This window comes from Triticum aestivum, chromosome 1D (assembly GCF_018294505.1).
Source record: "Triticum aestivum cultivar Chinese Spring chromosome 1D, IWGSC CS RefSeq v2.1, whole genome shotgun sequence".
NCBI classification, from domain to species: domain Eukaryota; kingdom Viridiplantae; phylum Streptophyta; class Magnoliopsida; order Poales; family Poaceae; genus Triticum; species Triticum aestivum.
In genome coordinates this window covers 173,028,930-173,100,763 of record NC_057796.1, presented here as the reverse complement: position 1 = coordinate 173,100,763, position 71,834 = coordinate 173,028,930, and the positions used below count along the sequence as shown (strand labels likewise).

The 71,834-nt window shown below is 48.7% G+C and overlaps 1 protein-coding gene and 2 long non-coding RNA genes across 5 annotated transcripts; 2 read left to right on the top strand and 1 right to left on the bottom strand.

Annotated features, from left to right (window-relative positions):
• Positions 1-23,475: 23,475 nt before the first annotated feature.
• On the bottom strand, positions 23,476-26,832 carry LOC123180870 (uncharacterized). The gene is made up of 3 exons (XR_006491341.1): positions 26,359-26,832; positions 25,658-25,763; positions 23,476-23,863 (listed from the first exon to the last, which is right to left on the bottom strand). It is a non-coding gene; the product is annotated as an uncharacterized lncRNA (long non-coding RNA).
• A 322-nt stretch (positions 26,833-27,154) lies between these two features.
• Positions 27,155-32,945, top strand: LOC123180869 (uncharacterized). Of its 3 annotated transcripts, XM_044593039.1 has the most exons (10): positions 27,155-27,581; positions 27,668-27,974; positions 28,146-28,645; positions 28,744-28,892; positions 29,096-29,119; positions 29,226-29,332; positions 29,720-29,913; positions 31,066-31,123; positions 31,607-31,736; positions 31,859-32,945. In XM_044593039.1, the coding sequence occupies exons 6-10, from the start codon at positions 29,273-29,275 to the stop codon at positions 31,936-31,938; spliced, it is 522 nt and encodes a 173-aa protein (XP_044448974.1). In that variant the 5' UTR covers positions 27,155-27,581; positions 27,668-27,974; positions 28,146-28,645; positions 28,744-28,892; positions 29,096-29,119; positions 29,226-29,272; the 3' UTR covers positions 31,939-32,945. The 3 variants fall into 3 exon arrangements, 2 of the variants coding, with proteins under 2 accessions (XP_044448974.1, XP_044448975.1); XR_006491340.1 differs by having other exon boundaries at positions 28,574-28,645; positions 29,720-31,123; XM_044593040.1 differs by lacking the exon at positions 28,744-28,892.
• A 10,947-nt stretch (positions 32,946-43,892) lies between these two features.
• On the top strand, positions 43,893-46,696 carry LOC123180868 (uncharacterized). Its single transcript, XR_006491338.1, has 3 exons — positions 43,893-44,312; positions 45,031-45,663; positions 45,739-46,696. It is a non-coding gene; the product is annotated as an uncharacterized lncRNA (long non-coding RNA).
• Positions 46,697-71,834: the final 25,138 nt, after the last annotated feature.

The following is a 71,834-nucleotide window of genomic DNA, read 5'->3' as shown; positions in this document are numbered from 1 at the left end:
CGTTGACCGTGAGAGCTTATGATGGGCTAAGTTGGGACACCCCTGCAGGGTAATATCTTTTGAAAGCCGTGCCCGCGGTTATGAGGCAGATGGGAATTTGTTAATATCCGGTTGTAGAGAACTTGTCACTTGACCCCAATTAAAATACATCAACTACGTGTGTAGCCGTGATGGTCTCTTCTCGGCGGAGTCCGGGAAGTGAACATGGTCTGTGTTATGTATGACGTAAGTAGGAGCTCAGGATCACTTCTTGGTCATTGCTAGATGACGTCCGTTCCGTTGCTTCTCTTCTCGCTCTCATTTGCGCAAGTTAGCCACCATATATGCTTTTGCCACTGCAGCTCCACCTCATTACACCATCCTTTCCTACTAGCTTAAATAGTCTTGATCTCGCGGGTGTGAGATTGTTGAGTCCCCGTGACTCACAGATTCTACCAAAACAGATGCAGGTGCCGACGATGCCAGTGCAGATGATGGGGTCGATCTCAAGTGGGAGTTCGACGAGGAAAGTGGTCGTTACTATGTGTCTTTTCCTGATGATCAGTAGTGGAGCCCAGTTGGGACGATCGGGGATCTAGCATTTGGGGTTATCTTATTTTCATTTGGATTTTGACTGTAGTCGGTCTATATGTTTGTATTTCGGATGATGTATGATTCATATTTATGTATTGTGTGAAGTGGCGATTGTAAGCCAACTCTTTATCCCATTCTTGTTCATTACATGGGATTGTGTGAAGATGACCCTTCTTGCGACAAAACCACTATGCGGTTATGCCTCTAAGTCGTGCCTCGACACGCGGGAGATATAGCCGCATCGTGGGCGTTACAGCGTTGAGCATGAATATGATTTGATCATGTTTATTGCAATACGGTTATTCATTTAAGTTAGAGAACAATTGTTGTTCTGTTTACATGAATAAAAAACCTTCTATGGTCATACACACCAACGAAATTGGTTTGTTGGATCTCGATCGTAGTGATGCACATATTCATAATATTGAAGCCAAAAGATGCAAAGTTAATAATGATAGTGCAACTTATTTGTGGCACTGCCGTTTAGGTCATATTGGTGTAAAGCGCGTGAAGAAACTCCATACTGATGGGATTTTGGAATCAATTGATTATGAATCACTTGATGCTTGCGAACCATGCCTCATGGGCAAGATGACTAAAATGCCGTTCTCCGGAACTATGGAGAGAGCAACAGATTTGTTGGAAATCATACATACTGATGTATGCGATCCGATGAGTGTTGAGGCTCGTAGTGGGTATCATTAATTTCTGACCTTCACAGATGATTTGAGCAGATATGGGTATATCTACTTAATGAAACAGAAGTCTGAAACATTTGAAAAGTTCATATAATTTCAGAGTGAAGCGAAAATCATCGTAACAAGAAAATAAAGTTTCTACGATTTGATCGTGGAGAAGAGTATTTTAGTTACGAGTTTGGCCTTCAGTTAAAACAATGTGAAATAGTTTCACTACTCACGCCACCTGGAACACCACAGCATAATGGTGTGTCCGAACGTCATAAACGTACTTTATTGGATATAGTGCAATCTATGATGTCTCTTACCAATTTACCACTATCGTTTTGGGGTTATGCATTAGAGACAGCTACATTCACGTTAAATAGGGCACCATCAAAATCCGATGAGACGACACCTTATGAACTGTGGTTTGGCAAGAAACCAAAGTTGTCATTTCTTAAAAGTTTGGGGTTGCGATGCTTATGTGAAAAAGTTTCATCCTGATAAGTTCAAACCCAAATCGGAGAAATGTGTCTTCATAGGATACCCAAAGGAGATAGTTGGGTACACCTTCTATCACAGATCCGAAGGCAAGACATTCGTTGCTTAGTATGGATCCTTTCTAGAGAAGGAGTTTCTCTCGAAAGAAGTGAGTGGGAGGAAAGTAGAACTTGATGAGGTAACTGTACCTGCTCCCTTATTGGAAAGTAGTTCATCACAGAAATCTGTTCCTGTGACTCCTACACCAATTAGTGAGGAAGTTAATGATGATGATCATGTAACTTCAGATCAAGTTACTACCAAACCTCATAGGTAAACCAGAGTAAGATCCGCACCAGAGTGGTACGGTAATCCTGTTCTGGAGGTTATGTTACTAGACCATGACGAACCTACGAACTATGAAGAAGTGATGGTGAGCCCAGATTCCGCAAAATGGCTTGAGGCCATGAAATCTGAGATGGGATCCATGTATGAGAACAAAGTGTGGACTTTGGTTGACTTGCCCAATGATCGGCAAGCCATTGAAAATAAATGGATCTTTAAGAAGAATACTGACGCTGATGGTAATGTTACTGTCTATAAAGCTCGACTTGTTGCGAAAGGTTTTCGATAAGTTCAAGGGATTGACTACGATGAGACTTTCTCACCCGTAGCGATGCTTAAGTCTGTCTGAATCATGTTAGCAATTGCCGCATTTTATGATTATGAAATTTGGCAAATGGATGTCAAAACTGCATTCCTGAATGGATTTCTGGAAGAAGAGTTGTATATGATGCAACCAAAAGGTTTTATCGATCCAAAGGGAGCTAACAAAGTGTGCAAGCTCCAGCGATCCATTTATGGACTGGTGCAAGCCTCTCGGAGTTGGAATAAACGCTTTGATAGTGTGATCAAAGCATTTGGTTTTATGCAGACTTTTGGAGAAGCCCGTATTTACAAGAAAGTGAGTGGGAGCTCTGTAGCATTTCTGATATTATATGTGGATGACATATTACTGATTGGAAATGATATAGAATTTCTGGATAGCATAAAGGGATATTTGAAAGGAGTTTTCAAAAGAAAGACCTCGGTGAAGCTGCTTACATATTGAGCATCAAGATCTATAGAGATAGATCAAGACGCTTGATAAGTTTTTTCAATGAGTACATACCTTGACAAGATTTTGAAGTAGTTCAAAATAGAACAGTCAAAGAAAGAGTTCTTGCCTGTGTTACAAGGTGTGAAATTGAGTAACACTCAAAGCCCGACCACGGCAGAAGATAGAAAGAGAATGAAAGTCATTCCCTATGCCTTGGCCATAGGTTCTATAAAGTATGCCATGCTGTGTACCAGATCTATTGTATACCCTACACTGATTTTGGCAAGGGAGTACGATAGTGATCTAGGAGTAGATCACTGGACAGCGGTCAAAATTATCCTTAGTGGAATAAGGATATGTTTCTCGATTATGGAAGTGACAAAAGGTTCGTCGTAAAGGGTTACGTCGATGCAAGTTTTGACACTAAATCTAGATGACTCTAAGTCTAGGTCTAGATACATATTGAAAGTGGGAGCAATTAGCTAGAGTAGCTCCGTGCAGAGCATTGTAGACATAAAAATTTGCAAAATACTTACGGATCTGAATGTTGCAGACCCGTTGACTAAGCCTCTTCCACGAGCAAAACATGATCAGCACCAAGGCTCCATGGGTGTAAGAATCATTACTGCGTAATCTAGATTATTGACTCTAGTGCAAGTGGGAGACTGAAGGAAATATGCCCTAGAGGCAATAATAAAGTATTATTTATTTCCTTGTATCATGATAAATGTTTATTATTCATGCTAGAATTGTATTAACCGGAAACATAATACATGTGTGAATATATAGACAAACAGAGTGTCACTAGTATGCCTCTACTTGACTAGCTCGTTAATCAAAGATGGTTATGTTTCCTAGCCATAGACATAAGTTGTCATTTGATTAACGAAATCACCTCATTAGGAGAATGACGTGATTGACTTGACCCATTCCGTTAGCTTAGCACTCGATCGTTTAGTATGTTGCTATTGCTTTCTTCATGACTTATACATGTTCCTATGACTATGAGATTATGCAACTCCCGTTTACCGGAGGAACACTTTGTGTGCTACCAAACGTCACAACGTAAATGGGTGATTATAAAGGTGCTCTACAGGTGTCTCCAAAGGTACTTTTTGGGTTGGCGTATTTCGAGATAGGATTTGTCACTCCAATTGTCGGAGAGGTATCTCTAGGCCCACTCGGTAATGCACATCACTATAAGCCTTGCAAGCATTGTAACTAATGAGTTAGTTGCGGGATGATGTGTTACGGAACGAGTAAAGAGACTTGCCGGTAACAAGATTGAACTAGGTATCGAGATACCGACGATCAAATCTCGGGCAAGTAACATACCGGTGACAAAGGGAACAACGTATGTTGTTATGCGGTCCGACCGATAAAGATCTTCGTAGAATATGTGGGAGCCAATATGGGCATCCAGGTCCCGCTATTGGTTATTGACAGGAGACGTGTCTCGGTCATGTCTACATAGTTCTCGAACCCGTAGGGTCCGCACGTTTAACGTTACGATGACAGTTTTATTGAGTTTTGATGTACCGAAGGAGTTCGGAGTCCCGGATGAGATCGGGGATATGACGAGGAGTCTCGAAATGGTCGAGATGTAAAAATCGATATATTGGACGACTATATTCGGACTTCGGAAAGGTTCCGAGTGATTCGGGTATTTTTCGGAGTACCGGAGAGTTACGGGAATTCGTATTGGGCCTTAATGGGCCATACGGGAAAGGAGAGAAAGGCCTCAAAAGGTGGCCGCACCCCTCCCCATGGTCTGGTCCGAATTGGACTAGGGAAGGGGGGCGCACCCTTCCTTCTTTCTCCTTCCCCCTTCCCTTCTCCTACTCCCACAAGGAAAGGAGGAGTCCTACTCCCGGTGGGAGTAGGACTCCCCCCTTTGGCGCGCCTATACCCTTGGCCGGCTGCCTCCCCCTTGCTCCTTTATATACGGGGGCAGGGGGCACCCCAGAGACACAACAATTGATCCTTGAGATCTCTTAGCCGTGTGCGGTGCCCCCCTCCACCATATTACACCTCGATAATACCGTTGCGGAGCTTAGGCGAAGCCCTGCGTCGGTGGAACATCATCATCGTCACCACGCCGTCGTGCTGACGAAACTCTCCCTCAACACTCGGCTGGATCAGAGTTCGAGGGACGTCATCGAGCTGAACGTGTGTAGAACTCGGAGGTGTCGTACGTTCGGTACTTGATCGGTCGGATCGTGAAGACGTACGACTACATCAACCGCGTTGTGATAACGCTTCCGCTGTCGGTCTACGAGGGTACGTGGACAACACTCTCCCCTCTCGTTGCTATGCATCACCATGATCTTGCGTGTGCGTAGGAAAAAATTTGAAATTACTACGTTCCCCAACACTTGTCATCTCTGTCCTTGCCGTGTTCTTCCTGGACAACGAGTCCGATCTAATTTCTTCGATCGATTTGATCGATCCGCTGCTCCTCCCGCACGCTCACCTCGATATAAATACTCATCACCCTATCCTCGTCCGATTTTTCACCAAAATTGAGATCTCCCGTGACCTAGAGAGCCGTCGCCATCTCGCCGGAGTCCGCCACCGTCCAGAAGCTTTCCGCCGGTGCGTTTCATCGCCTCTGTAGGATTCCAGCCCCTCCTCATGCTCTATTAACTTCGAGATGGTCTTCTCCTTCTCCCTGACTCCTAGTTCGTGCAGGGACGCATCTAAACGACCGTACTGACTTCGACCCGACCTGTCTCGGGCCGTCGTCTTCCTCAAGTCCGGCCGCCCCACCCTCTGTTTCCGGTGAGCACATCTCCCGCCCGTTCGATTCAACTTGGACCGCCCAGATTAACTGCCGTGTTTTTTTTAACCGGTATAGACTAATTTAGTGGCCGTCCATTGTATAAGCCTAGCAGCGGACAGCTTCCAGCCATTCACGTCCCGCCACATGGCACATCCACAGTGCCGCGGCAGTTTATTCCCAGAACGCTATTATGGCATAATTTTTCTTTGCTGATCCCATATCGAATGTTCATTTAGGTTTATCTTCAGATCCCTAACTCCAAATTCACCAATTCTTTTTCCTGTGTACTCGTAGAGACCAGGAGAATACCGCAGAACCAAAATTTAACATTCTTGAACTATTCAAATTTGAATTTGTTTACATTTGAATTCAAACTTCCGGAGGCCATATCTTTCAAACCGTTGATCCAAATTAGTTGATTCTTTTTGCATTGTGATCCTACTAGCATGTAGATAATATTTATCTACTGATATGTTCTGTTAATTAAGTTTTTATTTGAATTCATTGATGTTTACTTTATTGTGGTGTTATGTGAGTACGGTTTATTTATCGGTGCCTCCGTTAATCGTATAGATTGTCCGGAGTGCGAAGCGGATCAAAATTAAGCGTTAGAGTTCTTCAACACCGTTCAAGGCAAGTTTGCACTTTTGATTTTTCTCATCCTATATTTCTGCTATGCATGTGTGGTTTTTATGCTATGATATATGATTGGCCTTATATGTGCATGTTGTCATGTTTTGGTATTGATTGTATTATGTGTTGGTGTGATCAACTTGCTATGTTAGACGTGGGCATGTGTCGAGTGATCCATGAAAGTGGTGAGTGTCATAGCCGTAGGCTCGGGATTATTAACCAGGTGAATGCGTCACTGGCAGAGCGCTCTATTGTCCCTAGAGAATGCACCATTGACAGAGCGCACTTGAGGCGAGGTATAGTTTTCGGTACATAAATCAGGTGAATGCGTCCTTGGCAGAGCGCTCTATTGTTCCTAGAGAATGCGCCACTGACAGAGCGCACTTGAGAGACTTCTGAAGTTCTTGTCATGTTTATTTAGAATCTTTGGGTTATCTTGGGCGAGTAAATTAGAGACGGTTGTGAGTTCATGTAGTGGAGGTAGGTGAAGACATTCTTCTCCAAACTAACTTGTGTGTTTTGTTTGTCATACAACTTTGTGGATGTAGGTTTGCTATATCATATTGTGTGATTTGCCAATACATTCAATGTATTGACCCCTTGTGTCTGCAACTTATCATGTTGCAGGATTTTCAGATGATCAGTGAGATACAGTAGGGTCGCGAGTCTTCACTCAGCATTTTCTCTAGTGGGCATTGATGGGACTCATCGTTTGCTTATGCTACATTTCCGCTGTTATTATTGAATAAAGTTAGCTATGTGCTACTCAGTTTGTAATACTTTATGAATTCTGGATCATACATTATAGTAAATGATGCACTTGTTATCTGATATTCATATGTAATGTGTGTGCTAGCGAATCGATCCAGGGACTAGCACAGTGAGCACAGAGACATCGAATCTTATCAGGTTCGGGTCGTTACAGATGGTATCAGAGCAGTGTGTTGACTGTAGGTCGTGACCCTAGAAAATGGATTCGAAAAGCCATAGGAGTAAAAAAACTTACTTTACAACTTGTTGCCTACTTGTTAGTTCATACTCTTGTACTCATATCTTTACTTTTCAAATATAGATGACCCCTGGAATTATATTAGTGTTATTTAAGGAGTTTAGTTGGCAGACCACCATTTCTAAGTTGTGTTTGATAAATGATTTGCGGTAGTCCGATGAGATCATATCTCTTGTGGATATGACCTTACCTGTAGGTTTTGCTTGTGTTTTGTCATATGTTCGGTTGGTCATTGCTTTCCGCGTTGTCATAATTCGTGGATTGTTTGTATTATGCAATTGGGTGCTTTGATTGATCATATGTGTTCTTTTGATGTGATTACTTTAGGATAGTTTTGGTGACTTGTGTGAATTTAGTGTTTGTTTTTGTTGTTGTTGGAGTTTTAGTTGCTACCATGAGCATATGGGTAGTGTTTTTCCCCTTAGACCTATTTCTGTCTATATCCTAATACATGCTGCATCCCAGTGATGAGTTCAAATTTTACCACATGCGCCAAGATCTGACGAGAAGCAAGCACAATCCTGCATATGTTTTACCGGCATATGTTTTATAGTAGTTGACGCAAACTCAAGAGTTGAATGGAATGCTAGATTGTTTTGTGGGCATGCAACACCAATGGAATTATCCAAACTCAGTTCGTGAACAAGAGAAGTGTTTGCAATGTTTGTGAGGATGCCCAAGTGTTAGAATGCGAGATTTTCTAAACCATATGCAAAGTAAAGATTCGGGTGCGGAATGGATTGATCACCATGCCGACTTACTCTTATTATTCGCTTTTGTTATGTGGGATGGTAGATCTAGAATGACTTACCTATAGTAGAGAGACATCGTTGTTACGCCTGAACCTTAGAATGGTCTGACATTCCACCCTTGTACAAGGCAACCGTTGCCAATAGTAGGTTGTACGGTGATAATAAACCAATACTCTTTCCTGTAGGAACCATTCTTGATGACCACCATGAGAGCATCAATATTTGTTTAGCATTGGCGCAAGACCTATGAGCCATGAAGTTTTATTTTATGGAAGACTGCTCTTTTGATATGGGACTCAGAATTTCAAGGGACAATTGCATTTTTACCCCTAGTTGGTTCCTACCCACGGGTTTTGCCCTTACTTTTTGAGCTTGCTCAGTTTTGCCCTAACTTTTTCCGTCGAGGTCCCTCGAATGCCCTTTGACCGTTTGACCAAAACTTTGAAAATTCATAACTAATTCATATGAACTCAGAAAAATGCAAATAAGATATCAAAATGTTCAGATAAACATTACCTTTATGTGCATATCACTTGCATTCAGGACAAAAGCACCCTTTAAACTACCTGAGGTAATTAATGTTATTAACATTATTAAAAATAAAAAGGTATAAACAATTTTTTTTCATGAATAAAAATTACATGCAAATGTAGGTGATGTTTTCTGAACATCCTGATATCTTATTTGCATTTTTCTGAGTTCGTATCAACTTGTTATGAAGTTTCCAAATAATTGTCAAAGTCGTTAGAACATTCTTAACAAGATGATATGAACTCAGAAAAATGCAAATAAGATATCTGGATGTTCAGAAAACATCACCTACATTTGCATGTAATTTTTATTCATGAAAAAATTATTGTTTATACCTTTTTATTTTTAATAATGTTAATAACAATAATTACCTCAGGTACTTTAAAGGCTGCTTTTTTCCTGAATGCAAATGATATGCACATAAAGGTAATGTTTATCTGAACATTTTGATATCTTATTTTCATTTTTCTAAGTTCATATGAATTAGTTATGAATTTTCAAAGTTTTGGTCAAACGGTCAAAGGGCATTCGAGGGACCACGACGGGAAAAGTAAGGGCAAAACTGAGCAAGCTCGAAAAGTAAGGGCAAAACCCGTGGGTAGGAACCAACAAGGGGTAAAAATGCAATTGTCCCGAATTTCAAAGGAGTGTAAGACATATGTCTAAAGGATTTCCTGGAAGGAGTAAGATTTTTGAAGACCAGTGACTCTTATTCTAAGGGTGGTAGTACTCCACACTCTCGGATGAACAATGGATATTCAAGGAGATCCTAAACCCAGCCTTTTCTTTCTAGCCTCTTCGAATCTCGAGGACGAGACCGGTTTAACTTATGAAGATGAACCGGGACTTTAAAAGAATACCCATAACGTTACTTTGAGCAAACATACATTAGCCCCCAAGTGCCAAGAGTAAGGCTTGTATTGTGCTTGGGACTTGTAGAAATTTCTGATAACGAGCAAATAGGCATTAGCCCCCAAGAATCAGGTGCATAACTTGTTATGTGCTTGGTACTTCAAATATGTACTGCCAACTCATGATATGTCTGTCTCTTATAGGCTGAGCTGAGCAAAAAGGAAACTCAAACTGTTGATCTGCAAGAAAACATCAAGTCCTAGCAAGCAGAAACCTCCAAAGCCAAAGATGAGCTGACCAGTGCCTTAGCCGCCATGGAAAAACTGAAGGAGGGTTTCAACAAGGAGCGGGCGGATTGGGACATAGAAAAATCCGCATTACAAAAAAGAGCCGAGGACGCAGAAGCAGCTCTTAAACCGGTGGTAGAAGAGTTGACTGGTGTAAAGCAGCAAATTCATGCCATGACTGCTGCTGTGTTTGGTAAGTATCCTTGCGTTAAGTTTTCAACATTTCATCCCATACATTGCCGGTTTACTGATGTTCGCAATGATGCAGGAACTCGCATTAGTCATCTGGGCTCTGACATACAGAAGAAGCAGAAGACTGCCTATACTCTTAGAGAGCAGTTATATACCAGCGCGCAGCGGGTCATATGCACTGCTTCTCATAACAAGCCGCCCCCAACCTTAATCAAAGAAACTTTAGAAAGGTTAACAATGCTACCTGCCCGGATTGAAGAATTGAAAAGATCGGCTGCAAGGGCAGGTGCTCTGACCGCGCTAATCCAGGCCAAAGCATGGGTGCCTGATCTTGATCCAGTGGATGTGGGCAAAGGCTATCCGAGCTTAAGGGAGGACGGATCAGAGTTTGATAATGATGCCCTCCGAGTTATAACCAGGGAGATGCGTCCACTGGCTTGCCAATTGGCTAAAGAAGCTGACCTGTCATACTATCAGGCGAGTTATGATGTCAACAACAAACGAGTTGCTGCACCAACTCCTGAGGCTCAAAACCTCATTCCGCCAATCCGTAAGCACACCTATGCCCCTGACATTGAACCGTCCACCCTTATAAGCGATGAAGTTGTATTCCAAGCCCTAACTAGGATCGACTGGGCAACCATTGACTTCCAGCCACTTGGTAGAGATGAGGAGGATGAACCGGTGCAAGATGATCCGCAGCCATCAAGTCAACCTGGTGATGAATCATGATCCGGAGGCCGGCTTAGCCTTCTGCCTACCGCAATACTTGCCGAAAAACAATTATCTTTTTGGGCATAAAAATGCCTTGTAATAGGCTAGTTCAAACACTTGATCTGCTATGCCATCGCGCATATTTATTTTGCTTGACACCGTTAATTCGACATGCTTAAGATATATGATGTTCATAATCCGGAGCTGCTCCTGCATACGAGAAATTGAAAGTGTCCTGGCGGTTTACTGTCGCACAGGTCATGATGCCCAAATACCTAGCCAGGGTTTATAACCAAGGCTGTAAAAAGATAATCAAATATGAAAATAAATGATACCTGTGACATTGAATCACATCGTTGGTTGACCAATTTTTGTAGTAAGGGTGATATCCCTAATCATGAGTACTGATAACTCGTTTCATATTGTGCCGGTTTATGATAAAACCGTACCGGGTTGTGATAAACACCGGATTATCCATATATAACACTGGCGACTTATAGTCGAAACCAGACCGGGTTAATAAGCGCCAGAATATAACTGATCATGTACTGACAACTTGTAGTTGAAAGCCAAGCCGGGTTAATGAACAGTGGTTTATCAAAAACATTATAAATGTCATCAAAGGAGAAAAAACTTGGCAAATAAAAGCATATGAAAACTTGTAGTCGAGGCTTTTCACGGGCTGCAAGGCCCCAAATCGAGGCTTTTCATGGGCTGCCAGGCCACTGAGTTAAACCATTTTACAAAGCCTTTTAAGATGGACCTCAATCTTTAACCAATCGCCATTTTAACTTTGACAAGTTCAGGGTCTATGAGATTGACTTGTCAAACGTTCGGCGGGTCATACCAGGTTTACCTGGACAGAGTGGCTTACTTAAAGAGGCAGGATAACCCGGGGTTTTAGGTGAATACACCTGGCTTCCAAGCTGTGGCTTGATAGCCTATTGCAAGTGTAGATTCATTGTTCATTGCGAAGCAAAGAATCCCCAAGCAATATTTTGAGCTGTGCTCAGTGGGTGCCTATGTTTGAGTTGTGCTTTTGCGACACTCTCTTTGGTCCCTAAGAATTTTCTCTTGGCCTTGAGCCGATCAAGAGCTGTAGCTATGGTTCGAATAGGACCAAGCCCCCAAGTGATTTTCCTTGTGGCCTTGCGCCGATCAAAAGGTGTAGCTATGGTTCGAATACGACCAAGCCCCCAAGTAATTTTTATATATGGCTTTATAAGCTGAATCAAGGGGTAAACCGGATGCCGCTTTATAAACAGAAGCCCCCATGTAACCACACATGATGTAAGAAAAACAACAGATACCCCGCTTTAGCTGAGGCTCCGGTTTATTATATTGATCATAATATATACATTGTCATAACTATGTACATAAGCAGATCCTGTGGCTCAAGTATAGTAAGGCCGAAGATGAGCGATATTCCACGGCCGATGGGTCTCCTCCTCCGATTTACGTGAGTCTTTCTGCTCTCGAACATCGATAAGGTAGTATGACCCGTTATGCAGATTCTTGCTGACCACGAAAGGTCCTTCCCAAGGCGGGGATAACTTATGCATATCAGTCTGATCCTGGATGAGTCGGAGCACCAGATCGCCTTCTTGAAAAGTCCTGGTTCTAACCCGGCGGCTGTGATAACGACGCAAATCTTGCTGATAAATGGCCGAACAGGCTGCTGCAATGTCACGCTCCTCATCTAACAGGTCAAGTGCTTCCTGTCGTGCCTTCTCATTGTCAGCTTCGACATACGCCGCCACACGAGGCGAGTCATGATGGATGTCACTAGGGAGAACCGCCTCTGCTCCATAAACCATGAAAAAAAGGCGTGTAACTCGTGGATCTGTTGGGCGTGGTATTGATGCTCCATAACACAGAAGGTAACTCCTCCACCCAACACCCCGGCGTCCGTTGCGAAGGAACCATAAGCCGGGGCTTGATGCCTCTCAAGATCTCTTGATTGGCTCTCTCCGCTTGACCATTAGACTGGGGGTGAGCCACTGATGATATGTCAAGCCGGATGTGCTCACGTTGACAGAACTCCTTCATAGCACCTTTGGACAGATTGGTACCATTATCAGTTATAATGTTGTGTGGAAAGCCAAACCGGAAAATCACCTTCTTAAGGAATTGAACCGCCGTAGCTACATCACACTTACTGACTGGCTCTGCCTCCACCCACTTAGTGAACTTATCAACCGCCACCAAAAGGTGGGTCTTCTTGTCCTTGGATCTCTTAAAGGGCCCAACCATATCCAGCCCCCAAGTTGCAAACGGCCAAGTGATTGGAATCATCCTCAATTCCTGGGCCGGAACATGAGATCGGCGTGAAAATTTCTGACAACCGTCGCACTTTTTCACCAAGTCTTCCGCATCAGCATGAGCCGTCAGCCAATAGAAGCCATAACGAAAGGCTTTAGCTACCAGGGACTTTGAACCGGCGTGATGACCACAATCCCCTTCGTGGATCTCAGGCAAAATCTCACATCCTTCTTCAGGAGATACACAACATTGAAACGCCCATGTTACACTACAGTGATGTAATTCTCCATTGATAATGATCATTGACTTGGATCGCCGGATTATCTGTCTGGCCAAAGTTTCATCCTCTGGCAACTCACCCCGGTTCATGTACGCCAGATATGGGATGGTCCAATCCGGAATAACATGAAGCACTGCCACCAATTGAGCCTCCGGATTAGGAACAGCCAGATCCTCCTCTGTGGGGAGTTTGACCGACGGATTATGCAGCACATCCAGAAAGACGTTGGGTGGAACCGATTTACGCTGGGAACCCAAACGGCTTAAAGCGTCTGCTGCTTCATTCTTCCGCCAGTCCACATGATCAACCTGATAGCCTGAAGTGTCCTGCAACAATATCTACCTCTCGACGATATGCTGCCATGAGCGGATCCTTGGAATCCCAAGTACCAGACACTTGTTGAGCCACTAGGTCCGAGTCACCGAAGCACTTAACCCGGCTTAAATTCATCTCCTTAGCCATTCAAAGACCATGGAGTAAAGCCTCATATTCAGCTGCATGTATGCCTGTCCCTGTAAGTTAGTGTCACTGTGGGTTCACGACTAGTCATGTCGGCCCGGATTCTCTGTCATATGGATGCTAGCGACACTATCATATACGTGAGTCAAAAGGCGCAAACGGTCCCAGGCCAGGTAAGGTGGCACCCATGGGAATACCGTGCGTGAGGCCGCAAAGTGATATGATGTGTTACATGCTAGATCGGTGTGACTTAGAATCGGGGTCCTGACAATTATCCCCTGACTTTACTCCTGTATCATCTTTCCTTGATTTGATGTTGTCTTCACAGGGACACGGAGACGCTGGCGCAGAGGGTGGCGAAGGGGGCCAAGGCCTCGACGGGCGACAAGCCCCCGGCGGGTACTTCGAGTACGCCGCTGGTGGTAGAGAGCAGCCCGGAGAACAGCCCCAGACGCAGCCCCCAGCGTGAGTCCATCACTCACTCCTCCATTGATGAACTTTGGGGTGTGAGTCTTTGATGCTGACCTTGCTGGGTTTGCAGGAGAAGAACGACAGCAGGAGGAGCCGCCGAGGGCTACCCCCAACACGCCGTCCCTCTCGACTACGCCGCCCCGAGGGGCGTCCCCGGCAAGGGCATCCACTTCCGAGCCCACGCCTATGGAGGAGGAGGAGACGAACTTGGGTGCCGGTGGTTCCACCTCGGCAACGAACGTTGGTGCGGAGGGTGCCACTTCTTCCCAGCTCGGTGCTAGTAAGTTTGCCTGCTGCCCGTCCCTGTTCTTTCTTCTTCTTCCTTTGAGCTTTTTTTTGAACTTTGATTTGGCTCTGCCTCATCCTCCTTCTTGGCATCTAGGCGCTTCCTCGATGAACCAGGAGAACATCGATACCGTCATCGAGGAGGTCGCCAGGGACGCCGAGGCCGAGGTGGACAAGATTGCCGCCGATGAGGCCGCCAAGACTACTGCCGAAGAGGCGGCCAAGGGGCCTGCCGGGGAGGCCGGCAGGGCCGCTGCCGAGGGGGCCGGCAAGGCTGCTACCGAGGGGGCCGGCAAGGCCACTGCCAAGGAGGCCAGCACGGGGTCTGCCGGGGAGGGGGTGGTTGACGACCAACCTTCCTCCTCCACTGCCTCTGGCTCGGCAAAGTACCTGAAGGTGAGCGACGACCTGTTCGTCCACCTCCCATGGACGGCGAGCACCAGGGCGCCCATCGAGGGGGAGGTGTTCGATGACGAGGTGCTCGCTGCCGCCGGGCTTGAGGTTGTTGATGAACCGAGCACCGGTGGCGGCGGCTCCCGAGAGGAGCAGCTTCTTCGGGGCATGAGCGCCAACTTCTAGAAGCTCCAGGCGCTCCACCGTGCCCGCCTGGACAAGGCAAAGTCCAGGATGGTGGCGGTGGACAAGGCGGAGGCGGATCTCTCAGGGCGCGTTGCCGAGACGCGGGCCTGGTTTCGCCAGGCCCACGTGGAGCTGAAGGTTGCCCAGGATTTGTTGGCCGAGCGCAAACAGGAGCTTCTCCTACTGAAGGCCGATGTCGAGAAAACTCAGGAGGTGGTGAAGGAACAGGCCACCAAGGACGAGGCCGCTCGGCACCAGCACCAGGCCGAGCTGAACTCCCAGGAGGAGGACCTTGCCGCCCGTGAGGCGGCGCTTGCCGCCACCCTTCGCGGCAAGGATGAGGAGGTGAAGAAGCTTGCCGCGGAGCGGACCCAGGAGCTGGAGCAGAGGCACAAGGAGGCACTCAATGCTCAGGCCCAGGTCCATGCCAGCAAGGTGAAGGAGCTGGAGGTGGAGCGGGATGGGCTGAAGGAACAGGTCCTGGGACTGGCGAAGGAGAAAGACACGCTCAACGGTGCCTTGGTGGAGGCGTAGGCGGCAGTCCTCGGCAAGGCTGAGCAGCTCTCCAAGGCCAACGACTCCATCAAAGACCTGAAGCTGAAGCTGGAGGGTCTTGAGGGGACGCTTTCGGAGGTCAGGGCCCGGGAAGAGACCCTGACCAAGGCCCTAGAGGACGAGAGGTAGCTGCGGAGGAACGACGCCGCCAACCACGAGGATTACGGGAAGGGCGAAAACCTCTGGATCAGCCGCCTCGCCGACGTCGCCGGCAGGATCACCACGAAGCTGGCGGGTATGGGGATGCCAAACGTGAGGTACGTCCCGGAGCCGAACGTGAGTCCCAACGCCAAACTGACCTTGTTCTTAGAGGCCGTTCTTGGAGCCCTGGAGCAGTTCCGCTCTAACAGAGCGACTTCTCTGGCCAACGAGGCCCGGAAGCTTTGCCGGGGTGCCATGACCAAGGTTCTCACTAAGGTAGCGTACTGGAAAGCCAACCTCGACTTCGACGCCGCGCTGGAGAGCTTGCCGGAGGATGTGGACCTCGCAGCGCTCGAGGAGCGTATCGAGCCCATCATCAGCCGTGTCGACGGAGTCCGGAGGATAGAGGGCCAACGCCGGGACTAGGCACCCTGTTTCTCATCGCCGCAGCAGGTTCATGACCAAGACAATTTTTATCTTTAATTAGAACCGCAGCAACAATTGATGTCATATAACTCTACAGTACTTTGAAACGATGCATGTTATTTTCCTGTTTGATCCCCCTTTGTATGTCCAGCCTTCGTTAATTGGGTAGGCTTGCCAGCGCATAAACCCAAGCCGCGGCGCCTCGAGGATGGATCCTCGATAGCCTGCCGGATGTGCTTGCTGCCAGGCAAACCACCTTACCGTTCTCAACGCGGCCGCTCGAACCGTCGAGCGGACTCGAGACAGAACGAGAGCGTTGCCAATGGCGGAAGGCCACCCCGTTGATCTCGACGCGGCCGTTCGAACTGTTGAGCGGACTCGAAATAGAACAAAGGCGTTGTCAATAGCGGAAGAGCCCCATTGCATACAGGTTTTCCGTACAAAGAGCACGATCTCCGAGGAGAAAAACCTTATACATAAAGAAATTATTCAAAGTTTTGCATGACTTAGCTTTTCGGTCGTCCTACGGGCGGCGGCTGTGTCTGTAGATGATGTCACTCGCTTGGTCATCTTCTTCCTTCGAGCGGCCACCATGACAAAGCCGTTGCGCCAACTAGACCGGATTCTCACAACTGCGCCCCCTACCTGGCCCGCCAAAGATGTCGGGGGAAAACGACAGCTATGGGATCACTGGAATCCCTTCTACGGTTGGCGGGCGCGGGGTTGTGCAAAGAGCGGGTCTACAAGCCAGCACAAAGATCGTTTACCCAGGTTCGGGCCGCGAGGATGCGTAATACCCTAGTCCTGCTTTTTGGTGTATATTTGAGTGTTCTTGAGCTTTTGAACTAGCTACGGTGTGTGCATCGTCCAAATGATCCGAATCCTCTCTTAGTACGCCGCGGGCCACCTTTTATAGACAAAGGGGTTGCCACAGTGGCACACAGGAGGTGGAAAGGTATACAGTGTCCAAGCTTATCGCCTGTCATTACAGGACAAGGCGCATTAAATGCGCTACTTAGGTGTCCTCTTGCTTTATTGGGGACGGTAACAAGGCTCGTCCCGTCCGTCGCCGCTCCGCCTTGCTTCGACACGCGTCCAGGCCAATGAGGCATGCAGCGCCATGTAGGCTGGCAGGCTGCTGAGTTGGCGTGATGGTAGGGTCTTCACGAAGATCTGCATGCCACCACGTAGGTGCTTGCTGAGTTGGCCTAGAGGCCGCACGCCACCACGCAAGTGCTCGCCTAGTTGTTGGGCTGGCAGTTGCATGGGAACGGCGGTGGAATCTTGGCCGATGTGGGCCTGGCTGTGGCCCCGAGGATGTCTTCGGCAAGAGTCTTGCTGGGGCCCCGGCAAGGGTCTTGCCGTGGCGTTGTGGTCGTCCCCGGCAAGGGGCTTGCCGGGGGTCTCGTGGGTATCCTCGGCAAGGATCTTGCCGAGGATCGTCGTCTTCTGATTCTCATGTGATCTGGTATGCTTCTGGTCTTCACAAAGATCTGCATGCCACCATGGAGACGCCTCCCGAGCTTGGGCTCCAATGTGGTTGAGGGCGTCGGAACTCTCAGGCTCGAGGGGTGGCAGCCCTGCTGGCGTTCGGGCAAGTTGCCCCGGCAAGGCTCTTGTCGTGGCTGTGGAGGCCGCACCAGCAAGGGTCTTGTCGGGGGAGTCCACCTCGCCCTTCTGCTCTTTGTGTTTCTGTCTTGGCGTTGGTCTGGTTGTCTTGTGTCTTTACTTCCTCTGCCCCGCCAAGCGTGGCCAGGGGCGTGGGGCTGCGACTACCCGCGCATAAGTAAAGGGGTGCAAAAAGGGACCCCTACTTTTGTACACCGACACCCTCTACATCATGTCATCTTGCTGAATGCGTTACTCTGTTCTTATGAACTTAATACTCTAGATGCATGCTGGATAGCGGTCGATGTGTGGAGTAATAGTAGTAGATGCAGAACCGTTTCGGTTTACTTGACAAGGACGTGATGCCTATATTCATGATCATGCCTAGATATTCTCATAACTATGCACTTTTCTATCAATTGCTCGACATTAATTTATTCACCCACCATAATATATGCTATCTTGAGAGAAGCCACTAGTGAAACCTATGGCCCCCGGGTCTATTTTACATCATATTAGTTTTCCATCAACTTATCAATTTTTTTCGCTGTTTATTTTAATCTTTACTTTCCAATCTATACAAAAAAATACCAAAAATATTTATCTTACTATCTTTATTAAATCTCACTTTTGCGAGTGACCGTGAAGGGATTGACAACCCCTTTATCGCGTTGGTTGCAAGGTTCTTGATTGTTTGTGCAGGTACTAGGTGACTTGCGTGTAATCTCCTACTGGATTAATACCTTGGTTCTGAAAAACTGAGGGAAATACTTACGCTACTTTGCTGCATCACCCTTTCCTCTTCAAGGGAAAACCAACGCATGCTCAAGAGGTAGCAAGAAGGATTTCCGGCGCCGTTGCCGGGGAGATCTACGCTCAAGTCAAGACATACCAAGTACCCATCATAAACTCTTCTCCCTCACATTACATTATTTTCCATTCGCCTCTCGTTTTCCTCTCCCCCATTTCTAAAACGATTTTCGAAAACCTTTGCCTTTGCCTTTGCCTTTGCCTTTTCTTCGCCTCTTCTCCGTTCGCCTCTTTTCCCTTGCCTCTTGTGTGCTTGTGTGTTGGATTGATTTTTTGTCACAATGGCTCAAGAGAACACTAATTATGTGACTTTTCCAATACCAATAATAATGATTTTATTAGCACTCCGATTGCTCCTATTACCGATGCTGAATCTTGTGAAATTAATGCTGCTTTGTTGAATCTTGTCATGAAAGATCAATTTTCTGGCCTTCCTAGTGAAGATGCCGCTACCCATCTAAACAACTTCGTTGATTTGTGAGATATGCAAAAGAAGAAAGATGTGGATAATGATATTGTTAGATTGAAGATATTTCTGTTTTCGCTTAGAGATCATGCTAAAACTTGGTTCTCTTCTTTGCCTAAAAATAGTATTGATTCATGGAATAAGTGCAAAGATGCTTTTATCTCTAAGTATTTTCCTCCCGCTAAGATGATCTCTCTTAGGAACGATATCATGAATTTTAAGCAACTTGATCATGAGCATGTTTCACAAGCTTGGGAGAGGATGAAATTAATGATACGTAATTGCCCTACACATGGTTTGAATTTATGGATGATTATAAAAAAATTATGCCAGATTGAATTTTGCTTCTAGAAATCTTTTAGATTCGGCCGTGGGAGGCACTTTTATGGAAATCACTTTAGGAGAAGCTACTAAAATCCTAGATAATATTATGGTTAATTATTCTCAATGGCACACCGAAAGGTCCACTAGTAAAAAAGTTCACGCGATTGAAGAAATTAATGTTTTGAGTGGAAAGATGGATGAACTTATGAAATTGTTTGCTAATAAGAGCGTTTCTTCTGATCCTAATGATATGCCTTTGTCCACTTTGATTGAGAATAATAATGAATCTATGGATGTGAATTTTGTTGGTAGGAACAATTTTGGTAACAACGTGTATAGAGGAAACTTTAATTCTAGGCCGTTCCCTAGTAATTCCTCTAATAATTATGGTAATTCCTACAACAACTCTTATGGAAATTTTAATAAGATGCCCTCGATTTTGAGACTAGTGTTAAAGAATTTTTGAATTCGCAAAAGAATTTCAATGCTTTCCTTGAAGAAAAATTGCCTGAGATTGATGAGTTGTCTAGGAACGTGGATAGAATTTCTCTTGATGTTGATTCTTTGAAATTTAGATCTATTCCACCTAAGCAAACATCAATGAGTCTCTCAAAGCCATGAATGAATATAAAGAAAGAACCACTAGGATGCATGCTAAAAAGGATTGCTTTGTGAAAGCGTGTTCTTCTAGTTTTCATGATAATAAAGATGAAGATCTAAAAGTAATTGATGTGACTCCTATTAAATCTTTGTTTTCCAATATGAATCTTGATAAAGAAGGGACTGGAGATGAGTCAACTTTAGTTAAAAGGCGTCCCAACGATTCGGAGTTTTTAGGTCTTGATGCAAAAATTAATAAAAGTGGGATTGAAGAGGTCAAAACTTTACATAGCAATGAACCCAATATTTTGGATTTCAAGGAATTTAATTATGATAATTGCTCTTTGATATATTGTATTTCCTTGTTGCAATTCGTGTTAAATTCTCCTCATGCTTATAATCAAAATAAAGCTTTTACTAAACATATCGTTGATGCTTTAGTGCAATCCTATGAAGAAAAGCTTGAGCTAGAAGTTTCTATCCCTAGAAAACTTTATGTTGAGTGGGAACCTACTATTAAAATTAAGATTAAAGATCATGAATGCTATGCTTTATGTGATTTGGGTGGTAGTGTTTCCACGATTCCAAAAACTTTGTGTGATGTGTTAGGTTTCTGTGAATTTGATGATTGTTCTTCAAATTTGCATCTTGTGGATTCCACCATTAAGAAACCTATGGGAAGGATTAATGATGTTCTTATTATTGCAAATAGAAATTATGTGCCCGTAGATTTTATTGTTCTTGATACAGATTGCAATCCTACTTGTCCTATTATTCTTGGTAGACCTTTTCTTAGAACGATTGGTGCAATTATTGACATGAAAGAAGGAAATATTATATTCAAATTTCCGTTAAGGAAAGGCATGGAACACTTTCCTAGAAATAAAATTAAATTACCTTATGAATCTATTATGAGAGCCACATATTGATTTCATACCAAAGATGATAATACCGAGATCTATTTTTGCTTTATGCCTAGCTAGGGGCGTTAAACGGTAGCACTTGTTGGGAGGCAACCCAATTTTATTTTTGTTCCTTGCTTTTTGTTCCTATTTAGTAATAAATAATTCATCTAGCCTCTGTTTAAATGTGGTTTTATGTTTTAGTTAGTCTTTGTGCCAAGTAGAACCTTTGGGAAGACTTGGGTTAAGTCATTGCGATCTTGCTGTAAAAAATAGAAACTTTAGCGCTCACGAGATTAGCTGCCATTTTTTACTGGAGAGTGATTTTAGGTTGATTCTTTTTGCAGATGATTAATAGACAAATTCCTGACGTCCACAAATTTATTTCAGAATTGTTGGAGTTCCAGAAGTATTTGTTTGATACAGATTGCTACAGACTGTTCTGTTTTGACAGATTCTGTTTTTCGTGTGTTGTTTGCTTATTTAATGAATCTATGAGTAGTATCGGGGGTATGAACCATACAGAAGTTGGAATACAGTAGGTTTAACACCAATATAAATAAATAATGAGTTCATTCCAGTACCTTAAAGTGGTGGTTTGTTTTCTTATACTAACGGACCTCATGAGATTTTCTGTTAAGTTTTGTGTTGTGAAGTTTTCAAGTTTTTGGGTAAAGATTTGATGGATTTTGGAATAAGGAGTGGCAAGAGCCTAAGATTGGGGATGCCCAAGGCACCCCAAGGTAAAATTCAAGGACAACCAAAAGCCTAAGCTTCGGGATGCCCCGGAAGGCATCCCCTCTTTCGTCTTCGTCTATCGGTAACTTTACTTGAGGCTATATTTTTATTCACCACACGATATGTGTTTTGCTTGGAGCGTCTTGTATGATTTGGGTCTTTGCTTTTTAGTTTACCACAATCATCCTTGCTGTACACACCTTTTGGAGAGACACGCATGAATCGGAATTTATTAGAATACTCTAAGTGCTTCACTTATATCTTTTGAGCTAGATAATTTTGCCCTAGTGCTTCACTTATATCTTTTTAGAGCACGGTGGTGGTTTTATTTTATAGAAACTATTGATCTCTCATGCTTCACTTATATTATTTTAAGAGTCTTTTAAAACAGCATGGTAATTTTCTTTGGCTATGAAATTAGTCCTAATATAATGAGCATCCAAGATGGGTAAAACTAAAACTATCATATAAAGTGCATTGAATACTATGAGAAGTTTGATTCCTTATGATTGTTTTGAGATATGAAGATGGTGATATTAGAGTCATGCTAATTGAGTAGTTGTAAATTTGAGAGATATTTGTATTAAAGTTTGTGATTCCCGTAGCATGCACGTATGGTGAACCGTTATGTGATGAAGTCGGAACATGATTTATTTATTGATTGTCTTCCTTATGAGTGGCGGTCGGGGACGAGCGATGGTCTTTTCCTACCAATCTATCCCCCTAGGAGCATGCACGTAGTACTTCATTTCGATAACTAATAGATTTTTGCAATAAGTATGTGAGTTCTTTATGACTAATGTTGAGTCCATGGATTATACGCACTCTCACCCTTCCACCATTGCTAGCCTCTCTAGTACCGCGCACCTTTCGCTGGTATCATACACCCATCATATACCTTCCTCAAAACAGACACCATACCTAACTATTATGGCATTTCCATAGCCATTCCGAGATATATGCCATGCAACTTTCCACCGTTCCGTTTATTATGACACGCTCCATCATTGTCATATTGCTTTGCATGATCAAGTAGTTGACATCGTATTTGTGGCAAAGACACCGTTCATAATTTTTCATACATGTCACTCTTGAATCATTGCACATCCCGGTACACCGTCAGAGGCATTCACATAGTCATATTTTGTTCTAAGTATTGAGTTGTAATTCTTGAGTTGTAAATAAATAAAAGTGTGATGATCATCATTATTAGAGCATTGTCCCAGTGAGGAAAGGATGATGGAGACTATGATTCCCTCACAAGTCGGGATGAGACTCCGGACGAAAATAATAATAATAATAATAATAATAATAATAATAATAATAATAATAATAAGAGGCCATAAAAAAGGAGAGAAAGGCCCAAATAAAAAAATGAGAGAAAAAGAGAGAAGGGACAATGCTACTATCCTTTTACCACACTTGGGCTTCAAAGTAGCACCATGATCTTCATGATAGAAAGTCTCCTATGTTGTCACTTTTATACTAGTGGGAATTTTACATTATAGAACTTGGCTTGCATATTTCAATGATGGGCTTTCTCAAAATTGCCCTAGGTCTTCATAAGCAAGCAAGTTGGATGCACACTCACTTAGTTTCTTTTGTTGAGCTTTCATACACTTATAGCTCTAGTGCATCCGTTGCATGGCAAACCCTACTCACTCACATTGATACACTACTAGGAAAAGCACTAGCAGTAGCGTAGGTTTTTTTCATACCAGTAGCGCGGTTACCCGCTCTACTGCAACGACGCTACAGCTAAATTTTAGCAGTAGCGCGTTTTTTAACCCGCGCTACAGCTAAAAAGTTAGTAGTAGCGCGTGCCACCCACACTACTACTATTTCTAACACACGCTACTACTATTCCTAAGTACTAGTAGAATGCCCTTCTTCCCCCACGCTACTGCTAAGTAATTAGAAATTAAAAAAATAAAAGTTAAATGCAATATTCATGGATGGAAATCAAGACACATCCGGTGCAAAGGTCACAGAACCATCTAGCATTTACATTCTTAGCACTTGCAGCGTTCATAGATACAACATTGAACATCCCAACTCAAAAAAGATCATGAGATCCCATTTATACATCAGACGCACACAACCATCACCGAAAGGTGGGTACCTTCCCTAGCGTCCCACCACCAACCTAACCAGACCACTTCTCTAGATGTATCTACCAAGGTGTCGAGGTCCTTCACCTTGGCAACCTCCAGACGGTGGCTTCGAGGTCCTCCACCTCGGCGACCTCCGGCGTCGCAATCACCTGGACAATCATCTGTATGACGCGGTCACCAGGCTTCACGGTGAAGTCCGTCACCGAGTGGTTGAAGAGCACGATGCCCACCGGGTTGCGGTAGTCCGCGTCGATCACCCCTGCACCCACATCGGGAAAGTGAAAACTTGTTAGTTCGCGTCCTTGTGCAGATCCAATAGGGCTTTTTCTTCATTTATCTGTCTCTTTTAGTCATTATGAATCGGAAAGACAACTACTAACTGCATACCCTAGCTATATCTTGTTGTTTTGGTGCATACAAGAAATTAATACTTGTGTATTTGAGCTATATATGCTTGAAATATTTGAAAGTTAACATTCTGTTCAACATTTATTGTGGCATGGATAGGGAAATGGACAACCGAGGACATCAGAAAATCGATTCCCACTGCTTTTCAAAACAGGGAATAGGCGAAGTCTATTTTGAACTTTGATATTCCATGCCATCTTCAAGTATATATGCTACCATGTAATCTTTGAACTTGGGTCAAAATGAGATTTCGGGCTTTGTCAACCTTACCATGATCAGAACTAAATTCTCTAGATTTCTGTACAGAGCAAAGAACAATTAAAATTAAATTTCAGCAGACATAATATTTCCTTGCATGTTGTGCTGTATAGTAGCTACGGAAATAAATATACGAAAGCGAAAAAATGAGTGATTTCTATTAACAAGACATCGCCTATGTAATATTGTATTGAGACGGACAAACTGAAATATTAGAACAATCTTATTATCTACTGAACGCTGACCCTCACTCATTAATCTTGTTCGGATGTTCACTTACTGCACATCTAAACATCTGCATACAGCTTCAGAATTTAGACAAACAAACAGGCTTCTGATGGCCAAACAACATTTTTCATCAATTAGATTTACATGGCGCATTTTCCCCATCAGTTAGCTACAAGACTCTACATACATACAGGCAAAGCAATTTTCACCAAGAATCAGCTGCTTGCATATATAATGAATTAACTGTTCGTATTATTCTCAATGACAATTTTATAAAAATCAAAAACTACTTTATTTTGAGGTTGTACTTGCAAGTTACATAAAGTAATTATTCATAAATAAAAAGATACAGCAGGTGCAGTGTTGTAATTGCAACGCAAGCTGATCACTGAAGCTCAAAATGGAAAACCACTTGGCCAACAGCAAGAAGACAGGGGCAGTTATGAATGATCATTTAATACTGTAGGACACAGAGAACTCCCAACCGAATCCTCAGTCGTTGAACACATTTAATTCTAAATAAAAGGAATACACATTTATGCAGTATGAGATCATGTTAATTGGTTGCAAGACTAAAGATGGTCCAATGCTAGTGCCATCAGAACTGAGTTAATCAAATTCAGGATACTGAAATATGAAAACAGTGTGCAGATTACTACCATCCATGGTGGAAAGTAAAAGGGACCCAATATATAAGTTAAATACGACCTAGTTAGTTAGTGGACCTCAATTCATCAGCCACATTAGTACGAACGTTACGAATTGCCATAAGCAAAGCAGCAGCTACCTGTCTGTCGGGCACCCACAAATTTTAAAACGAAAATGCACATGCGGGGCTAATAAGCAGCTGATATGCCACAACAACACAGAAAGATTGCACAAGGAAACGCATACCCCTCGGTTTAATTTCCTCAGACCGCAGCAATGCGGACAGGGCCGGTCCTGAGATTTCAGGGGCCCGGGGCGAAACTAGAACCCAGGGCCCTTTAATGCAAACTTCGTAATAATGACGAGCAAATTTCAATTATATCGATTGGATGGAGAATACATTTAAATTTAACAACAAAGCTAAAGGTAACCCATTGGCAAGAACATGTGACAACTATTTTCTATATATTAGTCCATTAATGAGGCGAATGTAAATCTAATTTTCACACACCTTTTAGGAATTAAGGCGTAAGTGGAACTTCACACATTAGGAGGGCAAGAAGTTGAGATATCCATTGATAACTTTCTCTGTCGGTAAGATCCACCGATAATCTACCCTGAAAGAAAAGGAATCAAACAGATGCATATAGATAGGTGGAGCTTGTACATTGTATACTAGGAAAAATGAAGAATTAGTACATAAGTAAAATTTCTGTGCATGAGTGCAATGTAGCAAACGTTGGAATTACAGCCACATTGAAACACCTGAAATTGCATTGTGTTGCTGCCATGAACTTGCTTTGGATAATTCTAAGCAAATTATTGGCCTACTTCGATAGTCTCTAACAGTTCCCTTGACATAAATCTCCCATGAGGATGAGTGACCTCAAAATGTGGCCGCTAAAAGCACAACACGAAGATGTCTAACTAATTGGGATAATCATAAATCACATGGCTATGATTCTGCTGTTCGTGGCCATTATATTATTTAGAATAGAGAGATCCTCAGAAATGTGTAGTTATAATTGTGTGAATCATGTCACCAAAGTTGTGAACAGCGAAACACGATCAGTATATATCAACATTGAAGCCTCTGTTACGAACCATTGGATCACTAATTGAAGACTACATCGGAATAGCAGTCTCCAAAGCTACGGCAGTGAGATCGATTGCTTTTCTGGAAGGAGAAAATGAGATGGTTTGCCGCATTACCCCAGGCACCGGACTATGCGGAAGAACGAGCGCTGTGATGCAGCCCTCGAAGCGAAGCCCTGCTCCAGCCGCAATGGCGCCGCCCCGTGCTCCCTTCCCTCATCCACAACCAAGACTCTGACCGCCCTCCTCCACCAATCCTCGATCGTGGCGGCCAGATCCGGCACGGGCTAGCGCGGCGGCGTCCAGATCGGGCAAGGATGCGCACGGTGGCACCCAGATCCAGGCGTGTGGCGGCGCCCCAAAACCGTGTCCTCCCTCTCTCTGTCTCAATCGGCGTGGGTAGGGGAAGCGGATGCTGCGGCATGGTGCGGGGGAATGGAGCAGCAGTCCTGGGCGGGGCTGTGTGGATGCGGGGGATGGGTAAGCGGCGGTGTTCACGGTGATGAGAGCGGCCGCTGGGTCGGCTTCAGAGGGAAGAAGTCGTGGGGAGGGGCTGAGTGTGGGGTCGCTTGGCATGTGGAGGCTAGTGGGTGGGAGTGGATCGGGGTGGGCGGTGCTCCTATCTCTACTCCTAATATCTTAGTTGGTAGTCTTCGTTCCCGGATTATTTTCGTCCCACCTCATCCGTTTTTTTAACCTATTTTGGTACCTCCGCCCACCTCACGCTGACCCCCCACTAACCGAAAAAACCACGTACCGAGTCCTCCACCAGCCCCCGCGCTCGAAAAAATCTACGACGATTAACCAGCGATTAAAAAACCTACGAAAAATAACCAGGAAAAAAAACCCCGCACGTACGAGCGACGTCACATGCCCTCGACCGCACGCACGACTCTCCTACCCTCCACTCGCACGCCCGACTACGCCCGACTCACTGCCCACGTTCGCGGCCGCCCTCCATCCCTTCGACGCCGCCGCTCCATCCCTTCGCCGCCGCTAACGTGCCGGATCTTGCCTCAGTCGCCGCCTCTCCGCCATGAAAGAGAGGGCTCCCGATCTCCGCCGGAGTCGACCAACAGCGCGACGCGCCACCAGATCGGCGACGCGCCGGGATCGCCTCTCCGCCTCGGCGCTTGCGCTTCCAGATCGAAGCCCACGACGGCGGCGTCCCAGATTGGTGACGCGCCACCGTACGTCACGGCTGACAGCCGTGTCCTCGTCAAGGAAGCGTCGCTTCGAGGTGGCGGCAACCAAGGCCTCCCGGATCCCCGCCTCCTTCCTCACATCTCCGGCGGCGACAGCGACAAATTCCGACACCATGAGGCCACCGGCACGAGGAGGTAATCACCTGTCTCCTTACGCGCTGCCTTATTCTTCTTCCTCACATCCCCGATCTCACCCGCGGGCGCTGTTACGCTTCATGCAGGATGCGGCGGGAGGGGTTTCGGCGGCAGGAGCGACGGCGGCGACCGCAGGGGGGCAGGGGCTTCGGCGGGAGAAGCGATGGCGGTGGCCGCAGCGGCAGGGGTGGCCGGGGAGGCAGGACGCCCAGGGGCCGTGGTCGTGGCGGCGGGGGAAGGGGAGGGCCCGGCATGAAGGGTGGGAGCAAGGTGGTCATGGTGCCGCACAAGCACGACGGCGTCTTCATCACCAAGGCCAAGGAGGACCCGCTCTGCACCAAGAACATGGTCGCCGGGTAGTCCGTCTACGGCAAGAAGAGCGTCTCCGTCCAGGTCTGTGCTCACTGCCCCGCTCTTACTTATGGCACCATATCATGCTCCTCCGTCTGCCACGTGGGGAATAGCAGTCTCTTTATCTGTGTTTCAGAGTCAAGGGATTTGTTTCACACCATATCTCTGTCATGCAATGGCTTCTTATCAACAAAAGACAAATTTATTTTACAGGTTTGAAGCTTATCTTGCTGGGGATGTGAGAGATTTTCTACACAAAAGGGCACCTAAAGATGTTGAACTGATCCGTACTGCAAGGCTCATGCACGTTTTGGCTCATGCAGATATCACATGTGTTTCTTTCTGCAAATTCTCACATGTGTTGAACTGATTGTTTGCAGACTAAAAATTTATTTTTAAATTATGTTCATCGAGTGATTCCAATGTGCCATGATAAGATGCGCAACTCAACATTTGAGGTTTCTTACTCATAGGATTATCACATCTTGAATTCTGGTTCTCAGAGTTTTTGTTTCCAAACCTTATTTGCTTGTCTTGTCTTTTGTTCTTACGGGTTTCAATCTTCATCACACATCTTCTGTAGGAAATCTTGTACTTAAAATGTAGAAAAATGTCCCTAACTTTGTTGTAATGCTTGGCAGCCTATTCTGTAATCTGTTCAATTACAGAGTTTATGATCATGTGAATGAAGCAAGGGATCTGAGAAAAAAAAGGTAATAGTACTTTACTTCCCAGGCAGATTTGACATATCCTCGTTTACTTCCCTCTTCTCTTCTGACTAACTCCTTAAATCATCAACATGTGCCTACAGTTATTCCTGCCCATGTTTATGTCAAGGAGCATCACCGTATGTGTTCAAGGAATGCCATTGATTGTATTATCATTATTATCTGTCACAAATTTGGAGTCTGAATTCTTTCAGAATTCGATTATCTTGGATTGAGACCTGCTGCACTGAGCGTAAGTCGATTTAAGGAGATCGATATTGAAAATAGTTGGCTTCATTATGCAATTGACTGAAAACAACTGTACTTTCACCTCGAGCTACTAAAATGATGCTCCTTCATTAGAATTCTATCATGTTATCTCACCTTTTGGTCAAAAAATGAAAAAAAAAATGCATCTTCGGTATTTAGTTTGACACCTATTTGTTTTCTTTCCAGCTTCATCATGTGCTTCCGAAATAGGTATCTTCAACCACTTTTCTCCCTTATTGTTAAAATCAACGCCACTAATGTTTTCAGCTGTCGTCTTTCAAGTTGCAAATTGTTGATGAATTCAAATTGTATGCAGCCCTGCCATCTATAATTTGGCAGTCAGATGGTGATCTGAAACTTAAAATGGAGCAAATGGCCATGAGCTCTAATAAATATGAGGTTTTCTATCACAACATACCTCAGGTATAGACATATAGTCCTCTTCATGTTTCCTAGATCCACGCTGATTCGTTAATTTAGTCCAACAGTTTGTGTATGTGTACTATGATCAATCTAAAATAATTTTATGAGTTGGAAAGAAGGCCAATAAGGTGGTTGTATAACCAACAAGCTCTACTTGATTGGGATATTCTTCCAAGACCATTGACTTAGATTCTGATAGTTACTCCTTAGGAAAATTATGAGTGTCAGAATGGTCGCTCTGTCATGCCCCTGCTGTTGCTTCTTGCCGGTGCATGCTGCTGTTGCTGCTACTTCTGGCCGGCCCGTACTACTGCTGTTGTTCGTGGTCGCCCTCCTGTGTGCTCGTGTTGCTGCTGCTTACTATGCTCCTGTGTCGTACTCGTGCAGCTGCAGCGAAAAGACAACAGAGCCATGGGTGCCGAGGGCGGGCACTGGTGCTCGGCAGAAGGCGTTGTCGAGGTGCTCACTGCTGCCCGGCTCTACTTGCACGCCACCAGATTCAGAATTGGCATGGACCTGGGCGCCGCCGCCTTTGCAGCTGCTCCCCGTGTACATAATTTATTTTGTAGAGGAAGAATATGGTAACTTAAACAATATTACATGTGATGCCATGTCACTGCAGTGAAGCATTCTTTTTGACTAGCAGTGAATAGGGTTACAGTTAGTGAATAGGGTTACAGTTTGTGAACTGAGATGTTTGTGTAGTTGCTGCACTTTTATAACTACTTCTGATTAGTTGCGGATGCAATGATGTTTAGCTGATGTGGAATATTTTTGACTAGAATCCTTGATTGTGTAGTTGTTGCATTTTTTAACTTGATTTATTCATGCTTCATACACACTGGAGACAATTTCATCTAAGAAAAATCAAGTTCTGATTTGAAAAATAATAATTAAGTTCTTGGCACAATTAACATTGGATGACCTGCCTTGCTATATGTGTTAGTTAGGCTGGATGGAGTAGGATTAGTTAGTGGATCAGACCCCGGATGCCTATTGAAAAGAGTGGGAGTGCTACAAAGATGAGGAGGAAGAAATCCTAAAAAGGGTGCTCATGTATGTTGGGGATTAGGAAATGCAGTGAAAAATACCATGCAGTTCATACTGGTATCGTTTGACAAACAACAATTTGTGCTCTGCTGTATCAGCTTAGCGTGGTTCTCTTAGCTATCTCCATGATGTGTCCATAATGTTGGGCAGATGCTTTTTTCCCCAAACATTGAACGTATAATACATCTAATTCTTGCAAGCATGGGTTGGCTTGCTCTGGCTCGAAGCAACACATGCTAGGCCTGACCGCAACTACTCTCTTTCGTCCACTTCCTCTTTTATTTTTTTGCTTTTCTGTATGCGCCTTTGAATGTATGCATTTAAAATGATTGAACATTAATCATGCTTTGTGGAGTAGATCCAAACTTGCTTTGTGGAGTAGTTCTGAGAGTAGATCTGAGAGTAGATCCAAACTTGCTTTGTGGAGTAGTTCTAGATTAGCAACATCATGCTGCCTTGCAATTTTCCCTCTTCTGTTTGACCCCTTAACCTGTTTCTGGGACATCCTGAAAAAATTGTTGTCCACTGTTTAGGTTCGTGAAAGTTCATTGCATAATTTGTTCATTTCACTCGCATTTTCCACATGTTCTAATGATTAACATTGTTCGGTTATGGATGATGCCATTCTGTGATGCAATATGATATGCCACTGATTGCTTCTCTACTATCTGCAATCCTTTTAGGCACGGGAATGAGTTTGCACCTACTGTTGGATTCTTCCTTACTACCCACCCGTCTCAGGTACTTGCCCCTGTTCCAAATCAAGTTCATCACCTTTGAAGTAATGTGGTTTATATGTCCCCTTTTATTGTGTACTATAGTTTGAGAGTTTTCTCCAGAACTGATGCTATAACTTCATAAACTACAGTTATATGTATATCCGAGTCTGAATCAGATAAGTAACAGTGCTCATGTGTATTTATGTATCAAGATTCACATTTCCTTTAATAGTTACTGAAGTTTGTTTTATGGTAGGAAAACACATACTCTAAAGCAGTAAAACGTTTCGAGTTCGATGCTCAGCTTTGAAGTACTGTGGTTTATATGTCCCCTTTTATTGTGTACTATAGTTTGAGAGTTTTCTCCAGAACTGATGCTATAACTTCATAAACTACAGTTACATGTATATCCGAGTCTAAATCAGATAAGTCACAGTGCTCATGTGTATTTATGTATCAAGATTCACATTTCCTTTAATAGTTACCGAAGTTTGTTTTATGGTAGGAAAACACATACTCTAAAGCAGTAAAACATTTCGAGTTCTATGATCAGCTTGGACAATACAATTTGGATTCTTTTGGAGACTGGGAACAACTTTCAAGCTACTTGTCACAAAGTTTCATTGAACGCCTTGGTAAGTTTGATGCATTCTTCATTTTTCTTGTACCCTTAATAGTTACAGAGAAGCCTGTATTTAAAACATTTTTTATAGAACCAACTAATGAACTACTGGTTATGTGTGTTTGATTTGTACAGAGCCAACTGGTGGAGAAATTACAATTGCATTGGAGACATCATGGTTGGATAGAGCTCCCCAAACAGATATGGAGAGATGATTGATAGAACAACTTAGAGAAGACAAATTTGCAAAGAAAGGGCTTGTACAACCCGAGAGGAGAGGATGCTATTACACAACTATCCCCGCTTCGGTTAAGCACAGAAACATTTCTGCGGATGAGGCAGGTGTGGAGGTCGCAGAGGAGGATGGGGACGTGCTCACGAAGCCCTAGAGAAACATGAGCTCATGGGTGCCGACCTCCATCACCCCCCTGATGCTATGCAGAGTGAAGGCGAAGAGCTAGCGGGGAGGACACCAACTACCTCTTCATAAATTTACTCCGCGTCATCGTTCATGTGGATGAGGCCGGAAGAACCGAAGGCGTTGGCGGAATTTGAGGAGGACGAGACGACAGGGATGATGATGGCATCATTGTTGTTTGTAATTGAGAGCATCACGGTGGTGGGTACTGCGTGTGGGGGAGGAAGGAGGTGAGTCGGCTGGGTGCACTCCTACTGGTGCTATCGATGGCGGCACTATGCTTCAGCCTTGTAGTGTGCTATTGCTGGCATGGTTTAGATTCTACCAGCCACTAGGTGCACAACTAGGTGACATTCCTAGAAGGGATGTGCTACATGCCCGACTATGATGGCGATCGCGTCTACTACGTATGTTTCATCACTGCAGCGGTTCGAGCACATTTACCGATTCAACCCCAATGATCACTATGCCAAGCCCAACCTCGTCTTCTTCATACTTGTGTGCCCTTTAGGGTCCCATGTATGTCTGGCACGAGTTGCATATAGGTTCAGTCAGCCTGCAGCGTGCCTACGTGCACCAGTGTTGGATTGGAGGAAGGTCAAGTTGTTCGAGAAAGCCCAACCATGGGGAACAAGACACATAAGGAGAGTGACCAATGAGAGGATGACCATAACCATTTTGGTGACAAAAATTATTTGGAGTTGATGCTTTCTTTTCTTCTCTATGCACAGAGTGTTTACTTTCTTGAGCTATAGTTCTGGATTGTCAGTATTTGACCCATGTTAAGGCAAAAAAATTGTCCCATGTTTTTGAATACCCATAGATGAGCCTAGGCTCATCTGCACCCGTGTTGAAGAGAAAAAACAAAACAAATACTTGAAAAAAAAATATATGACTTATTGCATGGTAGATAGTTAGGTGCGTGAGGTCCACTCCACTTTTCAGATCATTTGGACATCTGAGTAGATCTCGGCAAAAAAAGACAAATTTGGGTCTGTAAAAAAGTTTACTGTTCATGTACTGTTCTGGCCCTATTTTGTCTTTTTTACTGAGAGCTACTAGATGTCTAAATTATCTAGAAGTTGGAGCGGACCTCACGCAGTAAAGTATCTACCATGCAAAAAATGGGATCTTTTTGAATTTGTTATGATTTGTTTCTTGACCGGGTGCAGATAAGTCTGAGCATCAAACCACTGCACTTCCATGTTTTTTGCTATATCATATCAAGCAAAATTCATGGTATCTACAAGTATATCATATATTTTTATGTTGATGAAATCATAACTTTTGTAGGTGTAGATCAGTAGAGGACTTCTTGAAAAGGTTGATCATTACTCTCATTCACTTTACAATTTCTGTCATAAGACGCATGCTTCACTTTTCAGTTTGCCCCCCTACAAAATATTGTAGGGTGAATAAATTCACCCCCTAAAATAATATTGTAGGGTGAATAAATTCCAAAAAGTATGTGGCACAATCACTGGAATTACGGTGTTATGAGCTAGAAGATCATTTAAAAAACACGTCAATTAAGAATTATACATATTTATACCTCTAACAGGGAAGCATGTATTATATTTGTGCTGCTAAGATTCGGTTTTCCTATCCCCGCAAAAAAAAATATTGGAGAGATCTAGAATGATGTATTTCTTTGTTTTAGCTCTATGGATACCAACATCATTATAGTTCTTTCAAAATAATGCATTTGTATGTAAATTTTAAAAAGCCCGTAGCAACGCACGGGCATTTAGCTAGTAGTCAGTAGTAGCGCAGGTGCCTCGCCTGCGCTGTACTATTCATCTAGTTGCAGCGTAGGTTTTACAACCCGTGTTACTACTATATCCTATCTGTGGGGATATGGTGTGGCACACTTAGCAGTAGCATGGTCCAAGTAAACCAGCGCTACTGCTAATGTATACCAGTAGCACTCTTTCTACCCAACGCTACTACTAATTACTAGTAGTGTCGGGTCATAAACAAACGCTACTGGTAAACTTCTATCTATAAGCATTTTTCTAGTAGTGTATATCTATTGATGGACATCTCCATAGCCCGTTGATACGCCTAGTTGATGTGAGACTATCTTCTCTTTTTTTTCTTCTCCACAACCACCATTCTATTCCACCTATAGTGCTATGTCCATGGCTCATGCTCATGTATTGCGTGAAAGTTGAAAAAGTTTGAGAACATCAAAAGTATGAAACAATTGCTTGGCTTGTCATCGGGGTTGTGCATTATTAAATACTTTGTGTGATGAAGATAGAGCATAGCCAGACTATATGATTTTGTAGGGATAACTTTCTTTGGCCATGTTATTTTGAGAAGACATGATTGCTTTATTAGTATGCTTGAAGTATTATTGTTTTTATGTCAATATTAAACTTTTATTTTGAATCTTATGGATCTGAACATTCATGCCACAATAAAGAGAATTACATTGAAAATTATGTTAGGTAGCATTCCACATCAAAAAATTTGTTTTTATCATTTACCTACTCGAGCAGGAGCAGGAATTAAGCTTGGGGATGCTTGATACGTCTCCAACGTATCTATAATTTTTTATTGTTCCATGCTATTATATTATCCGCTTTGGATGTTTAATGAGCTTTAATATGTTCTTTTATATTATTTTTGGGACTAACCTATTAACCGAAGGCCCAGTGCCAGTTTCTGTTTTTTTTTGCCTATTTCAGCGTTTCGCAGAAAAGGAATACCAAACGGAATGAAACCTTTGCGATGATATTTCTTGGAACAAACGCAATCCAGAAGACTTGGAGTTGAATTCTAGAACTCCGCGAGGCGGCCACGAGGCAGGAGGGCGCGCCCAGGGGGGTAGGCACGCCCCCCACTCTCATGGGCCCCATGGAGCTCCAGCGACGTACTTCTTTCGCCTATATATACTCTTATACCCTAAAAAACACTAGGGGGAGCCACGAAACCACTTTTCCACCGTAGCAACCTTCCGTACCCATGAGACCCCATCTTGGGGCCTTTTCTGGCAATCTGCCGGAGGGGGAATCAATCACGGAGGGCTTCTACATCAACACCATAGCCTCTCCGATGAAGCGTGAGTAGTGTACCACAGACCTTCGGGTGCATAGTTATTAGCTAGATGGCTTCTCCTCTCTCTATGGTTCTCAATACAAAGTTCTCCTCGATGTTCTTGGAGATCTATTCGATGTAGTACTTTTTGCGGTGTGTTTGCCAAGATCCGATGAATTGTGGATTTATGATCAAGGTTATCTATGAATACTATTTGGTTCTTCTCTGAATTCTTATATGCATGATTTGATGTCTTTGCAAGTCTCTTCGAACTATCAGTTTAGTTTGGCCTACTAGATTGATCTTTCTTGCAATGGGAGAAGTGCTTAGCTTTGTGTTCAATCTTACGAAGTCCTTTCCCAGTGACAGTAGGGGCAGCAAGGTGCGTATTGTATTGTTGCCATCGAGGATAAAAAGATGGGGTTTATATCATATTGCTTGAGTTTATCCCTCTACATCATGTCATCTTGCTTAATGCGTTACTCTGTTCTTATGAACATAATACTCTAGATGCATGCTGGATAGCGGTCGATGTGTGGAGTAATAGTAGTAGATGCAGAATCGTTTCGGTCTACTTGACACGGACGTGATGCCTATATTCATGATCATGCCTAGATATTCTCATAACTATGCGCTTTTCTATCAATTGCTCGGCAGTAATTTGTTCACCCACCGTAATATATGCTATCTTGAGAGAAGCCACTAGTGAAACCTATGGCCCCGAGGTCTATTTTACATCATATTAGTTTTCCATCAACTTACCAATTTCTGTTGCCGTTTATTTTGTAATCTTTACTTTCCAATCTATACAACAAAAATACCAAAAATATTTATCTTACTATCTTTATTAGATCTCACTTTTGCGAGTGACCGTGAAGGGACTGACAACCCGTTTATCACGTTGGTTGCAAGGTTCTTGATTTTTTGTGCAGGTACTCGGTGACTTGCGTGTAATCTCCTACTGGATTGATACCTTGGTTCTTAAAAACTGAGGGAAATAGTTACGCTACTTTGCTGCATCACCCTTTCCTCTTCAAGGGAAAACCAACGCATGCTCAAGAGGTAGCAACATGCTTAGTTTTTTCATTTAATAAGAGGCAAACCATGTGGGGCCTACCTTAGAGGCAAGGCTCTATACACTGGAGATGCTTTGTATGTATTACTGTTGATGTGTCCCGTCAACTCGCAGGAGCTTGCTTAGTACGCCGTCTCCCCCGCCCACGTGTGCGGTGGCTCGTAGGACGAGGTGAAGCTTGCTTACTACGCCTTACGTCCGCTCCCTAGCCCACGCGCGCGGTGGGTCGCAGGACGAGGGGAAAATTTTACTACTCCCTCCGTTTACTCCTCGTCCCTACCTTGGTTAGAGAGATTATCATATTGTTTGAAATATGTCTTTTAGTAGTAGGAGTAGTACAGTGGTACATAGGAGTAGTACTACAGCAATTTCCTTGGAGTCCCTGGTTTAGCAAGCAACCCTAGGCTATGTTACTACTCCCTCCTTCCGGTTTATGGCTCAATTTCAAAATCTCTCCAACCAAGGTAGACGGTGAGTGGTGGAATTAATTTCGTAGTTTGCACAAGTAATTAGTACGCTCGTTTCTCTCAAGAAGTTATGTTTACCGGGGCATTAATTAGAACGAATGCATGCATGACCACTAAATTTCCATGAACTTTTACATGCATTGGTGGGTACGTACTCCATAAAATCAGATTTTCCCAAAAATAAGTTGCTCAACCTTTATTTGCTTGTTTCCCTTCCTGCCTCGAAGAAACTATGCCAAACTCTCCTGCCTGCCGCGCGGGAAAAGACCCGCCCTCGCCTTTTTTAGTCCGGGTTTGTATCGATGGATCGCGCGAAGCAGCAAAAACCAAGCCGTGTCTTGTCACTATAAAAAAAAGACACATCCATGACATTTTGGGCCGAACGATTTTTTTCCTGTCATGCTTATGACACTTCTATGACGATAATTGTGACAAAACCCGGTATCATCATAGATGTGGTGGACTCCTACTTCTATGACAAAATATCATGAAAGAAAATGGGCTTTTCGTCCTAGGCGGGCCAGAGACGCAGCTGCATGACATTCTTTGGGCCATCCATGATGGAAAAAACCGTGGTAGAAGCGAGGGCGAGGAAAATATTGGGGACTTCCCGGTTACGGTGGGTGGTCAGGGGCCAAGCGATGCGCATTTCTCTCATACGTATGCACGTGTGTGTGAGGCGTTGCGCTCTAACTGAACTCGAGCGAGGCGTTGGGCTCTAACTGAACCCGAGTGATTGCACTGCAGGCTACGCGTTACTGAACCCGAGCGATCGATCGATCCCTTACTGTTAACTGAACCCGAGTGATTCCTTCGCTACCGCTGCTAACTGAAGCCGATCGATGCTGCCTCTAGATGAACAGTGAGTGTTGTTGGGGGGGGGGGTTGGTCTGGATGAACAGTTCCTGGTGGGGGGTTGGATGAACAGGACCCCGTGGTAGTAGAGGCCGTTGCCGCTGGATGAACAGTACCCCGATCGATCGAGCCGGTGGATGAATAGGACTGTCGGGGGAGTCGTGCGACATATGCCAAAGGATGGCTTATCAAGGAGGGGGCTAATAATACGTCGCCGGTGCCAGGAAACGGGATAAGGCGCAAATATGCCCGCCGGCGAATCTTACCCAGGTTCAGGGCTCTCCTAGGAGATAACACCCCTAGTCCTGCTCTGCGGGGCCTCCGCATGATCACTCAAGAAACAAAGGTGGCTACAAGCTTGCTCCTGGAGCTATTTCTCTGGAGGGGGAAGAAGAACAAGGCTAGCCCTAACTTCCTCTCTCTATGTGTGTGGGTGGATGGACTAAGGTCTCAACCCCTTTGCATGGATGCCCTGGGGGGTTTATATAGGCCTACCCCCCAGGGGTACAAAGGTAAACTGGCCGGGTGTAGGACCCGGCTGTCAGTGTCTGTGGGCGCCGGCTTCTCCACCGGCCGCTGGGGCCCGCTGGCTGGTGGGCCCTGCTGGTTGTCTCGTACTTAGCCGACAGGCCGTGCCCACTGCTGGCGGGTCCTGCCCGCTGCTTAGTACTGTGGCAATGCCACTGATGATGTGTGCTTTGTCGGGGAGGCATGGCTATAGTACCGCCGCCTGGCGGGCGACCACTGTAGCCACTCCCCATATCTTCTGATTAATGCGGCACGGACTTTGAGGGAGGGAGAGGGCCGCATGCTGGGAGTCGGCCTCTCCTCGTGCCGGCTGGTCCGAGCTCGCCGCCTTCTGGCTTCTCACTGATAGGAAGGGCCCGCCATGGGTGGGCCGTATCGACAGCTCGTAGTGGGAGCATGGCCCTCCCTACCATGGATGATGTCATGGGATGCGTGGCAATAGTGCCGCGCTGGGCGAGGGATGTCCGCCCAGTACGCCGCCTGTAGCCACGCTCCGCCCTGGATTCGGGGGTGGCAGGCAGCACTGGAGCCACGCCCCGTATCATCGTCATAATGTGGTGCAAACTTTGAGGGCGCTTGGGACCGCCTGCTAGGAGCCGGCCCACCTCGAGGCCGTCTTCAGGGCCTTGCCTTCTTCTGGTAGCCGGCCACTTGGACCAGCCGGCCGCAAGAAGGCGGCGCTTTGGTCTTTGATTCTTGAGGGGCACAGCCGGCCCCGATGTCTTGAAATACCATGGGAGGTTGATGAGGCTACCAGTGGTCATTTACTTCGACAGTAGTCCCGGCAGCTGGTGTGGTGCCGTGGCTGGAAAGGCAAGGAGCCTCGGCAGCTTCCTACTCAGAATGATCTGATGGCTTGCTTCATTCATCTTTCGAAGTGCCGACTGCTAGTAGTCGGACGCGACCAGGCAGGCCGCCTGGTTGTTTTTGAAACATCGCGGCGCGAGTTGGGTGGCGTGCCAGCCAGGCACCAGGCTCACCGCCTGCTATCTGCGCGCCACGTGGCGCCAGCCGGCCAGGCCGCCTGCCCGCCCACGCGCGCGAAGGGACATCGCTGCAGGCCAGGGCCCACCACTACCGGGGCTCGGCACGCGCGCGGATCCGCTGCGGCCGAGGCGAACGGTTGGGATTCCGCAGCACAAATAACTTTGCGCCATTACCGCGCGGTAAACGCTGAGTCGTGGGGTCGTGGGCACAGTTAATCCCACGATCCCCACGCCCCGCCCCCTCGGCTTCGTAGCCAGGGGCTATAAGTAGGGGGGAGAAGGGGAAGGGCACTAGCACGCGCACCCTCCTCTCCCCTCGCCATCTTCTTCCTCTTCTTCTTCTCCGCTGCCGCCGCACTCCCGCGCCGTGCCGAAGGGCTGCCGCAGTCTGTCGTCACCGAGCCCGTCCTTTCCGCCACGCCGTTGCTTCGTCGCGGGTTCGCGCACTAATCGTCATGCTGCGCCTCCAGCGACCTCGAGCTTCCATGGCGCGCGGGCGGGCCGGTGACTGGGACGAACTCGAACGTCATCGAGGACCACATCACCTTCCTTCGCAACACGCGGTGGCTGCCCGGCGAGGGCTATGCGCGGGCGTGCGTTCCGCCCGCGATGGAGCTTTCGCCGGCGCCGGAGGAAGGCGAACGCGTCATCTTTCGGTCGCACTTCCTCCGTGGCTTCGGCCTGCCGGCGAGCGGCTTCCTCCGCTCTTTTCTTCAATTTTACCACCTTCAGCCACACCACCTCACACCGAACACGGTGCTGCTGCTGTCGGCCTTCGTCACGCTCTGTGAAGGCTACCTCGGAGTTCTCCCCACCCTCGAGCTCTGGGGAGAATTCTTCTACACCAAACTCGGTACCTCCGCCAAGGACGAGGCGGCTCAATGCGGAGCTTTCATCGCGGTGCAGCGCCCGGGTGCTGGGAACCGATTCCCGCCCATCAGCTTGACACAGTCGGTCAAGCTGTGGCAAAAATTGTACTTCTACGTCAAGAACGTCAACCGAGCGATCGACTTCGTCAACCTACCGGCTTATGAAGCCGGACGCCGGCCGAGCTGCGCACCAACTGGACCTTCAAGCCCAAGATGCTGTCGGCCGCCTCCGCCGCAGCCGTCGCCCGGCTCAAGGTGATGACGGACTCGGAGGGCCTCAAGGCCTCAGAGTTGTTGACCGCCTTTGTGGATCGCCAGGTTCTCCCTCTTCAAGGCCGGCCTCATCTGATCAGCCGGATGAGCGGGCACCGAGACCCATGCCGGATGAGCACCAGGGAGATGCCGACCATGGAGGTGGCCCGCCTGGTGAACGAGATTGTGAACTGCAAACTCTCAAAATCGGAGTGGCAGTTCGGCAAGCGGACGTATTCCCACACACACCCGCCGCCTGCGGTAAGCTCTCCATTCCGTTTCCTTTCTTGTCTGTCGGGTTCTGCTTTGCCGCCTGATCAATTGGTCATGATGCAGCTCCTCATGACCCAGCCGTCAGCCGACGCCCTGGAGCAGGGCCAGGAGTACCTGCTGGACCGAGCCATGAGCGACGTGGAGGACCCCGACTTGGGAGTGGCCGCCTTACTGGAAGACGATGCCACAGGCGGTGGCGACAAAGCAGGCGGCTCTGGAGGAGGAGGCGGCCTCGATGGTTGGCCAGACGATGACCAGGAGGAGCACGTGCCGCACCGCCCGCCGGTCGCCAAACAGGGCGGGAGAGAGTTCCCCAGTGGCGCTGACTGCGCCAGGCGGCGCGCCGAAGCGTCGAGCCGGCTCACAGCTGCAAGGCGGCTGGCCGAAGAAACCCAAGGGCTCGGCCACAGCGACCTGGCAGGAGGAAGCCGCCGCGAAGGCAACCTGGTTCCAGAGGGCCCCGAAGCAGCCGCCGACGGTGTCCGCGTAAGATCTCGTCTTTTCTTGTGTTTCCTTTGTCTTTTTTGCAAACTCCTCCTAAGTTCGTCTTGTCTTGCTTGAACAGAGTTCCACTCTCCCTTGAGCAGTCGGCCTCCACCTCCATCATCGGGGGGATGGAGGGCTCCGCCAATACCCGCTGCATAGACCCGCTCGCCGACCTCCGGGAGGTGACGGAGAAGAACGCGCGGGAGGCGCGCGAGGAGCAGGAGGAGGTGGAGTGGTAGAGGGAGGCGGCCAAGGTGGCGCAGGAAGGGGCGGACGCGGCGGCCATGGCCTAAGCCGACGCCGCGGCCAAGGCCCAGGTGGACGCGGCCGTCAAGGCACAAGTGGAGGGAGCCGCATGTGGCGAGGTTCCGCAGCTCATCACCCCCTACGCTTCGCGCCGCCGGCACCAGAGATCCCGGCGCCGATTGGAAGAGCCAGTAATGAGCAGCCGGTCATGGAGTGGGAAGGGGATGACACCACCACCTTGAGGATGGAGGTGCCTCAGCAGGCGCCGACTGCCGAGGCCTAGGGCAGTCGGCATGTCGTGCCGCCAACGCCACAAGGTGGCGGCGAGCAGGTGGTGGGGGCGACCCCTGTTGCCGCACTCCAACGCGCCGGCGTGTGGCGAAGGCGACCTCGGCACCACGGCCTTAGGAGATCGGAGCCTCAAGCTCGTCAGCCCCAGAGGCGGAGGCCACCAGCGCCGGTCCGCGAGAGTGGACGTCTGGGGCAGGACGACCGTCCTGAACAAGGTTGCGCATGAAGTCCAGTCTCTGCTTTAGGCCCAAGGCACCGCCCTCCAGAACTATACGAAGACGTTCCTGGCGTCGCGAGCCGCCGTTTGGGTATGTTCCTTGACCGCTTGTTTCTGATTCTTGTAGTTTTCGTGAATTCTTCTGTGGGGGCGCTGTCGGTGTCAAAACCGGCGGATCTTGGGTAGGGGGTCCTGAACTGTGCGTCTAGGATCGATGGTAACAGGAGACGGGGGACACGATGTTTACCCAGGTTCGGGCCCTCTCTATGGAGGTAATACCCTACTTCCTGCTTGATTGATCTTGATGAATATGAGTGTTACAAGAGTTGATCTACCACGAGATCGTAATGGCTAAACCCTAGAAGTCTAGCCTATGTGAATATGGTAATGAATGTCCCCTATCCGGACTATGCTCTCCGGTTTATATAGACACCGGAGAGATCTAGGGTTACATGGGGTCAGTTACATAAGAAGGAATCTTCATGGTAGGTCGCCTAGCTTGCCTTCCACGCCAAGGAATATCCAATCCAGACACGGGTATAGTCTTCGGCCTTCTTATCGTCACAGCCCATCAGTCCGGCCCAATGAATAACAGGCCGGACGCCCAAGGACCCCTTAGTCCAGGACTTCCTCAGTAGCCCCTGAACCTGGCTTCAATGACGAGGAATCTGGTGGGCAGATTGTCTCCGGCATTGCAAGGCGGGTTCCCCTTTTTCAGAACTCCAAGATAGTCTTCGCACGTGATGATTGTATCCGGACCTGTTATACACCATACACAACCGCAGAGAGAATATAATATTTGCACGAATCTAATCTGTTGACAGCTTCTCTACAACACGACATCGCGTTTGTCCGGTCATAATTTTGAACCATTTTTCATCTGCCATCGCATGTTTCGAGACGCGGTTGCTATTGGCATGTCCTGTCGAAGCAGAGATCGTGTCCCCTTATTGCGGGATTCTCATCAATGCGGGCATGGGTAACCCAACCGTGCCGTTTATACAACCCTTGGGAACAGGCGAATCCTAAGGCGAGTGAGGAGGCGCTTAATATTTGCTGCCTTTATAAGGGGATAAGGATTCCCTCTTCCTCTTCTCACACTCTCTCTCCGTCTCTGCCTTTCCGATCTCAAGCTCCAGCGCCCAAGTTCTCATCTCCTTTCCACTCAAGCAACCATGTTCGGATCCGGCGGTCAGGGCAAGTGGATGGTCTCCTCCGTCAAGGAGGAGGACATTACTAAGCTTCGGGCGGCCGAATATTTGGCGAAGGAGATCGCCCACCGTCCGGCGGCCGACGGACAAGTCGTCCCCACGCCGGAGCCCACAGAGAGGGTAGTATTCGTCCCCCATTTCTTCCGCGGGCTAGGGTTTCCAATCCACCCCTTCGTCCGCGGGCTGATGTATTATTACGGGGTAGACTTCCATGATCTGTCCCTGAATTCCTTCCTCAACATCTCGGCGTTTATCGTCGTGTGCGAGGCCTTCCTCCGCATCCAACCCCACTTCGGGCTGTGGCTCAAAGTCTTCAACGTGAAGCCGAAGGTGGTGGACGGCCAGCACGCGGAGTGCGGAGGAGCCATGGTGAGCAATCTGCCCAACGTCTCCTGGCCGAAAGGTATTTTTGTGGAGACAGTGAAGGAGTGGCAGAGGCAATGCTTCTACATCACGGAACCCCGCGGCACCACCTGGGCCGCGGCTGCCGAATTCCGCTCCAGTGCTCCCATGCGGCTCACCTCTTGGGTCGAGAAGAGTCCAGACCGGTGTTCGTCTGATGAGCTGATAGCGTTGCAGACGCGTGTCCAGAGCATGATAGCCAAGAACGTCAAGCTCGTCGATGTGATCCAGGTGATGCTAGTTCGCAGTATTCTTCCATGCCAGTGCAGAGGACGACCTCTGTGGGATTTCAACCCGAAGAAGCATCGGACCCTGGTGAGTCACCCCGGGCATAAAAACCGAAGACCGAAGACCGAAACCGGAAAGACCGAGACCGAACCCGAAAAGACCGAATTAGAAAAGACCGAATAAAAAACGGTCTGTGCAAATAGAAGACCGAACTAGTTTCGGTCTGATCGGTCATGCTATGTTTAGGACCGAATAGCCCGTATAGACCGATTAATAAAAGCCCATCCTAAGGCTCGTCCGGCCAGCCCAATGGTCACGCACTAGACCCAACTACAGAGTAGAGCCCCCTCAAAAAAAAACTACAGAGTAGAGTACACGACCTCGCATCCTCACATCCCGATTCATAGAAACCACCAGCAGCCAATCTCTCGTTCTCCCACTGCTAACCCTAGCCGCCGCCTGCTGCTTGCCTCGATGCGCGCTGCGCCCCCCTGAATGAAGATCGGCGCCCGAGCGGCGGCCCTAGCCGGTGAAGACCGGCGCCCGAGCGGCAGGCCTGGCAGGTGAAGACGGGCACCTCGAGCGGCGGCCCTGAGCCCCTGACCGTGAAGACTGTCGCCCTGCGCCGCCGCCAACCCCAACCTCCCGTCGGTCGCTCCACCGCCTACGACGCGGCCGTCCGCTGCCGGTGCTCCACCTCCCGACGACCTGCCCACTTTTGGTTCTCAACATCGCAGCTGAAGGTGAGCTACCCCACCTCTCTGTAAACCTGTGATTCCTACGAAAATAAGCACTCCTGCAGAATGTGTTTTGTAGGCAATACGCTTTTGATCTACATGTTGTTGTTCCTGACAAGATTGACAAAACTGGACAGTCCTTCACCTCATTGGTTCCACAATCACCAACGCCAGCACACATGATGTCACCAGCAAAGTGATAATGTTCTGAAATCACGTAATGTTAGATTTTCTGCAGTTCCAGTGACTAATATTTATAGTGCAGGAACATTTGCATATTAGGTATCTCTTATAGCACCACAAAAGGTTCTTGTTTTGATCCCGACGCCACTGTGCCAGCTAAGAAGTTGAAATCTGACAGTGGGAGTGCATTAGCATACTTCAAATGCCCCCTTGTGGGGAACCGTTGCCCGAGGCAGTTTCTTCTGTGCGGGCGATAAGTTAAAGCTTCTTTTAAACGATAAGGGCTTAAAGCTGTTTAATGTTCACTTATAATATACATGCCCTTGCTTTGTGTCAAATGTTAGCACTTGGGGACAACAAATAGAACACTGTATTTGTGCTTGTTTTGTGTCAAATGTTAGCAGCTTCAATACTTTAGTACTGCATACACAGTAATGCATTTGTGTTTGTTTCCTGAAACTAGATATATACATGGTGTACATTTATGTTGTGATTTGATCAGGTCAATGTTGTTTGACAGACCAATGTCCTCTTTTTTTAGATGTTTTCTGAACATGATGACAAACTGAATGAGAATCAAGATGCATTTATGAGTGTAGAGGCAAAGGCAGATGCAGAAGCAGCAGCTGCAGAAGCAGGAGACGAATCTTCTTACTTTCTTTCAAATAGAAATGATTATGCATGCATGAATCTTGTTGCTGGACCATGAATCATGAATGTTCTTACTTTGTGTCATATGAATCTTGTTACTTGCTCTCAAATGTAAACATGTACTGGTACTTTGCTACTTGCTGTTGCATATAAACATGTATTGGTACTTTCTGCTCTCAAATATAAACATGTATTGGTACTGGAAGTCTGGAAGTAACATGAATATGAGTTCTAGCAAATTAATTTGGTCTATTTGGTCGGGACCGAAGACCGAATTGTAAAGACCGAAGACCGAATAGTGAAGAACCGAAAAGACCGAAATTATTTCGGTCTTCAATTCTGGAAGACCGAATTATTGGAAGACCGAAAAGACCGAACCGAAAAGACCGAATGCCCGGGGCTACTGGTGAGGCTCTTCGAGACCACCCACGAAGATGCCTGGAAGTTGCTCTTTAAGGGCAACAAGAAACCGCCGGCCACGGATTCAGACCGTGGTCACGACTATAAACACCCCTCCAGCGAGGTATGTTACTTTTGACGTATCCCCAACTTAAATGTTTCGAGGATGATGTCTGAGATTTTATTATTGCTCCCTCAGGACTGGATGAAGAGGGCGAAGCGGATCCAGTGTCCGGCTCCGCTGCCCGAAGAACCGGTCATCCCACGCCTAGCGGAGATGCTGGTGCCGGCGCATTATAAGGTGCCGGAGAAGAAGGCCAAGAAAAAGGCCAAGGGGGCGAAGAGTGGCCCCCGTCGCAAGGGCACTTCGGGCGCGACGTCTGAAGACGATGAGGCCCATTCCTCTGTCCCTGAGGACAATGACGAGGAAGAGGAGAAGAAGAAGAGGGCGGTCTCGGCACATCCGGAGGCGAAAGCGCCCAAAAAGGGGAAGGGCGCCCCAGTGGTCAATACCACGTGGGATGTTGACAGTAGTCCGGAATGACGCCCCCGCACTAAGCCCCAGGCCGCATCGTAAGTGACACAGCTTATTAATGCGCACATCCAGCCCTTTCTCTTTATTATTTTAACATGGTTAACTACACCATTGCAGTCTGGCCCGTGACCTTATCCAGCGATCCTCATCTGGAGGTTCGTTGGCTCCATCGGAGATGGCGAGCATGTCGCCACCGGCTGCTTACTCCCCCGGGGCCAGGGACGACACCGAAGTGCTGTCCCGGAGGACTGCATCGAAGGGAGGAGCCCAGGACGTTGTCCGGGAGGCGCCACAAGGCGAGACCTCCGCTGCCGGACACATGGGGGAACCAATCCCCATGAAGACTGGCGAGGAGGGCCGTATCCAGTTCGACCCTTAGCCGAATACGATTCCGGAGACCCATATGGCTCCAGAGTCGGGCGAGCAGCCCCCTTTGAAGGAGGGGGGTGCACCGCCTCCACCGGTGGCTCCTGTCTATCCAGGAGCGTCAGATGATCTGATGGGGGCGCTACTAAGCGCCTCCGTTGTGGACGAGCACCGTGTCCTTATGGGTGCGGTGACCGAGAAGGTTCAGTCCGCCAAGACCGGACTTAATGAAGCCTGCAGCAGCCTATTAACAGGTTTCGAGGTAAGAAAGAGAAAACCCCGTGTAGTCCGTAGCCCCTGAGACGCTGTCCGGTGTTTGGCGAGAAGAACCGGACAGGGGATCCATCCTTAATTATAAGAGGCTGACTGAATATGTATTGATAAGCAGGCGTCCCTGTTGGCCGCGACCTCGCATGCTGCCGAGGTCTCCGAACTGAAGCGGAGGCTGGAGCGGACCGAGAACGAGCTCGGCGAGGTTAGAATTCATCTCTAGGAGAAGCAAGGTGAGGAACGACCTGCTATATGTTCGGGAAAGAATAAGCGCTGTATATTGACAGTGGTATTGTGGTACGTGCAGAAGCCGCGACCAAGGTCGAGGCCCTGAGGAAGGCCCTGGGCAAGGCCGAGGAGAAGGCTATCCAGCAGCAAGCCGCCCGTAAGAAGCTAAAGGCCCGGGTCAAAGAAGTCCAGCAGGAGCTCCAAGATGCGGTTAACAAATGTGAGACCTTGGAGAATGATGCACCAACTCATGGGGCCGAGCTCTCCAAGGCTCGTCAGAGCGCGGAGACCGCACGGAATGAGGCCCAGGCCGCCCTCCAGGAGATCCAGGAGGCCAAGAAGATCACGACGGGTAAGGCTTTTAAGAGGCAAAGCAACTATGCGGAGAAGCAGTACCTTTTACTAACCCGGGTTCGGAGTTCCCCAGGGGCTTTTGCTGATCTACCGCGCAGTGTATCGGATGCCGTGGAGTTCTATCGAGCCGAAGGAGGGGGTTCCACGGAGAAGCTCTTTTGGTTGCAATATGCGGTGTCAGAGCCTCCCGTGTCCTTCACCGATCAGCTGAAACAGCTGGTGGAGCTGCACAGGGTGGCCGAATTAGCCATGAGGGATTTGACAATCTGGCTATGGCCAGCCGAAGCCATGCTTGGCAGCTACTTCGGACTCGTGAGGCGGATGGTGAACGCCTGTCCTCAGCTGGACGTCATCAAGCGCTCCGCCTGTATTGAAGGTGCCCGTATGGCCTTCGCTCGCTGCAAGATGTGGTGGGCGAAGATGAACGCTGTTGAAGTTGCCAGCGGGCCGCCGGAAGGCAAGGAGCACCGCACACCCGAGTGATATTTCGCGGATGTCGTAGAGGGGTCTCAACTTGTGGCAGCGCAATATTCGCAGGACCTTGTATTTGAATAAATGTATTCATGTTGCCCTTGCCTTGTATGATGGGAACAAAGCCGGTTTTTGTAAAATAATTTTATTATGCTTTGAATTGTTTCCTCCTGTGCGGCCATGTTATTTGTAATCTGAGGGTTGGCCAGTCATCGGCTTCTGCCCTCGCATAGGTAGTACGAAAGTGTTCGGGATGGATTCTAAACAATCTTGATCCAATTATATGGTCCTTTGGAGGAGTTGTTTAGCGCAACGAATTAAACACCCTCACTTAGCCATAGGAGTTTTATAATTAAGCAAGTGCGCAGCCCCTGGTCCAAGCCAGGGTGCTGTCAGCATCTGATCGGGAAGTGCCGATCCTTCGCATGACGCGGAAGAAATCTCCAACGATTTTGTAACCGTCGAACAGCTGACCGGCTCTCACCGTATCATGACAGTCAGTTTTCGGCTTTCTCTACTGAGGTGCTCATCCGGTCAAGGCGAGGGCACAATCGCAGTAGTTCTCCCTTTACTACCCTAGCCGATAGAGCGGAACGTAGGGTAGCAAGCACAGGAGCCGGGCAACCCAACTATTGACCAAAGACATGATTCGGAGCCAATGCATATAATGCTAAATTCGGGGTGCCGAACTTATATATAAGAAGTGTTCGGACTTTGCTGCCATATTGTGGGGTGACAAGTAGCCCATGGCGAATATGAAACGTACAGAAGAGTATCGATGCAGCAAATAAGCAGATCAAAATAAAACGAAGTAAGAAGCGAAAACCACAGAAACTGGGCCACGAACCATTTTTATTATAACCGGATGGATACGTCAAGGCGTATCTTGTACAGATGGTGCGAGCAGTATCCGGGCTATTTGACATGCCGGAATCAGTAGGGCGCAGCGTGCGGGTCCTGAGAAATAAGTATGAATACCGTCAAGAAGAACGTATAGAGGTTACCCTACACACCTGTGCTGCTTGCCTCCGTTGTATGCCAATCCTTCTAAAGGACTCGCGATCAGGCCCGTGGAAAAAGGAACCTGAAACAAGAAAAAAGTAAAAGTACGTGTGTCCGGGATCTGTCTGGCCGAACTGTAGACCCCAAGTTATCTTGTGCCTCCGTCGATGTCCATGGAATTTTGAGTGCGTAATTGTGTACGCGTGGTACGAATGCCACTACCTCATTGGAACTGGGACGGAGGCCGAATTGCTAGTCGAGCTCTTGACGAGCCGTGCCGTCCTATTGCAGTGAAGTCCGGAACCTCTTAGTGATGTCCGAGGGATCGACAGCCGTACTATGGTGCTGCTTGAGAAGGCCGCGCTGTACTTCTGCTGCTAGGGCGGCGGTGTGCTCCTTTGTTCGGAGGGAGCGTTCCGTATTGCCATTGACTGTTATGACGCCGCGTGAACCGGGCATCTTGAGCATGAGATAAGCATAGTGTGGCACTGTGTTGAATCTGGCAAACGTGGTTCATTCGAGCAGTGCGTGATAGCCGCTGCGGAAGGGGACGATATCGAAGATTAACTCTTCACTTCGGAAGTTGTCCGGAGAACCAAAGACCACCTCCAGCGTGATTGAGCCTGTACAGCGGGCCTCTACGCATGGTATGACTCCTTTAAAGGTAGTCTTTGTTGGTTTGATTCGCGAGGGGTTAATGCCCATCTTCCGCACTGTGTCCTGATAAAGCAGGTTGAGGCTGCTACCACCGTCCATCAGGACTCGTGTTAGGTGAAACCCGCCAATAATTGGGTCGAGGACTAGTGCGGCTGAACCGCCATGGCAGATACTAGTCGGGTGATCCCGACGATCGAAGGTGATCGGGAATGATGACCACGGATTGAATTTTGGGGCGACTGGCTCTACCGCGTAGACGTCCCTAAGTGCTCGCTTACGCTCCCTTTTGGGGATGTGCGTAGCGTATATCATGTTCATCATTTTGACTTGAGGGGGAAATTTCTTCTGCCCCCCAGTGTTCGGCTGTCGGGGCTCTTCGTCCTCGTCCTCACTTTGTGATCCCTTTTCTTTGTTTTTGACATTTAACTTGTCGGCCTGCTTGAAGATCCAACAATCCCTGTTGGTATGATTGGCTTACTTATCCGGGGTGCCGTGAATTTGGCACGGACGGTCGAGTATGCGGTCCAGGCTGGAAGGTCCTTCGTTGTTTCTTTTGTAGGGCTTCTTCCGTTGGCCGGACATGGAGCCACTAAATCCGACGCTGACTGCGGTGTCATCGGTGTTGTCGCCATTGCTTCGGCGTTTGTGTCTATTGCGCCGGAGCTTTCCGGTGCTGTTCTTGGCCTCAATGGGGCCTGCCTTGCTAGCAGTGTTTTTACTACGAGCCAGCCAGGTATCCTCACCTGCACAGAAGCGGGTCATGAGTGCCGTGAGGGCTGCCATAGACTTGGGCTTTTCTTGGCCGAGGTGGCGTGCTAGCCATTCGTCACGGATGCTGTGTTTGAAGGCTGCTAGGGCCTCGGCATCCGGACAGTCAACGACCTGGTTCTTTTTGGTTAGGAACCTAGTCCAGAATTTTCTGGCTGATTCTCCAGGTTGTTGAACTATGTGGCTTAAGTCATCGGCATCCGGTGGCCGAACATAAGTTCCTTGGAAGTTATCAAGGAAAGCCTCTTCCAAGTCTTCCCATCTGCCGATGGAATTCTCAGGCAGGCTATTTAACCAGTGACGAGCTGGCCCTTTGAGCTTTAATGGGAGGTATTTGATGGCGTGGAGGTCATCTCCTCGAGCCATATGGATATGGAGAATGAAATCCTCGATCCATACTGCGGGATCGGTTGTGCCGTCGTATGATTCAATGTTGACAGGCTTGTACCCCTCGGGGAATTCGTGATCCAGTACTTCATCTATGAAGCAGAGAGGGTGTGTGGCGCCTCTATATCGGGCCGCGTCGTGGCATAGCTCTGATGGAGTCCGTCTGCGGTGTTCGGCCCGGGGATGGTTAGGTTTATCATGTCCGAATAGGTAGCCGTCGTCGTGCCTCGAAGCACGCCCTTGCGATCCGTAGATCGATCTTGTATGTCCTACTCAATTGTCCAGGATCTGCCGGAGGTCGTACATGTGACCCCGAACTCTTCTGTCTCTATTTTTACGAGGCGGTGGGGCAGGCTACTGTTTGGCCTGAGTTGCCGCTTTATCCCGACCGCGGGGTGGCCGGTCGGCCGCCCTATCTGGACCACATGGTGGTCATTCCGCATTACACAAGGGAGATGTGTGCTCCGGTGCTTCCTCATCGAATTGAGGTAGCAGTCTGCGTTTCGGGTAGCTCTTGGCTGGGCACCTGAGGCCGTATTCTTCGGCTGCCAGGACGTCAGTCCATCTGTCGACGAGCAGATCTTGTTCAGCTTGAAGCTGCTGCTGTTTCTTTTTCAGGCTCCTTGCAGTGGCTATGAGCTGAAGCTTAAAGCGCTCCTGCTCCAGAGGATCCTCAGGCACGATGAAGTCTTCGTTGCCGAGGCTTGTCTCCTCCTCGGAGGGTGGGCGGTAACTATCGTCCTCCGAGTCATATTCTATGGCCCGTTCATCAGGGTTGTCTTGCCTATTGCCGTGTTCCTCCTAATCGGATGGAGCTCCGACAGGGTCTTCATTGTTTTCGGCGTCGCCTGGAGTACTATTACCTCCGTGTCGGTGTTGCCGTCCTTTGAGCGACGAGGCTTAGGACGGCGTTTGGGGCGTCGACGCTTGGACTGCGTCTCAGAGGTTTTATTCGCATCTGGCTCTTCTTTGTCGTCGCCAGATCCTTTGGGTATCAACCATGTACATGTCGTACGAAGAGGTAGCCGTCCAACGCCCGGTGAATGGCGGGTCTTGGCCTTGCTCCTTATCGGCATCGTCGTCCATACCGTCGATGTCTTCGGAGCCATAGTCAAGCACGTCGGTTAAGTCATCGACGGTGGCTATGAAGTGGGTGGCGCGTGGGAAGCAAAATTCTTCGTCATCCGTCTCTAGCTCGAACCGGACGTAGTTCGGCTGTGAGTCCTTCTCCAAGGACAAATTCTTTAAAGATTTTAGCATGTCACCCAAAGGCGAGTGCTGGAAAACGTCAGCAGCGCTAGACTCGAAGATCGATAACCGATCTAGCTCGGTGTCCGCGGGCATACACAGTCCAGAAATTATAGCCGGAGACAAGTCCAAAGTTCCGTTAAAGCGAATATTGCGGGGTGTTGAGTCCGTGTGTGGCTCCAACGCCGCGGACTCTGCGGCCTAGGATGGCACGATCTGCTTTGGCTCTAAGGCCGTTGCAGCAGCAGGAACCATCCCGATGACAGGTTTAAGTCACGTTCATCGGGGTGAGGGGGAGCGATCGCCGCGGGCTCGAATCCCTTGAAGATCAAGTCTCCACGGATATCCGTGATGTAGTTCAAGCTTCCAAATCCGACCTGATGGCTAGGGGCGTAGTTGTCGATCTGCTTCAGATGGCTAAGCGAGTTGGCCCGTAGTACGAAGCCGCCGAATACGAAGGTCTGTCTGGGGAGGAAAGTTTCTCCCTGGACAACGTCATTACTGACGATCAAAGGGGCCATCGAGTCCTTTGCCGACGGCATAGAGGAGCTCTCAATGAAAGCACCAATGTCGGTATCAAAACCGGCGGATCTCGGGTAGGGGGTCCCGAACTGTGCATCTAGGATCGATGGTAACAGGAGACGGGGGACACGATGTTTACCCAGGTTCGGCCCCTCTCTATGGAGGTAATACCCTACTTCCTGCTTGATTGATCTTGATGAATATGAGTGTTACAAGAGTTGATCTACCACGAGATCGTAATGGCTAAACCCTAGAAGTCTAGCCTATATGAATATGGTAATGAATGTCCCCTATCCGGACTATGCTCTCCGGTTTATATAGACACCGGAGAGATCTAGGGTTACATGGGGTCGGTTACATAAGAAGGAATCTTCATGGTAGGTTGCCTAGCTTTCCTTCCACGCCAAGGAAAGTCCAATCCGGACATGGGTATAGTCTTCGGCCTTCGTATCTTCATAGCCCATCAGTCGGGCCCAATGAATAATAGGCCGGACGCCCGAGGACCCCTTAGTCCAGGACTCCCTCAGGCGCGCCAGCGCACCCACTAGGTATAGCGCCCGAGTTCCGGGCCGGCTGCTGAGTATGCGGCTTAGAACTTAAAGGCAAGTTCCGAGTGCTAAATCTTTCTTTCCTTCTGTTGTCTTTTTTGCAGGATTACCAAAACATCCGTGCGGCCACCTTCAACTCCCAGGTCCAGGAGCTGGCCAAGCGGACCACTGACTTGGCCGAAAGCCGGAGTAAGCACTCCGCTCTTTGTTCTCGCGGGGGCACGCCAGCGCACCCGCGGGGTGTAGCCCCCGAGATTCGGGCCGACTGCTCAGCAGTCGGGTTGGATCTTCCGGCGACCACTTTCCTTTTTTCTTTCATTTGAATCGGTCAATCCTTAGTCTCGCGGGGGCGCGCCAGCGCACCCGCGGGTTGTAGCCCCCGAGATTCGGGCCGACTGCTGAGCAGTCGGGTCGGATCTTCCGGCAACTACTTCTTTCTTTGTTGATTTGCTGATTTCCTGCTCTTTCTTGTCTTCCGCAGGAGCCAACGCCACCTTACGGCAGCAGCTGGGTGAAGCTCAAACCGTGCTGCATGCTAAGGAGGAGGAGCGCAACAAGATGGAGCAAGAGCACGACCTCCTGGCCAAGCAGCTGGCTGACCAGGCGGACAAGCACCAGGCGGAGCTACAAAAGCTCAAGGACGCGGAGGGGGCCCTTCAGGCCGAGTTCGAGACTCAGCGCTCGAACTGCATCGAGAAGGATAGAGCCTTGTCGGATGGCTATGGCGAGATCGAGGCCCTGCTCGATGGTGAGTTGTCCTTCTCTTTCTTCCGCCTGCCGACTTGTCATATGAGCCGGCTTCTGACTTCGTACTTCTTTTTTCTTCTTGTGCAGAGTATTTCCCTGGTTACTTCATCGCCGGCAGCCAAGCCGTCGATGCTCATCATGATGAGCGGAGGCTGGTTGGTGCCACGATCGCGCCCAACGCCCCACGGACCCTCGTTGAGCAGCTTCTAGCCATCCAAGCTCGTCTCCAGCCGACGCATCGGGCTCTCCGCCGTCTTCAGCGCGCTGGAGCCCAGGTGCTCTCCACCCTCTGGTCGGGTGCTCCCGTTCTGCGCACCGTCAATCGGACCTCCGACTGGTTGGAGGTGGCCATTAGCCGCATCGAGGCGTGGAAGGGCTCCTCCGCCCGTGCGGGTGCATGGCGAGCCTTGGAGTTCGTCATGGGGTGGTACATACTGAATCAATTGTAAAATCTTCGGAGGAGATTTGCATTCCATGGGCGCTCCGATTCCTTGCCCGAATCATCTCCCTTGCGTGCTGTGGGCTTCTGCGCGTCTATGAGGTAGTAGGAGTCGTTGCCCAATGCTTTGCTGATGATAAAGGGGCCCTCCCAAGGGGTCGAGAGCTTGTGTTGGCCAGCTGTTCGCTGGATCAGCCGGAGCACAAGGTCTCCCTCTTGGAAGGATCTTGGCTTGACCTTTTGACTGTGGTAGCGGCGCAGACTTTGCTGGTAGATGGCGGACCAGCTGAGTGCCAACAGTTGGCCCTCTTCCAGCAGATCGACACCGTCTTCTCGTGCTTCCTTTGCCTCCGCTTCCGTGTACATGGTGACGCGAGGTGAGCCAAACTCAATGTCAGTTGGGATGATGGCCTCGGCACCGTACACGGGAAAGAATGGAGTGAAGCCAGTTGATTTGTTCAGAGTGGTGTGGAGGCTCCAGAGGACGGCCGGCAGCTCGTCGATCCAGCAGCCGGCCGACTACTCCAGTGGCTCGACCAGTCGGGGTTTGATGCCAGAGAGGATGAGGCCGTTTGCTCGCTCGACTTAGCAGTTTGACTGCGGATGGGCAACAGACGCTAAGTCCAGTCGGATGCCCTGCGTCACGCAGAAACGGGCCAAGGCTCCTATGGCAAAATTTGTGCCATTGTCGATGATGATGCTGTGTGGTACACCGTACCAGGTGGTGATATCTGAAATGAAGGTCACAGTAGTCGGACCATTCAACTTCTTGATTGGCTTTGCTTCAATCCACTTGGTGAATTTGTCCACGGCGACGAGAAGATGGGTCATGCCGTCGCGTGCTGTCTTGAATGGTCCCACCATGTCCAGCCCCCACACGGCAAAGGGCCAAGTGAGGGGGTGGTCTTGAGCGCAGAAGCCGGTAGATATTGCTTGGAACTGAACTTCTGGCACCCTTTGCAATGTTTGACCAACTCCTTGTCGTCTTCCAAAGCAGTCGGCCAGAAGAAACCATGGCGGAAAGCTTTGGCGACAAGGGATCTGGAGGCCGCGTGGTGGCCGCACTCGCCTTGGTGGATATCTTTGAGGATTGCTTGGCCCTTCTCTGGTTCTACGCAGCGCTGGAAGACTTCAGTCACGCTGCGCCTGACAAGCTCTCTGTTTGCTATCGTGTAGGATCCTGCTCGGCACTGCACTTGCCGGGCCGAGATCTCATCGATCGACAGCTCTCTGTTCACCAGAAACTTGAGGATGGGCAATGCCCATGAAGGTGCTTGAATTTCTTCTACTGCCACTACAGCCACTTGTACTAGGGCGGTTGGGTTGGGAGGCGGCGGGTTGGAGTCGGCTACCGCTTGCTGCGTTGCTGAAGTCCCCGAGCCGACTGCTGCAGCCCCTAGGCCGGGTTGTAAAGTCCCAGGGCTGGTTGCGACTGCTGCAGTCCCCGAGCCGCTTGGTCAAGTCCCTGGGCCGACTGCTGCAGCCCCCGGGCCAGGTTGTGAAGTCCCCGGGCCGGGTGCGACTGCTGCAGTCCCCATGCCGCCTGCTGAAGTCCCCGGGCCGGCTGCTGCAGCCCCCAAATCGGATCCGACTACTTTGGGAGGAGCCGACACGAAGATGGACTCAGATTCTGGAGAAGGCTTGATCGACGGCTTGCGGAGGCACTGAAGGGAGACGCCGGCTGGTATTGCTTGACGGGTGGAGCCGATCCGTGCCAAGGCATCAGCTGGCTCGTTTTCATTCCGTGGCACGTGAAGGAACTCGCACCCCTCAAAATATCCGCTGAGCTGCTGGACGAGAAAGCGGTAACTTGTCATGTTTGCATCCTTGGCGTTCCAGTCACCAGACGACTGTTGGACCACTAAATCAGAGTCGCCATAGCACAGGATCCGGCGGATACTGATCTCTTTGGCCAGCTAGAGGCCGTGTATTTGTGCTTCATACTCGGCCACATTGTTGGAGGCGGCGAAATGGATTTGCAATGTGTATCTGAGCATGTCACCTTTGGGAGAAGTAAGAACAACGCCGGCTCCCAAGTCGGTGCACATCGTCGAGCCATCAAAGTGCATTCGCCAATGAGTGCAGTCCGGGGCTGGCGGCAGGTACTGGGTCTCGGCCCAGTCAACAAGGAAGCCGGCCAGTGCTTGGGACTTGATGGCGGTGCGTGGCTGCTAGAAGATGGTGTAGGGGGCCAACTCGGTGGCCCATTTGGCCACCCAGCCAGATGCATCTCTGTTACCAATGATCTCGGCAAGCGGGGCAGTGCAAATAACCATGACTGGGTGCTCTTGAAAGTATGCCTTCAGCTTCTTGGCGGCAAAATGCACGCCGTAGTACATCTTCTGGTAGTGAGGGTAGTTCTGCTTCGAGGTTGACAGCACCTCGCTCAAATAGTACACCGGCCTCTGGACCGGCTGTTCTCTACCGTCTTCTGGGTGCTCTACAACCATGACAGTGATGACCACCCGGCTGGTGGCGGCGATGTAGAGGTACATGGGCTCTTTAGCAGTCGGGGCCGCCAGGACAGGCGGCGTGGTCAACATCTTCTTCAACTGGAGAAAAGCTTCATCCGCCTTATCATTCCACTCGAAATGAGTGGTCTTCTTCATGAGCTGGTACAGGGGAAGAGCCTTCTCACCCAGCCGACTGATGAAGTGACTGATGGATGCCAAACAGCCGGTGAATTTCTGGACGTCTCTCAGTCGGGTGGGTCTCTCCATCCTCTCGATGGCCTTGATCTTCACAGGGTTGCACTCAATGCCGCGCTCTGAGACCAGGAAACCCAGGAGCTGGCCGGCTGGAACTCCAAAGACGCATTTTTCTGGGTTGAGCCTGATCTGAAATCGGCGCAGATTTTCAAAAGTTTCCTTCAAATCTTCCAAAAGGGTACCGCGCTTCTCCGTCTTTACCACAATATCGTCTACATAGACGTGGGCATTCCCGCCGAGTTGCTTGAGGAGGCACTTCTGCATGCAACGCTGAAACGTGGCACCGGAATTTCTCAAGCCGAATGTCATGGTCAGGTAGTAGAAGGCTCCGAATGGTGTGATGAAGGCGGTCTTCAGGCGGTATACCGGGTTCAACTTGATCTGGTGGTAACCTGAGTAGGCATCCAAGAAACTCAAGAGCTCGCATCCGGCTGTGGAGTCTATCACTTGGTCAATCCGGGGTAGTGCAAACGGATCCTTGGGGCAGGCTTTGTTGAGACTAGTGTAATCAATGCACATGCGCCAGTTGTTATTCTTCTTCAGTACAAGGACTGGGTTGGCAAGCCATTCTGGGAAGAAAACTTCCATAATAAAGCCGGCTGCCAACAGGCGGGCGATCTCTTCTCCAACGATTCTTCTCTTCTCCTCTGACAGTCGGCGGAGGGGTTGTTTGACTGGCTTGGCATCTGCTCTGACATGTAGCTTGTGCTCGGCGAAATCCGTCGGAACACCCGGCATGTCTTTGGGAGACCATGCAAAGATGTCCTAATTCTCATGGAGGAAATCGATGAGCTCGGTTTCCTATTTACTATCAAGGTTGGCACCTATGACAGCATGCCTCTCCGGGTGCTCAGGGTCCAAGGGAATCTTCTTTGTTTCTTTGGCCGGCTGGAAGGAGCCCTGAGTCTCGGACTCTTTGGGTTCTGGTGACAGGTCCGATTGCTTGCTGGCCATGGCCACCACCCAGTTCAGGAGCTTCTTCTCAGCAGCAATCAGAAGGGACTCGGCTAGCCGGCTGCTGGCTGCAGCACAGGCGTACGACTTCTCATAGTCTCCATTGATCGTGATAATGCCCTTGGTCCCTGGCATCTTCAGCTTGAGTTAGGCGTAATGGGGTACCGCCATGAACTTGGCTAGAGCTGGCTGGCCTAGGAGCACATGATAAGGGCTTTCCAGGTCAACCACCTCAAACCAGACCGCTTCCCGGCGGAAGTCATTCCAGTCTCCAAAGATGACATCTATCTTAATCTTGCCGATTGGTGAGCAGGAAAGGCCACGCACAATGCCATGAAACATAGTCCGACTGGGCAGGAGCTGCTTCTATTTGATGCTTCTCCATGGTATCGCGGTAAAGAATGTTGATGCTGCTGCCGCCATCTATCAGAGTTCGGGAAAAATGAGCAGCTTGCCTCTCCATGGCAAGGGTGGCATCCAACACCAAGGCATAAGAACCCGAAGAAGGCATCACTTCCGGGTCATCAGCACGGCTCCAGCTGATAGGCTTCTCAGACCAGTGCATGGACTCTAGGGCAGCCGAGGCAACTGCATTCACTTCACGGTGCTGCTGACGTCGGCTATGTCTGTCACTGGCCACACTGGTGAAGACAACGTAATCACCATGCTCTTCAGGGTAATCATCTTGGACTGCGCCGACTGCTGGACGGGCGACCGACTGCTGAGGAGGTGGAGCCGGTGGGCCAGCAGGCAAAGGAGGCAGTCCTTCTCCCTTGGCGATGCGGACAAGCCAGTGGCACTTCCGAGTTGTATGGTTGGACGGCTTCGCACCACTGTGGAACTTGAAGGGGGCATCGAGGGTCTGCTCAAAGGAGAAAGCGGGCAACCAAACTGGCTTGCCGCCCTTCTGGCGCTTGGGGAGTGGCTGTCCTTCAGGTTGCTGATCCTCAACTGTCGCCACCTGCCAACTGGTGGAAGCCGGCTGGGGGGCTTTGCGCTTGTTGTCGTTCGGCTGCTGGCGCCGACTGTTGTCTCCAGCCGGCGTTCTAGGAGCCGGAGGGAGCACCTTTCCAGAAGCATCCACTCGAAGCTTCGACTTCATGGAGGAATCGGAAGTGGCATACTTGTCTGCTATGATCACCAGCTCGTCGAGTGTGGCTGGCTCGTCACAGAGGAGTCGGTGCTTGAGTAAGGTGCCTTCTCGGCACCCGGTAGTGAAGTACTCGATTGCTTGGACCTCATGCACCCCTCTGCAGGAGTTGCGCAGTTTAGCCCACCGCGTTAGGTAGTCGCGGGTGGACTCGTCAAGGCCTTGAACGCGCAGCGAGAGCTAGTGGGGCTTGGGAGGCCGCTTCTAGGTGCTGGTGAAGTTGCAGACAAAGACCTTGGTGAAATCTACCCAGCTGTTGATGCTGCGGGGCTTCAGGCTGTTCAGCCACGTCCGGGCCGTGCCCTGGAGCATGAGCGGAACGTACCTCATGGCAACACGCTTGTTGCCGTTCGCTATGCTGACTGCAGTGGAGTAGTCAACAACACCAATCCTCCGGCTTCAAGGAGCCGTTGTACTTGGGCGTGTCTCGTGGGAGCGAGAACCCTTTGTGGAAGGACTCGTCGCGGATGCGGGGGCCGAAATAAGGCGGGCCCATCGCGTCTTCTTTTAACGCCAGGGACCGAGCAAGGCGGTCGATCCGGTGGCACGCGTCGTTCTCTCTGACTCCTTCTCGGTGGCCCAGCCGGTCGCCCAGTGTCGGGTACTCAACAGGCGGCGGGGAGGCGCGCCTCTCCCTGCAAGGAGGAGGAGGCGGGTAGTCATCCCGTCGTTCCACTGCTCGTGGGCGGCCATCTTGGTCGCGCTCGATGGTGATGCGTGTGCGGCTGCGGCTAGCAGCTGACTCTTTGTCTCGTCTGTCGCGAACGCCGCCTGTTGGTGTCCAGGAGGTCGCGCCTTGCTCTCGGCGAGTGGGGCGGGTTCTCAACCGCTGGCCGGGATCTTCTGCGCGGCAGCTGACCTCTTGCAGCGCGGCAGCCGCGTCAATGAGCTGCTGAACACGCTCCCTCATGCAGCGGCGTTCGTCACCCTCGAGGTGGTCCAGCTCGTCTGCTGCCGCCTGGGCAGCTTGTAGGTTCTCCATGGGCGTGGCATAGACAGGGCGGTCCGCCCCGAACATTCTGGCGACGGCAGCGCCGCGCTGCCGGACCATGCCAATGCGGCTGGGCCCGCCCGCAGCCGGCACGGTCGATCTCGCGCTGGTAAGCCTCTAAGAGGCGTCTCATGGTGGCCAATTTCTTGGCGTTTTTGACGAGCGAGACACAGCGGGCTTCCAGCGTCTTGGCGTCGGCGTCTTCTGCAATGGGCGCAGACAGATCCCGTAGTGCCGCCTCCAGCGGCTCTTGGGCACCCCCACCAGAGGCCCCGTCGTGGCTGATGATGAGCACTTCCATGACGGTGCTTCCGCCGCTGTTGGCGCAAGGGAGAGGGTCGTCGATGACCACCACGTTCGTGGGGAAGGCGTCAAGGGATGAGGTGTAGGAGTCGACAAGCATCGGGTCGGTGGAGCTGATCGACTCCAGGTCGGAGGCCGGCTCGTTGGTGATGTCGAGCTTTCCAAGGAGGTCAAGGAGGCAGCTCTCGCAGCTGGCTGCTCCCACATCGGGCGCGGGATCGTCGGAGAGGCGGACCTCGCCAATGAGGTCAGCAAGGCAGCTCGCCATGCAGGCGAGCTCAGCATCGTGTAGCGCACCGGCACCAACGCCATCAGGCATGCCGGGCTGGCTGCGCTTGCTCGGGAGGAACAGGGTTCCCGTCCAAAACATATCTTCGGACGACGGTGCACCTAGCCCCACGGTGGGCGCCAAATGTCGGGGGTGTCGTGCGACATATGCCAAAGGATGGCTTATCATGGAGGGGGCTAATAATACGTCGCCGGGGCCCAGGAAATGGAATAAGGTGCAAACATGCCCGCCGGCGAATCTTACCCAGGTTCGGGGCTCTCCTAGGAGATAACACCCCTACTCCTGCTCTGCGGGGTCTCCATATGATCACTCAAGCAACAAAGGTGGCTACAAGCTTGCTTTTGGAGCTGTTTCTCTGGAGGGGGAAGAAGAACAAGGCTAGCCCTAACTTCCTCTCTCTATGTGTGTGCGTGGATGGATTAAGGTCTCAACCCCTTTGCATGGATGCCCTGGGGGTTTATATAGGCCTACCCCTGGGGGTACAAAGGTAATCTGGCTGGGTGTAGGACCCGGCTATCAGTGTGTGTGGGCGCCGGCTTCTCCGCCGGCCGCTGGGGCCCGCCGTCTGGTGGGCCCTGCTGGTTGTCTCGTACTTAACCGATAGGCCGTGCTTGCCACTAGCGGGTCCTGTCGGCTGCTTAGTACCGTGGCAATGCCACTGATGATGTGTGCTTTGTTGGGGAGGCATGGCTACAGTACTGCCGCCTGGCGAGCAACCACTGTAGCCACTCCCCGTCTCTCCTGATTAATGGCGCACGGACTTTGAGGGAGGGAGAGGGTCGCCTGCTGGGAGTCAGCCTCTCCTCGTGCCGGCTGGTTCGAGCTCGCCGCCTTCTGGCTTCTCACTGATAGGTAGGGCCCGCCGCGGGTGGGCCGTACCGACAGCCCGTAGTGGGAGCATGGCCCTCCCTGGCATGGATCATGTCATGGGCTACGTGGCAACAGTGTCGCGCCGGGTGGGGGATGTCAGCCCAGTACGCTGCACTGTAGCCACGCTCCGCCCTGGATTCGGGGGTGGCAGACAGCACTGGAGCCACGGCCCATCTCGTCGTCATAATGTGGTGCAAACTTTTAGGGCGCTTGGGACCGCCTGCTAGGAGCCGGCCTCTCTAGAGGCCGCCTGCTAGCAGCCGGCCCACCTCGAGGCCGTCTTCAGGGCCTTGACGTCTTCTGGTAGCCGGCCGCTTGGACCAGCCGGCCACAAGAAGGCGGCGCTTTGGTCTTTGATTCTTGAGGGGTGCAGCTGGCCCCGATGTCTTGAAATACCACAGGAGGCTGATGAGGCTACCCATGGTCATTTACTCCGACAAGGACCCCGTGGAGGGCTAGATGAACAGGACCCCGTGGAGGGTTGGATGAACGGTAGCCGGTGGAGGGCTGGTTGAAAAGTAGCCGGTGGAGGGCTGGATGAACAGTAGCTCGTGGAGGGGTGGTTGAACAGGACCCCGTGGAGAGGGCTGGTTGAACAGTAGCCGGTGGAGGAGCGCGCGGTGGAGGCTGGATGAACATGAGCCCGTGGATGAGCAGTCGCAGGTGGAGGCTGGAGGAGGTCGATGGTGGATGAACAGTAGCCCGTGGAGGCAGTCGACGGTGGAGATGAACAGTATCCCGTGGAGTCCCGTTTTGCGGTATGCCACACCCCTCCCGATGAATAGGACCCCCATTTCGACCGTAGCACTCCAACACAAGTCCGTTTCCTCCATTTTGCGGTATGCCACACCCCTCCCGATCAACAGGACCCCGTTTTGACCGTTTTGCGGTACGCCAGACCCCTCCGAATGAACAGAATCCCGTTTCGACCGTGGCTGGTCGAACACAAGGTTGTTTCCTCCGTTCTGTGGTACGCCAGGCCTAGTTTCCATCGGCTGTTGCGTCCAAGCCGGTTGGCTCCCGATGAATACGATGACGCATTCCGTTCTGACACAGCCGGTTGCCTCCCCATGAACACGACGACGGCACAGCTTCTTTGTTCCGACCAGCCATGTTCACCAGCCCTGGCCGTACGTATGCGCGAGTAGGCGTTCGAGACCCCGCCCGTATGTACGTACGTGGCCGTATTTTCTTTCTTGCACCCTGGTCGCTGTATGTACGAGTACATGATACGTGCCCGCCTCTACTACGACACGTGCACGCTTCTACATCGACCAGTATGTACGTACACGTTCGCGACCAGAATGACAACGCTACGTACGCTTCGACCATGTGGGTCCCGACTGTCAGGCACTTCCTTGCAGGCAAACATGTGGCTGGTGGGTCCCAGCAGTCAGGGGGAAACATTTTTTTCATGAAATACGGTGGCCCGTCCGGTGGGTCCCTGCTGTCAGGTGGAGGAATCATTATTTTGCGCGTAATAAGGAGGCATTTCCTTGCTGCGGTCATGGACCCAGCTGTCAGCCTCTCCACGTACAGTACTCTTCCAATGGAAGTCGTTCGTTGACCACATTGACCACGCCGCGCCGAGAGCACCAGGGCGGTGGACGACGGCGTGGCCTAGGAAGGGGACGACGCGGAGCCGGGGAAGACGCGACAGTGGATGCCCACGTGGAGAGGAGTACGAGGGTTCACTGGTTTGACTGCGGTGTGTGCCTGGCCAGTGGTGGTAGTAGTAGGGGGCGGTGAGACCTCAATGGCAGCACAGCCGGCCACTAGAGGCACGAGCAGGCGGTCTCGCCGGCGCTGGTTTGGGCGGTTGGTGCAAGAAGAGCAGCGATTGAAGAAACAGCAGGACCGATCGATTCAAATCCAACGGTCACAGCTGCTAGAATCATTTGTTGACTAAGTTGACAAAGCCCTGCGTGCGTGTCAACTTAGTAGGCCCACAGGTCAGCCTACGAACCGGTGTGCCCCAGATGTTAGTGGGAGGAATCATTTTTTTCGCGTAATAAGGAGGTAGTTGATTGCATGCGGCCAGGCCAGCGGAGGGAGTAGGGTGGGCCGGTGAAGCCTGCGTGGCATGGTAGCGGGCCACAAGAGGAGGGAGCAGGCATCCCGCCGGCGCTGGTTTAGGCGGCTGGACCAGGAAGATCAGAGATTGAAGAAGCACGTCGACCGTTGGATGCACATCCAACAGTCACTGCTGCTAGAATCATGTGTTGAGTGACAAAGCCTTGCGTAAACAAGTCAGCCTCGAAATTTGTGGCATGTACATCCCATTTCTATTATTTTTTATAATTTTTACTCATTTTCTAATTCATATGGAATTTATTGCAGCCCATTTTCCATTTTTAGAATTGCTGCCCATTTTTTGGTGAGTACCAGGGTTAAAAAATGAACTACGACATGAGTTGGCCCAAGACGAAGAAAGCTTTGCGGCGAGAATTTGTGCCTCCAACCTACACGGAACAACTTCTACGCCAATTGGAGAACACCAACCAAGGATCCAAGTCATTGACGCGTACTTCAAGGAGATGAAGATTGCCTTGCGACGAGCCAGCGTGGACGACCCCATGTCAATGAAGTTCCACTTCATGATGGGATTGAACAATGCCATCTCCAAGACTATCTTCCTCGAGAACTACAAGTCCCTCGACGACAACTACATTGGTGCTCTCAAGGCGGAACAAGAACTCATGAAGACCAAGGCTTCTCCACCCCAAGCACACTTCTCGAAGACCAAGCTCAAAGACGACGAGCATGAGGCTAGTACCACCAAGATGTCCAAGCCCGACGAGCTCCAAGACGATGCTCCCAAGTTCGACTTCACCGCCTTCTCTCTTTGTGGCATTGATGATGCCGAGTCCTCCATGACTCTTTTTCAAGATGGTGCGGCGACGAGTACGACTACGGAGACCTTCAAGGACCAAACTTTTGAGGCAAGCGACATGGTGACGAGCAGGGATGATGCTTCCATCTTAGGAGGCGAGAGTGATGATGTGCCATCTTCGGCTTTCATCCACGGCGACGGCGATGAGATGGTTGAGTATTTCACTTCGACCACGGCGACGTATGATGACTTGAGTGACTTGTGCCACCATATTGAGAGTGAGAGTGACTTCACCACTAGCCCCATATCCGATGTGTTGCCCCAATTCCCATGTGAGGAGAGCCACAACCCCCACCACTTGAGTGAGATGAGTGACTCCACCATACGTGCGATTGAGTGCACCTACTTTGAGGGAGTGAGTGAACCACCACATAGAGAGAGTGAGGCCACTTCGATTTCTAACGACTTAACCTCTACCTCTATTGTGTCTTCTCATTTGGTGCTAGGTCTCATTTATGATGACGCGCCGATTCACGACGACTTCGTCCTTCCTATGGACATGACGATGGCCACAGTGGAATATGATGCACCCCCCACATGGTTCCATCATGATGAAGATGACCACCATTTGGTCTTTCCCACCTCACCTACACCACTTGATTGGAATGACAAAGGTAACATAGGTGACGGTGATGCTCTAGTCCCACTAGTGGACATTCTTGACATTGATTGCTTGCATGATGTTGATCCACCTATTACCTTGCTTCATGCTAGTGAGATTTCCCCATGGGATGATTTACCCATTTATGATGAGTATGATGATTGCCATGTGGAGTCTATTAGTTGTGATGCCATGTTACATAGGATTTCTTGTGACAATTCTTTAGGTCACATCATGTTTGACAATCCGCTTGACTTGTCATATGCTATGCATGAGATCAACCATATGTCATATTTGCAATCTCTTCGTAGTGACTATGCATATGCCATTAAAATTAACCCAATTTGCACATATGGCATAGATGACAAGCCCATGGTTATTGGCATTTGTTTTTCTTGTGATGATATTGACATGCTCCCTTTGCATCATTTATCTCATATGCCATGCCATGACCACCTAGCTTCGGATATGCATTGTTGTGGATGTTGTCCATTTTCTCCATATGATTACAATATTGCTCATGAGGAGACCCCCATAGTTTCCTCATACATTTTAGGAGATTTTGATCCATCCTATCCATTGCATGATCCCAATAATTATGTGCACAATATGCTCCCCATGAATAAACATGCTATTGATGTGCCATATAATTGTATGCTCAATTTGCATCCCCATCGTGTTATACATAACAACTATTCTTTCATGATGGATGACATGTTCTTATACCATGCATCAAATTTCTTCGAGCATTGCTTATCTTGTGCTAACTCACACGTGCACATACACATCATGATGGATGATGTGCACATTTACCACACACACAATTTCTTTCATTTGTGTATTTGTTGTGTAGGTACCCATGAATACTTGTCAACCTCACAATACCATGAGTTGACAAAACGAGCTCTAGAGACCAATGATGACTTGGGATACCATGTATTGCCTTTCCCACCTCTCACTTCGCGCATTTCTTCTACATGACCCTCACATGGTTATGGGTTATTGTCCATTACATATCATATGCCCATCTTGCCATGTTCACTTTGCATGATATGCTTATTCCTATGCTTTTGCCTTGCATTTGTGACCCATGCTTTGCTTTACACATGATGATTGATTCTCATACTTGTATGTGTATTTGCAAGCTTGGTGGAGATAGTGCTTGTTATTTCCATGTTTGCTTTGTGACCCATGCCTATGATGATACTATGATCTTGATTTGTGTTCGTGCTTGTGATATGTCATGTACATTGCCTATGCCTATTCTTTGCTCACATGACATGATTGCCATGATTTCCTCTAGTGTGTTGCATCTTCGCTCCACTAGTTTGCACGACTTGATTATTATTGCTTGCCTTGTTGCATCACCAATGATTTATACTTGCTCACTTCATGCGGTTGATGACAACTATCTACATGCTTTGCACATGATTGTTATTGCTTCTTGTCATATCTCTCCATATGTTGCCTCCCTCATGCTAGATGATTTGCCATGTATTGAGTGCAACAATGCTATTAGTCTTGCTTATGAGTTTGCCCCCATAGCATTCTCACATATGATTGGAGATTTTGACATATTTCTTGTGAAGCATGCTTGCCTTACCTCTTTGCACCATATTCCTCGTGCCATGAATATAGCCATTATTGCATCATATTATTCATGCCCTTATGTTTCTAATGGCTATGTGCAAGATAAGAAAACCATCAGGATGGATGATGTGTTTATCTACCATGCGCATACGTTCTTTGTTTTGTTGTGTGCATGTGTAGGATACTTGGACTTTGTGTCGACTTCCGCTTCACGTGAGTTGACCATTCGAGCTCTTGAGAGCGAGCCTCATATATTCGACCACGGCTCGTTTCTACGCCACCTTTCCTACCACTTCGGCATTGTGAAGAATGCACAAGGACACGCCATCAAGGTGATATATTTCTTGAGCATGGATATTGCGGATCATACTACTTGTGTTGCTTGCACCATGAGACTTATTGTTCATCTTGGACCACTTGATTGCACACTTGATAGAGATCTTGCTTCGACTTGTCATTTTCACCGTCCCATGCATCATGATATATATGCCTTGTGTGTTGCATCCAATTCTTGGATTACTTGCTCCTCTCATATGTTTGGTTGCAACAATGTCATCCCTTCACATATGCCATGTCCCATTGCTTGTCACATGATTGACTTGATTGCCTCACACATGATGAACAATTGCTCTTTCTATTGTGTTGAGTGCCACACTATGTTCACTACACCCTATGCACATTATGCTTGGATTGTCTTGCACTTAACCCATGTGTTTAGACATCTCATCTTCTTAGGTGTCGTGAATGATTCCTATGCCTACCATAGACCTTTCATTGAGCACTTTGCCCATGCTTGCTATGAACCCGAGGTAGATGCTTATTCTCTTAACACACATAATTGCATCTCTACCTCCAATTTACATGCTTGTCCCCATGATATCTTTGCTTGTGCTCGATTGATATACTTACATGCCATGTCTCAATCCTTTGTCACACCATATGCTTTGCATGATGACGACACTTGTTTGGTGAATCACCTCTTGAATGCTTGGTTTTGCACTAACGCTAACCACATTTGTTTTTCCAAGTGTTTGTTGTCCTTACTCCTTTTGAAGGAATCACAAGACGGTGCGACATTGGAGAGTGCCCATTTCGAGCTTCAAGATGACAAGTACTTGGTGAACGTCCACTTCTACACGGCGAAGCCATCTCTTTCCCATGGTGATTTGGTTTTCGATCTGAGGTCGGATCTTTCCCAAGGGAGGGGAGATGATGCAGAGCATCCAATGGACATCACCATGTCAAGAGTCCATTCGGCGAGTGACACGTGCGACATCTACTTCACATACACAAAGGTGAATCATCTCCTTTACACGTGCTCACTCGACACCTTCGAGGATGGTATACTACTTGACACTCCACTCAAGTACCATCAGCGGCCGCACATCCGGCGCCAGCCCCGGACATCCGGTGCCTCGCCAAAGCCCGGACATCCGGCCCTTCCCCCGGAAATCCGGCATCGATGACAGAACGCACCCGAAGTTTGGCCACTTCAGCCCGGACATCCGGCCCGAGCCCGGACATCCGGCGACTCGCGAAGCCCCGGACATCCGGCCCCCAGCCCGGACATCCGGCGCCTGCCTGCGTGCAGACACGGGCCAGAGGCCCATGTATCCCCTCCTCACTTACCCCTTCGTGGCTTAGACTATATATACTCCTCCCCCTCCTCCTAGTTAGGGTTAGCAAAGGATTAGCTCATTTAGAGATAGAGCTTTGCTCATCCATATCGGATCTACTCCACGAGAGAGACTGCGACCCCTCTACGGAGAAGATCCACCTTGGATTCAAGACCCCTCACGGGAAGATCCCCTCGTGGATTCAAGACCTCCTCACGGAGAAGAACCGGTTACCGTTTGTATCGTCCGTTGTTGACTTAGGATCTTGTATCTTACCTTTGTGTTCATCGATCTAGCGCATGTGTGTTCTATTCTTGTTGGTTGAGTGATTTCTCTCGTGTTCCTCTCGTGTTCCCCTCGTGTTTCCCTCGTGTTCATCACGTTCCTCGTAGGGATCCGCTCCTTTCGTGAAAGATCGGCCATCTAGGGTTCCACCCTACATCACTTGGCCCCTTTATAAAGAGGGTGAATATCAAGCGTCCTCCGCGTGGCTGTTTGGAACTTGCCTAAAATCGAGGAGTCATACCAGCAGGCACGATTGGGTTACCCACACCCGTATTGATGAGAACCCCGTGATAAGGGGAGGCGTTCTCTGCTTCGACAAGACGTGCCAAGAAAACCGCCTCGCAACACGTGCAGTGGCAGGCTGCAGGATGTCACGTTATGAAAAGTTGTCAGCAGATTAGATTTGTGGAAATATTATACTCTCTACGGTGGTATGTGGAATTTCTTTTGCAGAGCCGGACATGATCCTTGTGTTCAAAATCTTCTATGGAGTATTCGGAGGAGGAACCCGCCTTGCAATGCCGAAGACAATCTGCGCGCCGGACTCATCGTCATTGAAGCCTGGTTCAGGGGCTACTGAGGGAGTCCTGGATTAGGGGGTCCTCGGACTGCCGGACTGTTGGACTATGAAGATACAAGATTGAAGACTTCATCCCGTGTCCGGGTGGGACTCTCCTTTGCGTGGAAGGCAAGCTTGGCAATTCGGATATATAGATCTCCTCCCTTGTAACCAACTCTGTGTAACCCTAGCCCCCTCCGGTGTCTATATAAGCCGGAGGGTTTAGTCTGTAGGACAACAACAATCATAACCATAGGCTAGCTCCTAGGGTTTAGCCTCTATGATCTCGTGGTAGATCAACTCTTGTAATACTCATATCATCAAGATCAATCAAGCAGGAAGTAGGGTATTACCTCCATCGAGAGGGCCCGAACCTGGGTAAACATTATGTCCCCCACCTCCTGTTACCATCCGCCTTAGGCGTACAGTTCGGGACCCCCTACCCGAGATCCGTCGGTTTTGACACCGACACTTGGCAGTGCGGCGGCATCGCGAGGAGGGACCGCAGATGACGTGAGCGGGTGAGCCTTCGGCTTCATGGTATAGGGATGGCGGCATCACGGCGGTGATGGGCGAGAAATGGTTGGCCGGAGCAGGCGGGCGCCGGCATGGGCAACATCGGCGGCGGCATATTGATGAGTGCGTGTATGGGAGCTTAGTTTAGTTTTATATAGGGTTGGTCAAACTTAAAAGAAAACCGTACTAGTACACGTAAACATTAGACTGAGGCATCGCTTATATTAGTTACCACAGCCACGATACAGAATCCTGTGCAAGTGCGTGAACCGCGGCCGCGTGGTCGATTGAACGGTGCTTCACTGTGTCGTGCTCGAAGGACACCCACTGAAACTTTTTGTGTGTGTGAAAACAATCCCCGAATATTACTCAACTTTTTTTCCTGGAAAAGTTCTTGACGCTACAATATTTCCATATATTTGAATTTAGCTCCAGTTTGTGTTTATTTGGAGACATTTTAGGTGCGCCCTAGTTTTTTTTAATACTGATTTTGTGTGTGTGACTGAGAGAGAACATGTGTATGTGTCCATATGTGTGTTGTGGCGGAAGGGCAATGTGGAGACGGTGTGCGTGTGATAGAGACATAGAGAGGTGTGAATGTGCAAATGATCATGCATGAGTGAGACATAGACAGATGCCGATACGTTGTGTATACATGAGAGAATGGTCTTCTATTTGTACTTTTGTGTGTGTGTGAGAGAGAGAGGAGCATCCGTAACACAACAACCATCTCTCTCGATTCGTCCGTCCCTCGCACGATCGCATGTAACACATGCATCAACGCACACATTTTGACACCCTCACCCGGCCCCTGCCCAACTCAAGGCCCGCACATCGCTCTCTATCTCGCACGCACAATCTCTTCGTGAAAACCCTATTTAGCATGTAGCTTTCCGTCAAATATACACACATTTCTCTACATAGGTTTGATTTCTGTGAATACCTGACACACACACACACCCACACACACACACACCGCACACACACTCTCCCTCCCCCGAGCACACAATTCATCCACATCCAAGTCTATATGGCGACCACTCTCGCTTGTGCTTCTCTGCACCCCATCATGCACAACACCTCAACCTTCAAAGAGGGCATCGAGGAGATCGAAGACGGCGACCACACGACACTAGAGAATGCGGGGCCATTTGGAAGCATGATGATGTGACGACGGCTGACTAACTCCTCCCCCCTCTCTCTCCCGCACAAAATTACCAATCCCTCTCTCTCTCCCGCACAAAATTATCAATCCCTCAACCCACGAGATCCTTCCCCTCTCATCCATGTTTTTCCATTTCTCTCATCAAACCTATTGTCTCTTCTCCTTCCACGTCTACAGAATCCGGATGCACACACATCTCACGTATATTACATGTCTCCACCTATCTCACAGACCTAACTTCTTCCTCTCTCTCTCTCTCTCGTTAGGTTTGTCTCCTACTGTCTTGTCCACATACACACAATCTTTACCGCCCTATCTACTCCATCTTCGCAAGCTCTCTCTACACGATCCACACATTGGGATGCGTTCAAAATGTTGTTTTATAATGGATGATATAGAGTTATGGTTGGTTTTGTTGCATCCTACAAAGTAATAACTATGAAATGCATTTAGATTCTCATTTGATTGGGATTATGTGAGTTTGAGCATATTGTGAAGTACTATAGACCTCGTATACATCTTGGAATTCAAGAATGATTGTAAATATTGAATTGTATAGACCATTACATTCGAAGTCAGTAGCCTAATATATTTATTCACAATTACAACAAATGATTAATTCACTACAAACTAAAAAAACAAATGTGTACTCCCTCCGTTTTTATTTAAGTCCGCGTATTAGCATTGGTCAAAGTCATGTCTTGTAAACTCTCTGAAAGTTTATAACAAAAAATATTAACATATACAATAATAAATAAATACCATTAGATTCATTATTGAATGTACTTTCACATCATACATATTTGTTATGGTAAATGTTTATATTTTTCTATAAACTTGGTCAAACTTTAGGAAATTTAACTTTGGTCAAACCTAATATGCAGAGTTAATAAAATCGGAGGGAGTATTAGTAGTTACTAGTACTACTCGCTAGTTTCTTAGCCCAATCACCCAACACGCCACACGGGGAGTTCAGTGTCACAAAATTTTGAGGTCGGCGGGAAAATCTCCCGCGACCCTGATTCGAGAGTGCGAAGTTACCACCATAACCTTCGGAACATGTCTACGGATTACTCTTGGTAGGGGCCAGTTTTCGTAACTTCAGGTTCACCCTACCCAGCCAACCCCACACCGGCACCCAGAGTAGTACACCTGAATACTCCCTGAAGGAAATATGCCCTAGAGGCAATAATAAAGTTATTATTTATTTCCTTATATCATGATAAATGTTTATTATTCATGCTAGAATTGTATTAACCGGAA

Excerpts from the sequence above, each read along its gene's own strand:
- LOC123180869 (XM_044593040.1), top strand. The coding sequence starts at position 29,273 with ATGGAGCAAATGGCCATGAGCTCTAATAAATATGAGGTTTTCTATCAC. Across the intron at positions 29,333-29,719 it reads TCTATCACAACATACCTCAG|CTGCAGCGAAAAGACAACAG; the intron begins GTATAGACATAT and ends GTACTCGTGCAG. Across the intron at positions 31,737-31,858 it reads AAGTTTCATTGAACGCCTTG|AGCCAACTGGTGGAGAAATT; the intron begins GTAAGTTTGATG and ends TGATTTGTACAG.